At 56.9% G+C, this 60,948-nt stretch overlaps 2 protein-coding genes, 1 long non-coding RNA gene and 1 pseudogene across 6 annotated transcripts; 2 read left to right on the plus strand and 2 right to left on the minus strand.

Annotated features, from left to right (window-relative positions):
* Positions 1 to 2,182: 2,182 nt before the first annotated feature.
* On the minus strand, positions 2,183 to 4,605 carry LOC119545508. Its single transcript, XR_005219103.1, has 4 exons — positions 4,227 to 4,605; positions 3,672 to 3,888; positions 3,202 to 3,295; positions 2,183 to 2,548 (listed from the first exon to the last, which is right to left on the minus strand). It is a non-coding gene; the product is annotated as an uncharacterized LOC119545508 (long non-coding RNA).
* Positions 4,606 to 4,745: 140 nt separating this feature from the next.
* On the plus strand, positions 4,746 to 18,861 carry SLC38A3 (solute carrier family 38 member 3). 4 transcript variants are annotated; one of them, XM_037851056.1, is made up of 16 exons: positions 4,746 to 4,818; positions 12,104 to 12,255; positions 12,362 to 12,443; positions 12,606 to 12,721; positions 13,255 to 13,328; positions 13,410 to 13,502; positions 13,600 to 13,681; positions 14,752 to 14,834; positions 14,911 to 14,969; positions 15,084 to 15,248; positions 15,324 to 15,403; positions 15,624 to 15,724; positions 15,962 to 16,086; positions 16,175 to 16,319; positions 17,304 to 17,407; positions 17,496 to 18,861. In XM_037851056.1, the coding sequence occupies exons 2-16, from the start codon at positions 12,155 to 12,157 to the stop codon at positions 17,598 to 17,600; spliced, it is 1,515 nt and encodes a 504-aa protein (XP_037706984.1). In that variant the 5' UTR covers positions 4,746 to 4,818; positions 12,104 to 12,154; the 3' UTR covers positions 17,601 to 18,861. The 4 variants fall into 4 exon arrangements, with proteins under 4 accessions (XP_037706984.1, XP_037707011.1, XP_037706993.1 ...); XM_037851083.1 differs by lacking the exon at positions 4,746 to 4,818 and adding an exon at positions 4,887 to 5,086; XM_037851065.1 differs by lacking the exon at positions 4,746 to 4,818 and adding an exon at positions 9,727 to 10,139.
* A 9,309-nt stretch (positions 18,862 to 28,170) lies between these two features.
* LOC119528850 lies at positions 28,171 to 29,783 on the minus strand (annotated as a pseudogene).
* A 7,559-nt stretch (positions 29,784 to 37,342) lies between these two features.
* GNAI2 (G protein subunit alpha i2) lies at positions 37,343 to 57,384 on the plus strand. The gene is made up of 9 exons (XM_037851106.1): positions 37,343 to 37,496; positions 51,537 to 51,579; positions 51,824 to 51,965; positions 52,141 to 52,301; positions 54,558 to 54,686; positions 55,139 to 55,268; positions 55,354 to 55,507; positions 55,872 to 56,087; positions 56,751 to 57,384. The coding sequence occupies exons 1-8, from the start codon at positions 37,379 to 37,381 to the stop codon at positions 56,060 to 56,062; spliced, it is 1,068 nt and encodes a 355-aa protein (XP_037707034.1). The 5' UTR covers positions 37,343 to 37,378; the 3' UTR covers positions 56,063 to 56,087; positions 56,751 to 57,384.
* The last annotated feature ends 3,564 nt before the right edge of the window (positions 57,385 to 60,948 follow it).

Below are 60,948 nucleotides of genomic sequence, written 5' to 3' on the forward strand. Positions count from 1 at the left end.
ATCCAACAGTGCCATACAGAGCCAAAGCGAAGCCTGAGGCAGAAGGAAAAATGTGTGTCCCTCTATGTGTTTTTATGCATTTTTAATGGTTAATTTTTTCCAGAAAGTAGTTGAAAGTAGTTCAAAGAGCATTGAAAAAATTCAAAAGCAGGTGTATTAAAAATCACAAACATTATTTTAATCTTAAATATTTTATTTATACCCCAAATAAAACCTATTATAATTTTACTTTCCCGATTTTAATGGAAGCAAAATCATCAAAAGTATTTTCAAAATCTTCTGGAAAAAATAAAAATCATTAAAATTTTTCATAAAAATGTATGTTTAAAGGGTGTATATTTTTCCTGGGGTTCCATGTGGGCATTGAGGAGAAGGGGAGAGGGACCCAGGGTCCATGAGGCACCTCATCACCTCACAGGGGACAGGGTCTGAGAGGCCTGGGGTCTGGGTCTGCGTGGTTGACCAAGTGCATGCAATGACCCCCCCACCCCAAGCAAAAACTGCAGCGAAAGAGCCCACTTGAGGAAAGATTTTCAAGTGTTGAACGGGCTGAGTTTGCAGGACCTGTGGGCACCTGGGGAACATGTCCAGGAGGCAGACAGACTCTTCAGGCTGGGCAGAAGGTAGCACATGGGTGGCATCCATGACCTCAGGTGGTGGGTGGAGCCGTGAGCCTGGGGGAGCCGGGGCTGGAGAGGGAGAGTGAGGGAGCCCAGGCCTGAGAACAGGGGAACACTGGACGGGTGAGGGAGCCCAGGACAGTTTGAGCAGCCATGTTGGTGCTGCCCAGAGCTCCCGGGGAGGATGGGACTCGGGCCAGTGGTGCAAGCCCCTAAGCTGGGGAACTTGATTGAGCTGGGGACATTTGTCTTTACTAACAACCCTCTGCCTGAGCAGTTTACTGGCCAGAGGTGAGGCAGGAGGCAGGGACAGGAGGATTCAGTGGGGAGAGGCAAGACAGAAGACAGGAGGCCTCAAGGAGTTGGAGGTGGTGAACTTGAGAGGGAGGAAGCTGCCAAGGAGAAATGGGCTAATGGGGTCTTCCACACAGCCTCCATGTCTTAGAAAAAAAGGTTATGAGCTCCCCATCCTTCCAGGGCCAGGGGAAGAGACAAGCCTGAACACCTTGCAGGGACTTGTCCCCACCCCCCAGGGAGTCCCCTCCCACACCCAGTTCCTACCCCAGGGTCTGAGATTCAGGACCAGGATTTCTGGATCCCATGGGCTGGTGACGCTGCCTGGCCTTGAGCTGTCCTGTCCATGGCCTCCTCGGCCCCAGGCAGCATATCAGCACAACTATACCCTAAGGAATGGGATTGGTGGCCCAATGCCTGATTCACAGGCCAGGGCAGAGGCTCGGAGAGCTCTGGCCTGAAGACAGCCCAGCGGCCGCACTCCAGGCTTACAGACAGAGGCATGGACTGTGGGCACCTCCAGCCACTACCACCCTGCCTGAACTGCAATTTCAAGTTCCCCCGGAGACCCCCATGGGCTTCAGCTCTGGCTCTGGCGGGACTAACCTGGCCCAACCAGTGACCGGAGATTAGAGAAGCCTGACAGACAGTTAATGCTGCTGACGTCAGTGTCCGAGTAGCCACTGGACTTGGGCCCTCCCCACGTGTGGTGGCACCGCCCATGTGACCTGGGCTTGTTAAGCCGCTCCAGTGGCCAGAGGAGCTGGAGGCCAGATCTCAGGGGTGAGTGGGCAGGCATGCCAGGGCTGTAGGGGTGATCTCAGCCAAGAGGTCCCCAGGTCTGGGGGCACAGGCCAGGGAAGGGCTAGACAGGAGGGTTGCCCACGGGTCCTCTGCACACTTCCACGACCCTCTTTGGGCCACTAAAGGCACCAAAACTAGGTGAGCATAGCCAGGTGCTGTGGGCGTGCCCTCACACCCTGGGGCTGGGGGTGGGGTAGGGTGTCACCCTCACCTGTGACATGACTCCAACATGACCCCAGACCACGTGTCCTTCCCCCACCAGCCCCCCACCTCTCAGTGCGAATCCCACACTCACACTCAAGTCTCCCACCACCGGTCCTTTGACCAAGCTCTGCCCTCCATCCAGAGTGGCCTTTCCCTCCCCCACCCTGGCATGGGCCTTCCTTCCCCTTGGCATAGCGAAGCCCACAGACTGCTTTTCTTTTTTTTTTTTTAAATTTAGTTTTATTGAAATATATTCACATACCATACAATCATCTAAATTGTACAGTTGTTCAGTTTCATCATATAGTTGCGCATACATCACCACAGCCTGCTTTTCCATCAGGCTTTCTTCTGATTCCTGCGCCTCCAACCTGGCAGGAGCTTTCCTGTCTAGACCACATGGACACACTGAAGCCAGGGCAGTGTGGGTGGGATGGCAGGAGCCACAGTAACTGTTGGAATAGCTGGCTTTTCCTGGTGCCTTGGGCAGAGTTCTCAGAGGTGATCTTCTATTTGGGTGTCACAGGACAAGCAGAAGTTTGCCAAGGAGGTGGGGCAGGGTGGGGAACCCCAGGCGCTGGGAAACCACGAGGGCTGAAGCACAGGGTCACGGAGTCTGGCATGTCCTAGAAACAGCAGGAAAATGTGTGTGACAAGTCGGGAAGTGAGGGGCGTGGAGAGGCCAACGGGAGGAAGGAGCAGGTTGGGGGGTATGAGGGTGGGAACTTGCAGGGTATCTGGGAAGCCAGTGGATACAGGATTGGGCTCCGGGAGCATTCGGCTGGAGGTGAAGATGAGTCATCCCAGTTAGAGGGTCTTGGGCATTGTGTGGATGACCCAAAGTTCCTCATGTGTGTTTGGCAGTCTCAGGCTTACATTTACGTTTCTGGTAGACAAGAGAATGGAGCAGGGGTGGGGGTGGGGGATGGGGCGGGGGGGAGGGAGTCTGGCCTGAAGTCTGAGATAAAGCTTCGCCCCTCCACCCCTGGCAGCTGCCCCCAACACTGTGGCTGCCCAGATGGAAGTTCCCTCCAGCCTCTGGGAGAAGGCTCTCCCGGCTGGGCTGGGAGATGCGGCAGGTGGCGGGAAAGGCCCCTCGGAGCTGTGTTTGCCCTGGCCGGGGTCCAGGCCCAGCAACAATAAACAGTTGGCCCCTCCCCCAGCCCAGCCAAGACAGGACAGGCCTGGCCTGGGGACCCCACACCACACCCACCTCCAGGCCTTCCAGCCCAGCCGTCCTCTGCTCCCCCCAGTCAGGGGCGTGGACCCCAGCACTCACGTGAAGGTAACCTTGAACCCAACCCTGGCCCCTCAGGAGCTGCCACTGGGAAAGCCAGACTTTTGCAAATGGGTCCCATGAGCATCCAGGGTGTCTGCAGGTTGGAGGTGGGGGACAGGTCTGATCTGAGACGCTGGTCAGCACCTCTTCTATCTGGCACTGTTCCTTTGGCAACCCTCAAGTCACATTGGGGGATGGCAATCTGAGGGCTCCTCGTGATCCAGGTGAGCTCTAATTTGGGGATTACACCAGCCCCAAATCAGGAGGGAAATGCTGACCCTCCCTATTTTCCAGCCACCAGCTAGGTGGGAGCTTGGGTGGTCTGAGGATTTGAGGGATTGCAACTGTGCCAGCACCCTTCTCTTTTGCCTTCTCAGCCCCCTGACACCCTCTTGGGCCCTCCTGCTCTTGGCTCACAGCTTCCCCTTTACTCAATCCCTCCAGGCCCAGGGGAAAAAGAGAGCCATTACCTTGAAACACAGAGAGAAACTGAGGCACGCTGTGGCTTGGCTAGGGTGGTGCTGTGAGTCAGCAGGAGTCCTGACTCCCAGCCCAGGGCAGGGAGGGGTTGAGCCTATCCTCTGAGGGCAACCCCCAGCATCAGGGATGGGGGCAGATATGACACAGAGACGTCCAGCTTGGTCAGGAGCAGCAGGGGCCATGGAGTGATCAGATCAGGGCCAGGGGCTAAGGAGCAAAGGAGACGGCTATTCTGAGAGCCCCCTCAGCCCACCCAGCTCACCCCCAAGGTCAGTTCCTCTCCCAGATTTCCCCTGGCTGGGCCTGGGGCTCTGACATCCACCTCTGAGCACTGAAGCCCAGGTAGGAAGCAGGGAAGAGTGGGATAAGAGCCTTCAGCCAAGAACGGGGCCATCCAAAATCCCCACTCCCATCCAGGGCACCAAGTCCCATCCCAGCTTCCCAAGAGGAGAATGTCTCTTACACCTTAGAAGTAAGGAAATGGAGGGAGGGGGCATGGCCAGGGCAGCCCCAGGTGAGGCTCAGTGTCCTCGCTGTCCCTTTACCTGTCTGTTCCAGCCTCAATTCCTCCTGGGTATCTGGAGTGAAGACACAGAACTGATATAGGAACACTCCTCCACCCCACTCACCCCCAGCAGCCCGTGGGCAGGAGTGAGGCAGGGCAGGCAGAAAAGGTATTTTGCTGCCTGAGTGATATCTGAAAATCCACCATTCAAGCCACACTTCACCGAGGTTAAGCATTGCCCAGTTGCGGCTCCTCTCGCCTGAAGATCCCCCTCAGGCTGCCAGAGAGGTGAAGGCAGAGGATTTCTGGGTTGGTACCCAGACACCTCATTGTGAGTGGGTTTGGGACTGACGCCTTCCCCCAAGACCCAGCTGAGCCTCTCCCGGCGCGGCTGTTCTCCTGCCTAGGGGCTCCTTAGCCCTCGGGCTGCCCGTTTGCTCCAGGCCCGCCCGGGCCCCCGCCTCTGCCGGGACCAGCCCCTCCTCCCGCGGGCCGCCTGGGATTGGCGGGCCGGGGGCGGGCCGGGGGCGGGGCCGGGCGCCCTTCATCCCCCGCGGCGGCTATTGCCGCTGCAGCCTCGCGTTCAGCCTGGAGCAGAGTGGACCGCCGCCAGTCCCCATCCGCGAACCCAGGTACCGCTGGGGGCGCCGACCCACTGGCCCAGGGGCACCGGACAGGGCAAATTCTAAGGTGCACCCTCTGCTCCGGGGCCGGGCTCCGGGCAGGTCCCTTCGCCCACCCCGACTCGGAGAGGCACCCCCGTCTGCAACGAGCCGGAGCCTCGCGCGCTCCGGGCGCAGGCCTGGGTATCTGCCAGTCGGGACCCAGCTCCGGGCTTGAGCGGGATCCGGGGTGGGACACCTCGTCGCCTCTCGGCCGTGCGGCGCGGGACGGCAGGAGGTCGGTGGCTACTAGACTGGGGCCCCAAGAACGCCTTGTTGGGGATGCGGGGCAGTATACCCGACAGGCGTCCCAGGTCAGGGCCCACGGGGGCGGGCTGGAGAGGGACCCAGAGGGGTACCCGAGAGCAGCCTGAGGCTGACTCTGGAGCGCTGGCCCGACGGCCGCCTGACTTGACAGGCAAAACCGGCCGGCTGGCACGCCGGGAATCCGGGTATATTTATCCCGGCTGCGTTGGGCAGGGGCTCGAGGGCAGATCGGGCCGAGCCGCCTGAAGGGCCGTGGGGTACATGCGGTCCCGGAGACCGTGCCATTTGCAGCGGGGCCAGCGGGCACACGGGCGCAGGGCGCTGCTGTGCGCCGCGCCCCGCCCCGCGCGCGGGAGGGGGTGTAAGAACCCGCGCCGCGTCGGCGGAGGGAAGGGACGAGGGCTTTATTTGCATGAGCCCGCCCCCGCCCGATGGGTCCTGCGGATTGGCCACAGAGAATGCGTGTATTTGTTTACACCGGGGGAGGGGGAGCCAGGAGTGAGGCCTGTGGGGATTCACCCTCTCCCCCTGCAGGGTGACCTGAGTCACCAGGGCAGGCCCGAAGGGCGCTAAGTCAAAGGCCTTTGCACCCTAGAGAATATCTTGGGGACCCTACCCCACCCATGACCATCTTTCCTTCAACCGGCCAGACCTGTCCTACCTTCCGGGACTGCCTCCAGCCTCCCTGCTGCCCCTGGTAGGGGTGCTTCTTCCTTCCACCCCTTCCTCTTCAGTACATGGCCTGGGGTGGGGGCTCAGTTCCTTGTGGGGAGGAAGCAAATCCCTTGGAGGCTCTCAGTCTGGGACAAAGAAAGCTCAAGTGATCAGGAAACAGTTCCATTTTGAGGGGGGGAGTTGCAGCCTAGCCAAAGGGGGCTTCCTGCTGGGACCAGTGGTGGGAGGGCTCAGGGATGGGTGAGGGCAGGCCTGGCACATCTCTGCCAGGGCTGGAATGACTGGAATCAGGAATGGCAGTCTCTGACTCCTCAGGCTTGGGGGCAAGGTGCTGTGTCTCTGGGGAGGGTCGGGGTATATGGCTCAGACTGCCTTCTACCTGGGCCCCTGGGCCCCTTCACTGATCTCTGCCACCCTTTGTTGAGTGCTGGTCCTCCGGGCCCACATCACAACCCTCTGTGCCCCTCCCGTCCAGGACTCCAGGGGGCCAGATCACGAGAGTTGGGTGCTCCTGTCCTTATGCGTGCAGCAGGTAGTCTTGGAGCCCTGGAACATGGAGAAACTGAGGCACAATGGGTCAGACTGGGGGGTTCATGGTCTCTGGGCTAGGTCAGGGAAGGATTTGGAGCTGAACTAAGTCTGTCTCAGAAATCTGAACTGGGTATGGGGACAGGCACACAGTTTGAGGGGGAAACATGTTTTGGGGAGGTGGTAGGTCCCAGGCAGGGGAAGTGAATTCCTGGCATCTGTGTGCACGAAAGCTGGGGTGGTATTTGGGGTCTGTGTTGTGGTAGGATGGGAACCCTGGGGGAAGATGTTCTAGTGCAGACATGCCAGGGGCCAGGCCCCACTTGAAGCTAGTGATATGAGCATGGGGCTTGCCGAGGGCCTTGAACCCTTTCCAGTCATTTAACAATATTTAAATGAGCACCTACTATGTGCTCTGTGCACACTCTGTCTGGTGGTAAAGGGTGGGTCTTTGACTCTGGAAAGTGGGCCTTTGATCTTTGAGACTGGACAGGGGGGAGCTCTAGAGGACAGGGTGGGCCTTCTGGGGGCCAAAGGGAAGGACCAGCTGCTGGGGCAGGAGGGGCTTTCCGGCCAGTGGCCTGGGGTGGTTTGGTTTTGAATTTCCGCTCTGCGGGCTACGTCCTGTACACAGCCCCTCAGCCAGCACGTCTGCACACGTGCATAGCTGCTGAGGATGGGGGTCACCCCAAGTGACCGTCGTCTCCACATATCTTTCTCATTGTGCAGATAGACAAGCCAGGGGAGCTGAACCAGGGAACTCTCTGAGCTTTCCAGCTGGGCCTGGTCTTGTGGCCCTGGTGGGCTCAGTCCCACCTGCTGGATGTCCCTGCACCTGGCTGGGGTGGGGGCATCGTCTGCCTTTGTGGAGAGAGGGTAGTACAGGAGCAGCCTTCTTGTCGGGTCCTTTACTGCCCTGCCTGGCCATCCCTGCAGTGCCCACTGGGCCTGCTGCCCCCTCGCCTGAGACTTCTGGCTCCCTCCCTCCTTCTTGCTCCTGCTGGGGTCCCTGCTTTCACTGGCCCTCTCTCTCAGCTGTCTTTCTATCTCTTTCTCCATCTGGCTATCTCTGACTCATTGGCCATCTCTTTCTGTCTGTGTGAATCTCTGTCCACCTCGCTACATGCGATTTCTGTCTCTCGGTGTTTTTCTCCATGTCCCGCTCTATTCATCTGTGTTTCTCTGTCTCTCTGAGCCTCTCTGTCTGTCTGGATCAGTGTGCACGGACGCATGTAACTAATGTATGCCTTTCCTCTCCCTGCCTATCTCCTTTCCCTCCTTTTGCCTCTCTTGGCCTCTTCCTGACATCAGATGGTGCCCCTCTTCCAGGCTGACCTTGCCTTTTGCCCCCATGGGGGTCTCCAATGAAGCCTGAATTGCCCCAGTCCCCCGCTCCAGCTTTCTTTGGGGCCAGCTATCCGGCTGTCCAAATATTTGGCCGCCTCCAGGGGATTCCGGGTCAGCAGGGGAGAGGATGTGTTGGCTGGTGTGGGGTCTCCCCTGCCCTTGGGGGGCCACAGGCACGTGACGTCCTCTCCTTTGCCTCATCTGGGCCTCTGCATGTCCCTCTCAGCAGGTTGGCAGTGGCAGGGAGAGGGGGCTGCTGCTGGCTCTGGCACAGTCTCAAGCCAAGAGGTTCCAGCCACTAAAGGGGTCAGCCTGAGCAAGGGGGTCCAGAGCTGGGCCGGAGAGGGAAGGCCTGTGTGGCTAGGACTAGGTCCAAATCTCAGCTTCTCGTGGGTGTCTAGAAAATGGAGGCTGCCATAGGGAAGTTCACCTTCCAATCCCAGCTGTGTCTCTCAGATCTTCCTGGACACCTCTGGATACCCAGGACACAGAAAGCTGGTGGATGGGGGATTAGTGTGGCCAATATATCCATTCTCTGGGCCATCTGCCTCTTCCCAGGCTGTGTGCTCCCTCCCACGTGCCACCCTCAGTACCAGCCTGGTGCTGGCCACACACTGGTCACTCGCTCAGGGTGGATGATGGGGAAGTGGTAGGACGGGGAGTAGTAGCTCCTGGTGTCAAAGTCTGGAGTTGTGGGTTTTAGTACCCTCCCTTGCTCTGAACACCCTCCTACAGGCTCTGTCCCCAGATCCCTGACCTCAGCCCTCAGGTCCCCACCAATCCCTGCGGCTATGCCCTGAGTACACATCTTTCAAATGTCTCGATTAAATCAGCTATCTCTGATTTGGACTGACAGCATGTCCCAGGTGCAGATGCCTTCCCTTTGGAACCTGGGGAAGCAAGTGGGTAGAGGAACAGCTGTCTAAATGGGTGCCAGGCTGGGAGGGGCATTGTCTCAGCTGAAGTAGGGAATGGTGAGAATGGGCTGTGCTGGAACTGGGGACACCCCCCCGCATGAGTCCCCCAAGATAACCGCAGTGGACCCTCAAGTCAGACCAGCTGCTCTTCCCCTAGGATCTGGGCTGAGGTCCGGGTTGCCTGGGCATAGGAGGCCTGGGGGCCATAGCGGCAAGCTCCCGTGGGTCTGTGTCCTCACCAGCGCATGTGGCCACAGGACCAGCACAGGAGGGGCAGCATGTGAGCAGCCCACTGCTGCAGACCCATTCATACCCCTGAGCACTGGGGAGCAAATCATGGTTCAGTCCTGGGACAGAGAGGTGTGCTGACGTCAGCATCCGCCCTGTGGTGGCCTGGATTCCTGGGCCTTGAAAACTTTAATTAGCCAAACCCAACACCTGCCAAGGTGTGCCTGACGAATTCTCACCCTGTGATGTCTGCGTCGGCAGGTGTCACCTGCTGCACCTTCCGTGTAGCTCCTGGTCCCTTCCTGCCCCTTATCTCCCAGCAGAGCAAACAGGTCCCAGGGCAGTGACCTGGGCCATCGATTTACTGCTTGGGTCCACACTACTGCCCCCATGACAGGTGCCTTTCTGATGACCTCTCCCCACCCCCATCCCCCCAGGGTTGCAGTGATCTCCCCACTCTGTTGCCTGTCCCCTCTCTGGGCACCCAAGTGGCCTGTTCTGGTTGTAAGCCTTCAGAGATGCTTTTTACTCCACCCCTTGCTTTGGCCAAACCTCACGGGATCCCGAGAGGACAGGGCCACACTGAGGTCCGGAGAGGGGAGAACTCTACCCAGCTCTCACAGCCAGGCAGGCCACGCCAGGCCTCAGCCTCAGGGTGTCCATCCAGGCTTTCCCCACAGAGGCTCAGGATCTGCTGGCAGTTTCCCTTATGAGGGGCCCTCCCCTGAGTCTACCGAGTCCCTGGTACAAAGCAGCCTGGGAGGTGGCAGGCCTGAGGGGCGGGAGCCGGCGGTAATGAGCTGGCAGCCGCAGGAAAGGCTGGAGGGCTGCTTGCCAGGACAGAGCTAACCTCCACCCCAGCCCCCCGGCCCTCAGCCCTCAGGCCTGCCACCTCTCAGGCCTCCACTGAAGTGCAGACTTTCTCATCCTGTCCTTCAAGGCCCTGTCGGACTTGTCTGTGGCCAGGAAACACTCATTCTACCCTCCCAATGACATCTACATTCATACCACACCTCAGAGCCTTTGCCCATGCTATGTCCTCTCTGTCTGCAGTGCTCTTTTCTGTTTCCACACCTCGAGGGCACCTACTGGCATTTCAGGACTGGCTCCATTGCCTCATCCTCCAGGAAGCCTTCCTTGACTCTTCCCTTTCCCCTTTTCTGAGTCCCGGCACTCTGTGGCTCACACTCAGTTACAGCAGGAGGTATAGGGTAGAAGGTGTGTTTGGACGTCTTGTCCTTTCCAGACCGGAGACCACTGGAAAAAGAGTGTGTCATCTCCTCTCTCAGCTCTCAGGCCAGCCCACGACCTGGCAGTGATCAGTCATGAGTGAGTAACAGCCACCAAGCCCCAAAGGTCTCTGCCCAGGTCCTGCTGGGAGACCGGGGAACCTGGAGCCAGGAACTCAGGCACCTCCCAGCAGCCCAGGCCATGGGCTGTGGTCTCCCTGGAGGCAATGCCTGGCTGCTAGGGAAGGATATTAAGGCAGAGAAGAGTACTTTGTCCAGGCTGCCGACTCAGCACACTCCGAGGGCCTGTCCCAGCCTGCCCAGGGCAGGGGGCCAGGCAAGGGCAACCCCAGGTTGAGTGCCAGCCTGACTCTGGAGACTGGGCACTGGCATCTCCACACCAGATGGGATTCTCAGAGGGATGCTGATGGTGAGTCTTAGGGCAGGGGCGTGAGGATAGGCTGAACTTGGGAGCCCTGGTCAAGGGGAAGAAGGCTTGGAAGAGATGTTAACACCCTCATGGTCCTGAGTGTGTGGGGCTGGCAGGAAAAGAGGCCTCAGATGGAGGCATCAGAGGAAGGAGGTTGAGATGGACGAAGGGTGCCAGGTATGGGGTCCCCAGGGCCAGGATGCCTGGGGACTGCCTGGGGCGGTGTGTGTCGTGTGTGTGGAGTGTCTGGTCAGTGTTGTGTGGCTGCTGCCTGAGGACATCTGGGCCTGGGACAGCGTGGCCCAGCCTCCCCTACCTACCTTACATCCACCTGCTAGTGCCAAGTTTGTGAACGCTGGTGCTCCAGAGTCAAGAGCAGACCTGAGATCGTCAGGGTCAGGAGTAGGGATGGGGGACAGTGGGCAGGACTGGGGACTCCCGAGAGGAAGGGGCTCCATGGCCTCAGGACCAGGCTCTGGCTGACCTGCCTGGCAGTGCCGCCCCCTTCCTGGTTTCCACTCTGGCCTTGGCTCTCCTGCTGGCAGGTCTGGCTTCAGGATGTCCTCACAGAGCCTGGGCGCTCTGTGTCTGGGCACCTTCTGGGCATGGGGTAGGCGGCACCTGGCCCCAGTGATGGGAAAGGGGCCAGTGAGTTGTCTGGGCAGCGTGTGTGTGTGTATGTGTGTGTGTTGGGGTGGGGGGTGCAGCCAGTTTCTTCAAGACCCAGCAGAGCCAAGGCCTGAGAGTGGGGAAGGAGAGACCGATCCTGTGAACCAGGCCCCTCTCCAGCTGGCCAAGACCCTAACCTCCTTGCCCGAGGCTCCAGGAAACGGAGGATCTGCTCAGAGGGTCCACTTCTGGAGGTGGGGGTCCCCTGGCAGGGGAGGGGAAGCTGGAAGGAGAGCTTGGCCCTGGAGTACCCATTTCCTGGAAGGCTTCCCAAGGGCCCTTCACAGCCAGGCGGGAAGGGCCCAGGTGTCCCGTCACCAGCACCACCTCAGGCCTCCTGGCTCCGGGGGGGCAGCGTCTGCGCCTGCCGTTCCCAGTGCCAGCTCTCAGCCCACAGAGGGCCCTTTGTTCTGGCTGCCAGCCCTGCCTGCCGGGCATCTGGGAACAGAGCCCACAGCCCTCACCCTCTTCCGAGGCCTCTAGCCGTCGGGCAGTGCCATTCTAGGTTGGCTGGGAGGCCCCTGGCACGCGGGGCCAGTACAGAAAACCGTCTCCCAGTGCTAATGGCAGGGAAGGGGAATCAGCCCAAGACCCACCTTGAGTGGGGACAGGGGGCCTGGGAATCAGCATCCAGGGTCCTGGCACCACTGAGCTCTGAACTCAGTTTCCCCGTCTATGAAGTAAGGGTCGGCCGAATGACCTGAGATCCCCGAAGGCCTGCTTGGACTGGCTTGGGGGGGCTCACACTGGCTGAGGTGTCCAGCCATGATGGCCTGGGGGACCCAGGTGTCCGAACTCCATCCCATCCCTGAGGCAGGTCCCAGGGAGGCAGCAAGCAGGGCTGCCTGGGCAGGTATGTCGTGAGTGACCCTCTGGGAGGTGTGCTATGGCTATAGGCTTTGTGTGGGAGGCTGGGAATTGGGCCCAAGGAGGGGTGATTATCAGAAGGACTGTCTGCTCTGCAGACTCCTGACTGTGTTGGTGTGAGAGCTAGTGCTCCTGGCGCTGTCTGAGCTATGGAGACACCTCTGCAGACGGAGATGGTGGAGCTGGTGCCCAATGGCAAACACTTGGAGGGGCTGCTCCCAGCTGCCATGCCCATGGTGGGCAACCAGAGGTAAGCAGAGGAGGGTCCTGGCTGTGGCTCAGGACAGGGCAGGGCAGGGCGAGGGTACAGAGCAAGGGCCTGGAGCTGAGCCGCCTGCCCTGGCCTGTGCCTGCAGGGTCGAGGGCCCCAGACAGAGCTGTGTTGAGGGTGAGGGCTTCCTACAGAAAAGCCCCAGCAAGGAGCCACACTTCACTGACGTGAGCCGGAGCAGCAACGGGGGGACTTGGGGACACTGTTGGGAGCTCTGGGGAGGTGATGGGAGGCCCAGGAACAATGAGGGGGAGCTCCCCAATGCCCCCTCCCCCATGCCTTGCTGACCCCCCACCCCACCCCTCCCTGTCCCCCTCTGGTGCCTGCAGTTCGAGGGGAAGACATCGTTTGGGATGTCAGTGTTCAATCTCAGCAACGCCATCATGGGCAGTGGTATCCTGGGGCTCGCTTACGCCATGGCCAACACGGGTGTCATCCTTTTCCTGTGAGTGCTCTCAGAGAATCTTCTGGAAGATAGTCTCAGGGGCAGGGAGCCCTAAGCAAGCAACCAACCATGACCTCCCAGGACCTTCCAACTCCCTGTCCCCAGGCCCAGGCTGCACTGGGTGGCTATTTCTTAACACTCAACCCAAACCTCAGCTAAAAAGAAAAACAGCCAAGGCCAGACAAATACACCTCCCTGCCGAGTAAACCCGCTGAGGTCTCAATGCCAGGCCAGCCTTACAAGCCTGAGTCTGTCCTTCCACCACATCCACACCCAATGGCTCGACTCCCATGGGCAGGCCTCGGGTTGTGGGGCTCTGCCATGCAGCCTGAATGGAAAGTGGGCTTATCCCAAGGATTCAGGGGCAGGAGATGCTCAAAGGGCCCCTTCTGGGTTGACACTGCCCCTGGGGCCTGCTGAGCTTGCAGGCACATCTTTTGGGGGTCGAGACACCCAGGATCACAGACCCCACACAGCCAGGCTTCCCAGAGCCCACCACTCTCTGGTGGCCTCTTCTTGCCCGTCCTCCCCAGGTTCCTGTTGACGGCCGTGGCCCTGCTCTCCAGCTACTCCATCCACCTGCTGCTTAAGTCCTCAGGGATCGTGGGTGAGCCTCAAACCAGGCCTGCAGTAGGAGGGAGTTTGGGGAGTGGGGTGCCCCGACTGTCCTGACCCCCTGTCCCGGCAGGCATCCGTGCCTATGAACAGCTGGGCTACCGTGCCTTTGGGACCCCGGGAAAGCTGGCAGCGGCCCTGGCCATCACACTGCAGAACATTGGAGGTGAGGCTGGTGGGCAGGTGGCAGGCTGGTGGGTGGACAAGTCTGCAGGCTGCCTGGTTCAGCTGACCCCAGGACCTGCCCACCTGTCTCCCTCCAGCCATGTCCAGCTACCTGTACATCATCAAGTCGGAGCTACCCCTTGTCATACAGACCTTCCTGAACCTGGAGAATAAAACTTTGTGAGCCCCAGGGTGGAGCGGGGCCGGGTGAGGGCAGGAGGCTGTCCATCCTGCCATACTCACCCACAGGCCCTGGGAGCCCAGGCTGGGCTGGTGGGAGAGATGAGACAGCAGCCAAGTAGGTGGTAGCGGGGGCAGAGAGCTGCCAGCACAGCCAATGTCCAGCCCACATATATTTATGAAATACCTAGGGGACCCCCTCCCCAGGATGGGGGACAGGTGGGAGTGGGGGCAAGGTGGGGAAAGCCGTACCCAGCTGTCAGCGTGAGTGGGGCGAGAGCCCTGGGCTTATCTCTAAGCTCCTGCTATTCCTGACTGTAGCTGGGGGGTTACGCTGCCCCCCCAAACACACACGCCAAGAGATTAAGCCCAGGGTGTCCCAGTTGCCCGTTGCTTTAGACAGCACTGACTGAGCATCGACCATGTTTTGTGGGAAGGGGCAGAGAGGAGACTGCCGGGCCCTGCCTTTGACTACAAGCGGAGGGGCTGTAGGCTGAGGGCAGCTCCTGGAGGAGGGAAGGGAGCTGGGACTCTGCCCCCCAGCCCTGGGGACCTTTCCCAAGTCATTGGCCTATGGGCTTGGCCTTGAAGCATGACCTTGTCCCTTCTCTCCCTGTACCCTGTGCCCATCCTTGAGTGAGGCAGGGCCTTGCAAGATGCACACAGGAGAGACCACAGTGGGGCACAGGTTGTGGGCAAGACCCTGAGACCACCAGGAACAAAGCCCCCCTCCAGAGCCAGGTTCTTTCATCCCACCTCCCCTGGCCCCTGTGGGCCACTCCCCGGGGATGCTGGGCCCAGCCCTGTGTGTCCTGAGAAAAACAGCATCAGTGGCCATGATGGTGACGATTCCCAGGCAAGGCCAGGCCGTTGCCTTAGTCCTCATATCACCCGGGAGTAGGGTGCTGAGACTGTGAGCTCGTTACAGATGGGGAAAGGATGCTCAGAGCTGTGGAAAGCATTCTTCAGAGGTCGTTCAGGGGCACCACTGGTGACTGCAACTGGGGGAGGCAGGTAGCTGCCCCGGGTGCAGTGGGCTCTGACCCCGGCTCCCACTTCCTTCCCCGCAGGGACTGGTACATGAATGGGAACTACCTGGTGATCCTGGTCTCCATCACCATCATTCTGCCCCTGGCACTGATGCGGCAGCTCGGTGAGCACGTCAAAGGGGGCTGGTGGAGAGATGCCCGGGAGGGGCCCCCGGTTCACAGCTCCCCTCTGCTTTGCAGGCTACCTGGGCTACTCCAGCGGCTTCTCTCTCAGCTGCATGATGTTCTTCCTCATTGCCGTGAGTCACCCCCCGGGCAGGGGGAGGACAGGGCAGGTCTCTCTGGAGAGCCTGAGTCACACGGCGGCTCCCTAGGCGGCCGAGCAGGGCCCTGAAACCCTCATCCCCTTCCAGGTCATCTACAAAAAGTTCCAAGTGCCCTGCCCGCTGCCCACCGACTTCACCAACGTCACGGGCAACTCCAGCCGTGTGGAGGTCATCAAGGGGGAGGTGCAGCTGCAGATGGAAACTGAGGCTGCAGCCTTCTGCACGCCGAGCTACTTCACACTCAACACACAGGTGCAGACAGGCCGGGGTGGGAGCTGGGAGCCCAGGGGTGGGGGGGTACACTGACCCAGTCCTCATGTCCCCCAGACAGCGTACACCATCCCCATCATGGCGTTTGCCTTCGTCTGCCACCCTGAGGTGCTGCCCATCTACACAGAGCTCAAGGAGTAGGTGCCCGCGGCTGGGGAGGGGCAGGGAGAGACTGGTCCTGAGGACATGGGGAGCGACGGGGGTGGGTGCCGGGAGCCAAATCATTTTATCAACAACGTCACTGACTGCCATGTGGGAGACTCCCTCGGGTGTGGGCAAGGTGAGGGTGTGGGGTCTCCTGATATGGCCCAGCTCGGCACCAGCACCCCCACCCCCCCCAACCCTGCTGCCCCATAGCCCCTCAAAGCAGAAGATGCAACACATCTCCAACCTGTCCATCGCCGTCATGTATGTCATGTACTTCCTGGCTGCCCTCTTCGGCTACCTCACCTTCTACGGTATGGCTGGGCCAGTGGGGGCAGAGGTGGAGGCCAGGCTGGGGGGCAGGGGGCTGGCCAGCGGCCATGGCGCCCCACGTACTATAGGTGCTCATTAGGTGTGTGACGCCTGACCTTGCCCTGCAGCCGTGGAGGTGAGACCGAGTGCCACCCCCCACAGTGTCAGGGTGGGCCGGCAGCTCAGACCCCAACCCCCACCCCAGGCTGCCCGCTGACCGCCCCCCCTGCCTGCCATAGATGGGGTGGAGGCAGAGCTGCTGCATACCTACAGCAAGGTGGACCCGTTCAATGTGCTGATCCTGTGTGTGCGCGTGGCTGTGCTGACAGCAGTTACGCTCACAGTGCCAATCGTTCTGTTCCCGGTGAGCTGGGGGGGGCAGGGAACCAGTCCAATGGGGTGGTGCCAAGGGGGCTGCCAGGCTGATGGCCCCTCCCAATCTCACCTCCCAGGTGCGCCGTGCCATCCAGCAGATGCTGTTTCAGAACCAGGAGTTCAGCTGGCTACGGCACACACTTATTGCTTTGGGCCTGCTGACTTGTATCAACCTGCTGGTCATCTTTGCCCCCAACATCCTGGGCATATTTGGGGTCATTGGTAAGGGTCTAGCCCTGCCATGTGTGGAGGGTGGGTATTGCCCCAGAGAATTTCTCTTCTGCAAATCCTGACAGATTCCTGAGCTCACACCCTGTATTTAAGTGATGGCTGCTGTCTGCCATCACAGCTTGGCATCTTGTCTGGGCTTTTGTCCTTCGGATTATACTAATACCTTTTGAGGGCTCAGAACCACTGAGTCAGGGCCTGGACCAACCCCTGCTGGGAGACAGGATGGAGCCCAGGGGCCAGGGGCCTCCACACAGGATGTTGTTAGGTCTTGTCCCATTTTGCATATTGAGAAACTGAATCTCAGGGTAACTAAAGGAGCAGCCTGGTCACATAGCTGGTGAGTGGAGGAGACTTGATTCAGACCTAGGACCACTGGACTCCAGGTTTGGTGCTCTGTCCACTGCCGCATCCCAGTCGGGACTGTGAGCTGGAAGATAAGACGATTATGAGACATCTTTGCAGCAACCCAACTTAGGGGATTGATTCCCCAACCCAGCTTTGCAGGGACCGACACACAGACCCTGGGGCTTAGAATGATGGATATCATGGCCAGCACTCGTGGTTCTATGTGTCCAAAATCCAATTCAAAATGAATTAAGCAGAAAGGAAGGTATTAGCTAAAATAATGGAAAAGCCTTCAGGAAAAGCTGTATCCAGGAGCCCAAATAATATCAAGGCTCCATCTCTCTCCATCTCTTGGTTTTGCTTTCCTCTTTCCTCACGTCATTCACTGATAGGTTCTTCTCTTAATACCAATATTACCAGCTTTCCATTCTGGTGGATAGGGAATAAGCATAGGGGTTGGGGGAGGTGGTCTCCTAGAATCAAGCAGAGCTAGGAACCTTTCCCCTATGATCTAGGAGCTTGATGAGACCCTTGCAGGAAGGGATGATCGATCTCATTGAAGGATCCCTCCCCAGACCTTAGCCAATAGGTGGACATCAGCTGGCAGAAGCCATGCCTTGTTCTTTGCAGGTGCCACATCTGCCCCGTGCCTCATCTTCATCTTCCCTGCTATCTTCTACTTCCGCATCGTGCCCACCGAGAAGGAGCCAGTACGGTCCACCCCCAAAATCCTGGTGCGAGGGGCCTGGAAGCTGGTGGGCTGGTGTGGGGCTGAGGGGGCTGCCCTGACCTCAGACCTGACCCTGATCTCTGACCCCTCAGGCCCTTTGCTTCGCCATGCTTGGCCTCTTGCTGATGACCATGAGTTTGAGCTTCATCATCATTGACTGGGTCTCGGGAACCAGCCAGCAAGGAGGGAGCCACTAGGGTACCCTGTCCTGCCCTGCCTCCTCGTCTTAGCACCCCTGCCCAGACCATCCAGCCCCTGCTTCCATCCACTGGCCAGTCGAGGGGCAGGATGAGGATGTGATCAACACCATGGCATTTAGCCCTGCCTTTGTGCCCTCTGTGGAAGGTCTTTTGTTAAAGAGCCAGAACCAAGCCCTTGGGACACCACTCTGCTGGGCTCTGAAGCTGCAGGGGCATCTTGAGCTGGGGGTAGGGCAGAGCTGCACCCCCTGCCCCCTTTTATCACCTCAGGTCCTGCCCAAGCCCCTCATCCTACCTTGCACAGATGCATACACCACGGGCCAGCAGCCATCTCCTGAGGTCATCCAGCCTGTAGGGGCACACAGAGCTGGACCCAGCCAGACCTACAGTCTTCCCCCAAGCCCCTTTCAGACACTGGGACTTGGGCCTTGGACACCCATGCCCCCTTCTCCCATCCCCTCCACCAGGAGACCCTCCACCCCACAGCTGGAGCCAGCAGGACCTGCTGAGGGTGGGGCCAGTGTGGGCTCCCCTAAGGGACCCCTGACCTATTCCTTCACCAGTCCCGGGGAGGCTGGGACTTCCCCACTCCCCACCCCACCCCCAGCCTGAGCCCTGGGCCATAGTTCACATTCCACTCCAGGGAGAAGGGCGAAGTTGGGGCCCAGAGTGTTTCTGCACCTGGAGGCCAAAGACCCCAGGGGCCAGCCTAGGGTCGGGGTGGAGAGGCTGGCAGCCCCCTTTTATAAATATTGTACGTAAGACCAGCTGTGTTTTATATTCTTGGGCTCTAGACCCCCTCGGTCCCTGGTAGGTAGGGTGGGAGCCTGGGCCTGGCTGGTGATGGAGTCCCCTCTGTCCCCTTCCCTGGGATGGGGGTGGGGACAGGGCAAGACCCCCACCCCACTCCAACCCCTGCCTCCCAAATCAACCAGCAACACGCAGACCCAGCTTTGGGCCTGGGCCAAGCTCAGCACAGACCTGCTTTCTCACGGGTGAGGTGGGGAGGAATTAATGAGGCCCCAGGAAGTGGGACAGAGAGAGGCCTCCGGAAGGAGGCAACGTGAGGTGCATCTCCAGCAGCCTTGGGGAGGATCTGAGCTGGGGGCAGCTGAGCCCCGCAGAAGCTCTGGAAGGGACCCCTGCTCTCTCCTCTCCCCTACTCCCAGGCTGCCATGTCAACTCTCTGTCAAAACCAGGGGTCCTGTGCCCTGTTGGGCTGATCTTTTTATTGATAGTAAAATCCACTGTGAATAAAGGTGGATTAGTGAGTCCTTGTGTGTGGGGCCCTGAGTGGGGTGGGGGAGGAGGGTCCAGGGCAGGACAGGGGCTGCAGAGGGGGGAGGGGGCAACCCCAGGTGCCTTGTCTGGTGGGGCTGGGAAGCTGCCCGCTGCCTCTGGCAGGCCTGAATCAGCCAGGATCCAGCGGATGGAGCTGCCCAGGCCCTGGCACCAAATCCTCATTAGGAGAGACCCTGCACTCAGCCTGGCCGCCACACCACCGGGGAAAGGGCAACAGGAAAAATCCAGTTTGAGCTTGCAAGGCAGCTGCCAGCTTGGGAAACCCCTGAAGAAAGAACTTCCTCAAGCCAATAGCTGCTGGGCTCACGGCAGTGCCAGCTGGGCACAGGGGGCTTCCTAAGTCTTGTTCCCATCAGCCCCAGGCACCTGACTCCAGCCTGGGGACTCATGGAGGAGCCCCATGGCCCCAGGAGACAGCTTTGACAATGGCCTGGAGGTGGCTGTGGCTCAAGGTGCCCTGGCATGAGGGGCTGCCCTCTGGGGTTCTCTGCTTTCTCCCCCATCAGATGGGTCACAGTCCCGCCTGGGTCTCTTGGTTCCTAGGAAGTGGGGGGCAGGAAAGGGCAGAGTCCGCCCTGTGAGCAGACCCTGAGGGGCTTCTTTTGTACTCTCTCCATCCAAGGAAGGCTGCATGTCAGAGCAGCAGGAGGACTGTCGGGAGCTTTGTAAAATGTCAGTCCCAGCCTCATGCCTCTTGAACCAGGGGATATGCCCCTGCAGCTGAGGTGGGCGACAGACCCCAGCCCCGAGAGGCCATCTCTATCTTCCTGGCCAGACTTTCTCCGGCTGGACTGGTGGGCAGCAGGTTCTTGGAGTCAGGGGTCCAGCAAATTAGCCAATACATACAATCCAAAAGCCGAGCGCTCCCATGACTATTTGATTGAAAATGAGTATCCCTCGTCCCTGACCGTCACACTCCAGTCACTTGGTCTCCATGAGAACGGTTCTGCAGGCCTTTGGGTGATTATCATTAAACATTTTTGTATGTTTTAGAGAATTTCCCAAGTTTTCTCTTCTCTTGTTTTATAAAAATTGCTTTGCAAAAAAAATTGAAATATTGACAAGCTAGAGCAGCCAGAAAGTCCAATACGAATGTCTTCTACATTTACTTTCACCGTTTTTCTTGTTATAGACAAATAAGATAATATGGATCAGGAGAAGAGGCAAAAGCCTGGCTTGGTCTCCCTGCCCAGCAGCTGCCCCTGCCCGCTCCCTCGTCACACGCATGCACATGCACACATATGCCCATCAACTGAAATAGGATTCCCTCATTCAATAAGTACTTACTGAGATTTCCTATGTGCCAGGCATCCTAGCAGCTGTAAATACAGCAGGGAACAAAGTGAAGACATCTACCTTCCTTTAAATTACATTTTAAGTGTGGGATTCAGACCAGAAACACTAAACATACTAAGTCATGTCACTTATTAGATGCTCAGTGCTATGGAGGGTAAAAAAGCACAGGGTAAGGGGGATGGAGAGAATGAGGGTAGGGGGTGGGGAGGGGGGTCAGGGTGGGCCCTGCCACAGAGAAAGGAAAGTTTGATCAGAGATTTGGAGAGGGAAAGAGCCACGTGGACGTCTGGGGAGGAGGGGGCGGGGCTTGAACACTCCAGCCAGAGGGACTTGCCAGTGCAAAGCCCTGAGGCAGTATACACCTGGCAAGTACCAGAGGCAGTGAGGACAGTGTGGCTGGAGCCCAGTGAGGCAGAAGAGGGTAGAAGGGGCAGGTGGGGGCTAATGGAGGGGGCAGAGGTCGTGGGGCCTTGCCGCCACTATAGGACTTTGGATTTTTCCCTGGGTGAGATGAGAGCCAATGCCGGGCAGTCCTGAACAGAAGAGGTGGCAAGATCCAATGTGGCAGCAACTCTTTCAAGTTTTAAATGGATTATTCTGGCTGCTTGCATTGAGACTGGACTCAGGTGGGAGGATGACAGGCCCAGGGTGACACAGGGACTACTGCAGTCATTCTGGACAGACATGTTGGGTGGCAGAGTTGGGCTGAGACCCTGTGTTTATTTTGAAGGTTTGGTATAGGGAAGGGGTGGAGAGGAGCCAAGGGTGTCTAGCCTGAGCAATGAGCTGCAGAAGGAAGGCTGGGGAAGGAGCAGGTTTGGGAGGGAGATTAGTTCTGCCTATGAAGAGTTTGAGTCACTGGGTGGACATCCAAGTAGAGATGGCAAGCTGGCCGCTGGCTGGGTGACTCTGGAGTGTGTGAGAGAAGCCAGCACTGGAGCCTTGGATCTGGGAGGCAAAGTGAGTGAGTAGCTGGTATTTAAGGCTGTGGTCCTGAATGAGATGGGGGAGGTGAGAATAGACAGAGGCAGTGGTCAGGCCTGAGCCCGGGGAGAGATGAGGCAGAACCAGCAAAGAAGCTGAGTAGGAGCCACAAGGAGGTGGGAGGAAAACCAAGAGAATGTGGGTACCTGGGAGCTAGGGGAGCAAGCATCAAATGCTGCAGAGGAGGTTAAGGCTGGAAAGCAGCCCACTGGAGTCCAACATGCCGGCTGCTAGGAACCCTGACCAGAGCAGTTTCATGGAGGCAGGGGACAAGTTTGACTGGAGTGTGCAGAAAAGAGAGTGAGAGACCGGAACTGGAAAAAGCAAGTATAGATGACTTCTGTGAAGGGAGAGGGCCAGGAGAATGATAATGGATACAGAGGATTTTTTTTTTAATTCAATTTTATTGAGATACATTCACATACCATACAATCATCCTTGGTGTACAATCAATTGTTCACAGTGCCATCACAAAGTTGTGCATTCATCTTCCCAATCAATTTTTTGAACATTTTCCTAGTACCAGAAAAAGTGAAAATAAGAATAAAAAATAAAAGTAAAAAAGAACCCCCAAATCACCCCCCACCTCCCACCCTATTTTTCATTTAGTTTTTGTCCCCATTTTTCTACTCATCCATCCATACACTGGATAAAGGGAGTGTGATCCACAAGGCTTTCACAATCACACTGTCACCACTTGTAAGCTGCATTGCTATACAATCGTCTTCAAGGGTCAAGGCTACTGGGTTGGAGTGTGGTAGTTTCAGGTATTTACTTCTAGCTATTCCAATGCATTAAAACCTAAAAAAGGTTATCTATATAGTGCATAAGAGTGCCCACCAGAGTGACCTCTTGACTCCATTTAGAATCTCTCTGGCTACAGAGGCTTTTAAGGTGAACTTGGGCAGAAGACAGGCTAGTGAGGGTAAGAGATTGGAAGAAGCTGGTAGGATCGTGGTTTAGAGGCAGGTAAAGGACTTCTGAGGTCGGAGACCCTGAGGAACTAAGCTGGAAGACGTAGGTGGAGATTGTACAGTGGGGCCTGGGCATCAGGGAGGTATGCCAAGTGGCCACTTATTGGCTTGGGCAGGGCTAGTGGCTGGGGACATTGTCTGTCCAGGATCCAGCCAGGTGCAGCAGGGGTGAGAGCAGGGTGGAGGCCCAGGAGACTGGTCCTGGCATCTGCCCTGATCCTAGTTTAAAGTCACCCAGCAACTGACTTTCTTTCAAACAACCTGGAGCAGTATTAACTGATTGAAAGGTGCTTAAAGAGAAAAAGTAGCAAAAGGGCCCTGAAAGAACATCTGAGAGAACAAAACTGCTTTCAACACTACACAAGGCTGCAAACCCACTGGGGGCCTGCAAAAACCCTCCCCCCACAGCAGTACCTGGACAGGATTAGCCAGGAACTAATCCCAGAGAGCTGTGGGAAGCAGCCTCTGCTGCACCCTGGCGGTCAATGGCCAGAGTCTGAGCTGTGGGGTTAGGGGGGAAGCAGCACCCACCCGGGACAGTGCCAGGCTGGGTGGCGGGATGGTCAGTGTTTAACAGGTTTCCTGGGTGCTGCATGGGAGGAAGGCGTGAAGCAGGAGGAGGAGAGAGTGGAGAGGTCAGTAGGGCTTGGACAGTGCGCATCTCGGGCAGGTGAGTGCTGCGCTGCCAATGTTTCCCACTCGTAGGGTTCTCAGTGAGCTAGGCCCAACTGGAGGGAGGGAGGGGCCAACCCCCCAGACCTACCCTTTAGACCAGTATTCTGAAGCCCAGCTAAGTATTACCCAGCCCCTCTCCCTATCCTGCCAGTCTTTGAGGTCAAACCCAGCTGGGAACCCAGAACCCCTCCCTCCATCTCACCTAGGTGTCAGGGATGGGCACAGAGCCGTGGCTCTCAGGGAGCAGGCAAGGTAACTACAGAGAGAATCACCTAAATCACCATCTAACCTCCCTTATAAAGAGGGGCAGGGGAACGTCCCCCAACGGCAGGCCCAGCAGAGGAAACAGCAGAAGCGAAGAGACCCCAGGTCCATAGGAAGTAAAAAGGCGAGTGTCTGATGGGGTCGTTCCGAGGGTGGGCCAAGGACGGACCCGGCCGGGGGAGGGCCTAGCCGGATGGGGCCAGGCGCTGCGCGAGGGCAATGAGGGGCCAAAGGGCGCCGAGCAGGACAGGAGGCTACTGCCCCATAGGGAGGGCAGTCGGCGCAGGAGGGGCCAGGGCCAGAGGAAGGACGAGGCGGGAAGGCAGTCATGCCGGGAATAAGCGCGACTGGAAGCGTGTTGGAGACGAGGTAGCCACCGAGAAGCAGGATAGAGCCGGCCTCGACGCCGCGATGCGCCCCTCGCCCACCAGGAGGCGCCGCTGCCACGCGAAGCCGAGTCCGGGCCTCCCGCGGCCACCGAGAGCTGGTGCTCCGGCCTAGAGAGCCCCCGGAAGAGGTGGGGGAGCGCGCCCCGAGAAAGCTTCCGGCTTCGGCCAGGCAGGGGCGGCCTGGGTCGGGTGGGGGTGGGGAGTGTGCTGAAACTTGGTGGGGGCAAGTCGGCAAAGTGAGGTGTGCGAAGCAGCTGCTGTGGGCAAGGACCAAGAATGTGCGCGGTTACGAGGGCCAGAGGGCAGGGGACAAAGGCAGAAAAAAGGGTCGGCGGGTTTCCGGGCTGCACTCGGCGCACAGCCTCCTGGCGCCGCCTTTTCCCTATTGTAATACGGCCCTCGGGTCCCTGTGCGCAGGCCCTGACACAGGAGCAGGGCAGGGAAGGCTGTCTAGAGAAGTGGGAAGGTTACTCCAAGAGAGGTGCCCGGAGGCGTGGAGTCGGGGATGGGGGTGTCTGCCGGGGGTCCCTTCAGGCAAGTTTTCTGTACAGTTTGGAGAGGGGGCCAGGTCTGCTGGGGAGGCTGAAGGGGAGCCAGACCCTGCTCATGGAAGCATAAGCTTTGCCCAGTTAAATGTCCTGTCTGTTCCCCTTCTCCCCTGTGCTTTCCTCTCCCAGGGGACATAGGACAGCCCTGTCCCTATAGGCTTTTTTTTTTTTTGAAAGCAGTTTTATTGAGATATACTCACATACCATAAAATCCACCCAGAGCGTACAATTGATGGTTCACAGTATCATCACATAGTTGTGCCTACAACACCACAATCAATTTTAGAACATTTTCATTATTCCAGAAAAAAAAACCCTCCAAACATCCCATATTCCTAATCCCCTCCACCCATTATTGACCCTTAGCATTGGTGTGGTACATTTGTTACTGTTGATGTAAGACCATTAAAATATTACTGTTAACTATAGCCCATAGTTTGCAACAGGTTTATTTTTTCCCATATAACACTCCATTATTAACTCCTTGTAATAGTGACGTCCATTTGTTCCAGTTCATGAAAGAACATTTTTATATTTCTACTATTAATCACACTCATTGTCCAGAGTTCACTGTTATAACGTCCCATGTTTTATCCTCTAGCTTTCCTTCTAGTGAAGTACAGGACTCTAAACTTCCCTTTCAACCACAGTCACACACAGTGCTGTTAATTACACTCACCATAATGTGCTACCATCACCTCTAGCCACTTCCAAGCATAAAAATTCAACCTAAGTTAAAAATTCTGCACACAATAAGCACCCATTCCCCATTCTCTCCCTTCATTCTATCGCCTAGTAACTCATATTCTAGATTTTAACTCTTTAAGTTAAACTCTTTATAATTAGCTCATATTAGTGAGATCATACAATATTTGTCTTTTTGTGTCTGACTTATTTCACACAACATAATGTTCTCAAGGTTCACCACATTGTTGTGTGCTTTAGGACATCATTCCTTCTTATTGCTGAATAATATTCCATGGTATGTATATACCACATGTTGTTTATCCATTCACTGGTAGATGGACACGGGTTGTTTCCATCTTTTGGTAATTGTAAATAATGCCTCTGTGAACATCAGTGTGCAAATGTCTGTTCGCATCCCTGCTTTCATTTCTTCTGGGTGTATACCTAGTAGTGAGATTGCCAGATCGTATGGCAGTTCTACACTTAGATTCCTGAGGAAATGCCAAACTGTCTTCCACAGCGACTGTACCCTTTTACATTCCCATCAACAATGAGTAAGTGTTCCTGTTTCTCCACATCCTCTCCATTATTTGTAGTTTTTAATTTGTTTTGATAATGGCCATTCTAGTAGGTGTGAAATGATATCTCACTGTGGTTTTGATTTGCATTTCCCTAATAACTGGTGCTGTTGAAGAATCCTTTCATGTGCTTTTTTCCCAGTTGTATTTCCTCTTTGGAAAAATGTCTGTTCAAGTCTTTTGCCCATTTTTAAATTGGGTTGTTTGTCTTTTTATTGTTGAGTTGTAGGATTTCTTTATATATTCTGGATATTAAACCCTTAACAGATCAGTGGTTCCAAATATTTTCTCCCATTGACTAGGCTGCCTTTTCACCTTTTTGACAAAGTCCTTTGATGCACAAAAGTATTCAGTTTTGAGGTGTTCCCATTTATCTGTTTTTTCTTTTGTTGCTTGTGCTTTGAGTGTCAAGTTTAAGAAACCTCTGCTTACCACAAGATCTTGAAGATGCTTCCCTGTGTTTTCTTCTAGGAGTTTTATCATCCTGTCTCATAGTTAGGTCTTTTCCATTTTCAGTTATTTTTTGCATAAGGTGTGTGATCGGGGTTCCTCTTTTATTCTTTTGGATATGGATATCCAGTTCTCCCAGCACCATTTATTGAAGGAACCGTTCTGTCTCAGTTGAGTGGACTTGGCTGCCTTGTCAAAAATCAATTGACCAAAAATGTGTGGATCTATTTCTGAACTCTCAGTTCAGTTCCATTGATCAATATGTCTATCTTTATGCCAATACCATGCTGTTTTGATCACTGTAACTTTGTAATATGCTTTAAAGTCAGGCAGTGTGAGTCCTCCAACTTCATTCTTCTTTTTCAAGATGTTTTTGGCTATTCCGGTCCCCTTGCCCTTCCAAATAAATTTGATGACTGGGGTTTCCATTTCTTCAAAGTAGGCTGTAGCAATTTTGATTGGGATTGTGTTGAATCTGTAAATCAATTTGGGTAGAATTGACATCTCAACTATATTAAATCTTCCAATCCACGAACATGGAATGTCCTTTCATTTATTTAGGTTTTCCTTGATTTCTTTTAGCAATGTTTTGTAGTTTTCTGAATACAGGTCCTTTACATCCTTCATTAAATTTGTTCCTAGATATTTGATTCTTTTAGTTTCTATTGTAAATGGAATTTTTTTCTTGATTTCCTCCTGAGAATGCTCATTACTAGTGTATAGAAACACTGCTGATTTTTGCATGTTGATCTTGTATCCTGCCACTTTGCTGAACTCACTTATTAGCTCTTGTAGCTTTGTTGTAGATTTTTCGGGATTTCCTAAATATAGGATCATGTCATCTGCAAATAGTGAAAGTTTTACTTCTTCCTTTCCTATTTGGATGGGACAGTTTTGCCAGATAAAGAATTCCAAGCTGGTAGTTTTTCTCTTTCAGTACCTTAAATATACCATACCACTGCCATCTCATCTCCATGGTTTCTGATGAGAAATTGGCACTTAATCTTATATCTCCATGGTTTCTGATGAGAAATTGGCACTTAATCTTATTGTGGTTCCCTTGTAAGTGATGAATTGCTTTTCTCTTGCTGCTTTCAGAATTCTCTCTTTATCTTTGGCAGTTGACATTCTGATTAGTATGTGTCTCAGAGTGGGTCTATTAAGGTTTATTCTGTTTAGAGTGTGTTGCACTTCTTGGACTCGTATCCTTGTGTCTTTCATAAGATTTGGGAAATTTTTGACCATTATCTCCTTTAATATTGTTTCTGCCCCTTCTCCCTTCTCCTTCTGGGACACCCACAATGCATATATTTGCACACTTTGGGTTGTCATTCAATTCCCTAAGACCCTGGCCAAATTTTTCCATTCTTTTCTCTATCTGTTCTTTTGTCTGTTTGATTTTGGATGTCCTCTCTTCTAGGTCACTGATTCTTTTTTTCTGCCGGTTTAAGTCTGTTGTTGTATGCCTCTAGCATATTTTGAATCTCAGCTACTGTGTCTTTCATTTCCAGTGTCTTTTTTTTTTTAACTTCAGAATTTTATTGTATTGCACTAAAGGAACAGCAGGACAGTTATACAATGTTCTCTCTCATTCAGTTTTGGAAAAAAAAAAAAATATATATATATATATATATATTCTGGATATTAAATCCATTGCAAATTCTTAAGAATATTTTTACCACCCTATTGGAACAGTAAGTATAATAACAAATCTCTTAATAAGTGATGTCTTACAAGTAAAAACATGTTTAAAATAGCTTTAAATGCATTCTTCACAAGTAATTCAATATATATTTTTATATCATATTCACTTATGCTTAAGAATTAAAGCAAGTATATTACTTTAATGGAAATATAAGAAATCACTCATTCATGCAATATACAGGGACAATATTCAAGTCAAAGGGGAAAAAATCCCACTCTTATTTTTGTAAATATATCCTTATATAATGATCTACATGATAAATGAGAGAACTCATGATGTTTCCCACAGGTCAGATGCACATTTTCAGTTCATCAAAAGCACCTGATATCTACAGCTAATTTATAAGTAGGTAGCATCTCAATAAAACCAAAATGAGCCCTACACGGTCCTATAAACAAAAGCCTCCAATGGACTAAGGACAGTCAGTAATTAATAGAATCATTCGGAGGATTATGGCTGTTCCTTACAGACAAGTTCAAACTTGTCAACACTAGAGGTAATCATTTTATATTAGTTTATATGTAATTCCATTTAAATTCTTTATCCGAGCACAACATATGAAAACAGTCTTTCCACAAGTGAAAAATATGGAAACATTTTTAAAATGAGTCATTTTTAAAAGTAACTGATCAGATTCCATAGGCTACTCTTGGACAGAATCCCTTCCTTTGGTGGCTTTTGCATGCACTTAACTGGATCAATTCTTCTTGGTGTTCTAAGAACCCACCAAAACACAGATCATGCCATAGAGGTAGTAAAAAGATGTTAGGAGATAAAAAGCTAATTCGCACCATCCTTCCTTCTGACAATATGCTAAAATATCTGTATTCATGATGGTTGTAGGGTCATAGAGTCCTGGTCCACTCATCACTCGTCTACTAATATACTTCAAATATGATATGGCAAGAGAACCAAAATCTGTTCTGGTTTGCTAATGCTGCCGGAATGCAAAACACCAGAAATGGGTTGGCTTTTATAAAGGGGGTTTATTTGGTTACAAAGTTACAGTCTTAAGGCCATAAAGTGTCCAAGGTAAGTCATCAACAATTGGGTACCTTCACTGGAGGATGGCCAATGGTGCCCGGAAAACCTCTGTTAGCTGGGAAGGCATGTGGCTGGCATCTGCTCCAAAGTTCTGGCTTCAAAGTGGCTTTCTCCCAGGACGTTCCTCTTTAGGCTGCAGTTCCTCAAAAATGTCACTCTTAGTTGGACTTGGGATATTTGTCCTCTCTTAGCTTCTCCGGAGCAAGAGTCTTCTTCCAATGGCTGTCTTCAAACTGTCTCTCATCTGCAGCTCCTGTGCTTTCTTCAAAGTGTCCCTCTTGGCTGTAGCTCCTCTTCAAAAGGTCACTCACAGCTGCACTGAGTTCCCTCTGCCTGTCAGCTCATTTATATGGCTCCACTGAGACCCAGTGTCAGCCATTCTGCTGCACAAAGAAACATGACACAGAAGAAAGCACAGATGAGGTACTCTGGAAGTGCACAACAGTTCAGGGTATTACACTGGTTGTACCAGTTTGAATATATTATGTCCCCCAAAACGCCATTATCTCTGATGTAATCTTGTGTGGGCAGACCTATCAGTGTTGATTAGATTGTAATTCTTTGAGTGTTTCTTTGGAATGCGCCCCATCCCTCTGAGGGTGATGACTCTGATTGGATCATTTCCATGGAGTGTTGGCCCGCCCATTGGGTGGGCCTTGATCAGTGGAGCCATATAAATGAGCTGACAGAGGGAATTCAGTGCAGCTCAGAGTGACATTTTGAAGAGGAGCTACAGCCAAGAGGGACACTTTGAAGAATGCCCAGGAGCAGAGAGAGGAGCTGCAGATGAGAGATAGTTTGAAGACAGCCGTTGAAAGCAGACTCTTGCTCCAGAGAAGCTACGAGAGGACAAATGTCCCAAGAGCAACTGAGAGACATTTTTGAGGAACTACAGCCTAGAGAGGAACATCCTGGGAGAAAGCCATTTTGAAGCCAGAACTTTGGAGCAGACACCAGCCACGTGCTTTCCCAGCTGACAGAGGTTTTCCGGACACCATGGGCCATCGTCCAGTGAAGGTACCCAATTGCTGATGTGTTACCTTGGACACTTTATGGCCCTAAGACTGTAAATGTGTAACCAGATAAACCCCCTTTATAAAAGCCGATCCATTTCTGGTGTTTTGCATTCCGGCAGCATTAGCAAACTAAAACACTGGTCTATAGGATTCTTGTAATCAGTCTTGAATTCATCAAATGCTATAATGTGCCAGACAGTGAAAAAGATAAGCGCAGTGATGAGCAGCAGCACATCATATAGCAGAAGGCAACGGATATGAACGCCATGGCCAGGGAGGAGAACCCTCCAGTGTTTTCTTGATATCCTTTATCTCTTTAGCCATATTTGCCTTCATCTCCTTGAACTGGTTTAGGAGATTTGTTTGAACATCTTTGATTAGTTGTTTCAAATTCTATATCTCCTCCAACTTTTAAATTTCTTTCTTTGCCTAGGCCATATCTTCTTGTTTCTTAGTATGTCTTAATTTTTTGCTGGACTCTGGGCATCTGATTATCTGAAAAGATTATTCTGAAGGTTGGTTTCCTACTCTTGTCTAAGATTTTTTTGTTGATTGGGTTTGTGTTAAAGCTCTTCTTTGGCACTTGTTTCATCAGTATTTCCCAGCCAAAACAGAGCCAGGGTCACACACAGGGGGTGCAGACCAGTTCCAGCAGGCCCTGGGGAGAGAGTTAGGAAAGCAGCTTCCCAAGACTGCACTTTCCCAGCCTGCCAGCAGATGACATTCTTCAGCAACCTATTCCCCATGTCCCTACAAAGGTAAGTTAATTTTTGCCCTCTGTGCCCCTTGCTTCTGGGCAGGTGGAAACAGTGGCACTGCAGGCACTGTGAGCACCTGTCCAGAAAGGGCCAAGGCTATGGAACCCAGAGGTCCAGTTTTGCCATACAATAGTTGGATCAGAACTGTGCCACATCCCCCTCTGTATCCGGGGGGAAGGCTTTCCCAATCTCCCAGACCGCAGCAGCCCGCCAGGCAGGAACCGGGCTGACCAGAAGTTGCTGGCCTCAAGAGTTGGTGGTGGGCACCAGGAGCCACAGTCGAGCATGTCACTCTTAGCAGTTTCTCAATCTGTGGGAACAGTGGCACCATGGACGCCACTCATGCCTGTCTGGAATGGGCCAAGGCTGTGAGACCGGGAGGTCCAATTTTGCCAGCCGACAGTTGGCAACTATGTTGCATCCCCCTCTGTTACCCAGGGGGGTGGGGGAGGTGGGGTAGGGCTTCCTCAACTCCCCCAGGCCACAGCAGCCTGATAGACAGGAACCGGGCCAACCAGAAGCTGCTGGCCTCGAGGGTTGGGGATGGGCGCCGGGCTCCACTGAGCAAGTCACTCACTACGGTTTCTCAATGGAATTCAATGGCGCTGTGGGCACCACAGTCCTGTAGGCCTTTACTCCATCACCCCCACCTCCTGCACCACCTGGTGACCACCCTCTGCCTCCCTGCCTTCTCTCTAGTCCTCAGGGTTCATTCCTCTCAAAGCAGCCAAAGGGAACTTTAAAATATCAGATCATGTCACTCTGCCTTAAAACCCCCCAACTGTTTCCTTCACACTTGGAATAAAATTTAATTTCCTGCCTGCCCCACGACCCTGATGATCTGCTGACCTCCATCCCCAGGTGCTAGCCCACAACCTGTTCTGTTGCTGTGATATAACATGCTGGTTTCCACCTCAGGGCCTTTGCATCGGCTGATGGCTTCTCAGAAGCTTTTTCTTCACTAGTCTGAAGGAACCCCCGACCAGGCTTGTCCTTCTATTTCAGTCTAATTGTTTTCACTTGCAGCGTTTACTTCCTGTCCAGTGTCCCCACAATTGCTTCCTGAATTTTCCCCATCTCCCATTCTACCCCCCAGGCACCCACAGCTCAAGGACCGGCTTCCATCGCAGTACCCCAGAACTGGTCTCTTTCTCTCTCCTCCATCACCCCCACCCAACTCCCAGTCACCTTCTACAGGCTGCCCCTGAGCCCAGGTGGCTGGGCCTTGGAGGCCTTGCTTTGTACCTCCAGGGGCCATTGCTGTTGCATCACCTTCATTAGGTCTGTTTTTTGCTCTTTCATTAAATTAAATTCCAGGAAGCAGCACTAATGAAGGCCCTAACGAGCCAAGAGAGAGGCTACCAGCCCCAGCCTTTGGACAGCATGGCAGGGAGGACTAGGCAACAACATGAGCAAAGCAGTGGCTCCTGGGGATAGGGTTGATTGTTGCTTTCTGGGCCCTTGGAGGCCCCCGGGCTTCCCTGGTAAGGTGGCCTCTGGAGACTCTGTGTGCAATGGGTGCAGCAGCAGGCACAGTGGCAGGTTGCACCATAAGCTCTTCCAGGACAGGGAGGGAGGCTTAGCTTAGACCTTGGTCTCAGCTCTGAGGCCTTCCTAGGTACCCCGACCGGGCCCTGGGCGGTTCCTCCCAGTCACACCAGGAACACCCTAATGGCTGGGACCAGTTGGATTTGCAGGGCTGGGGGGTGGGCACTGATTCGGAAATGTTGGTGCCCAGGGCAGGCTCACACCCACTCCTACCTCAGCATCTCCTGGGGACTTGGGAACTCACCGCCTGCCCCACTCCCAGGATGAAGTCCGAGTCTTCACTGTGGCCCATAGGCCCTGCATAATCAGGTACCTGCTGACTGATTGTTCTCCTCTCGTGCTACTGTCCCTCTTGCTCTTGTCATTCTGGCCAGCCTGGCCTCCTTTCTGTTTCCAGAATATCCAACTCTCTCCTGTCCCTGGGCTGTTGCACTTGCTGTTCCCTCTGGCTTTCATTCTATTCTACTGACTTGTCACATAACTGGTCCCTTCTCATGATTCAAGGGTCCCTCCTCGGACTGTCCCCTCCTGTGTACACCTCCAGTGGCTCTCTATATCACCCCATTAATTTCCTCCAAAACTGTGGAGTGCATTTCCCTGTTTACTTGTTTAGCGTATGCTCCTTGATCCTCGAGGCTGCCTCACTCACCACAGGGTTCTTTTCTCCATTCAAATTTTTTTTTTGTATTTTTTAAATGCAATTTTATTGAGATATATTCACATACCAAACAGTCATCCAAAGTGTACAATCAATTGTTCACAGTATCATCATATAGTTGTGCATTCAACACCACAATTTTTGAACATTTTCATTACTTCAAAAAATAAAAAACAAGAATAAGAATAAAAATAAAGGTAAAAAAAGAACACCCAAAACATCCCACACCCCTCCTCCTCCCATATTATTCATTTGCTTTTTGTCCCCAATTTTTCTACTCATCTGTCCATACAGTGGAAAAAGGGAGTGAGCCACAATCACACAGTCACACTGTATAAGCTACATAGTTATACACCCATCTTCAAGAATCAAGGATACACCACAGGGTTCCTGCCACATTGGCACATGATAGGTTCACCAGTGGTTGAACAGATGAGCCCCTCCTCTCAACTACTACCAGCCCATATGGGATTGGGCTCTCCAACCCTTCCAGAAACTTCTGGGCAAGAAGTGCTGGGACCTGGGATCTCCAGGTCAAAGCCAACTGTCTGTGAAGGGGTGAATGGCCAGGAAGAGGGCCTCTGCAGGGAACAGAGGTCTGAGGAAAGAGGCCTGGCAGGGAGCGGGTGGGGAGAGCATAATCACTGACTGCAATGTCAGAACTGTGCTTAAAGCAGGAAGGGGGACATGTGAGGGATATATCAGGAGATGGAAGCCTGCTCAGGGCTGCAGGCAAGGAGTGAGCTCTTTATCACTGCAGTTTGCAAAGCAGAAGCTGCCGGGGCCCTGCCAGCAAGGCTGATTTGGTGGTTACAGAGCCTGGGCTGGGGCTTCCCTACCTCCTGGGAGGCATGGAGATGGGGTGGTCAGGACCCCAGACTCGGGACCTCCCTGTGGGGTCCTGCTTGTTCCTGGACTCTGGGCAGGAGAGGTGGGGCAGACATACCCGCCCCGAAACTGCCTTTGGGGAAGTGCTGGCAGCTTCCCCTTCCTGGAAGCTGCGGACTGGGGTTGGGGGTGGGGCCACAGTCCACTGAGGGGGTCTCCACTGCACCTCCACTGCTTAGGGTGGCTGCGCAATAGGAGCTTGGAACAATTGGGACCCACTCTGTGGCCAGTGGTGAGCTCCAAGGCTGTCCTGGCTGTCCTGGGGTGAGCCAGCAGCTGCCAATTTTCCATTCCAGCCGGGGTGCCATGCTTGGCTCTGCTGGATGTTGTGTCACTGTCCTTCTTACTCTAGTCCAGGTGGTGCTGGGCTGGAGGGCATGGGGACAAGTCATACCTCCTCTGGTGCCCATGAGGCCCTGGGCAAGCAGTCACACCCTTCCCCAAAAATGTCTACCCTGGAAGGACCCCTGGATTCTGGGATATTAAAGAAAGAGGATGGGTGAAAATGTATGGGTCCTGACTTCTGTGCCTCAGTTGACTCAGCTGCAAAGCAAGGAGTTTCTCCAGCTCTGAGCCTCGATTTTCCCTCTGGCCCTTCCCCAGACCCACCCTTTTGGTCCTGCCTCCCTACCTTTGCATGTGTTGCTCCCTCTTCCAGGAAATACCTTACTCATTGCTCTTCTCTCTCTAGCACTCCCCACATCACCTCCGCGAAGAAGGCTCCCTGACCTGCCCAGGCATGATCAATTTCTCCCTTTTCTGCATGATACAACCAGAGTGAATATTTTTATGGTGGTAGCAGAATTAGTTGTTTATACTTCTCCCTGTTCCAGGGTGGGAGAACCCCTGGAAGGGTGGGGGGAGGATTTGGGTAATTAATTAATTTAATTTGAATTATATCTACCTGCCACCCTGAAGGAACAGCACTATGCTGCAAAGGACCTGGAATCAGAGACCTGGTGGGCTTGGGCCTGGGAAGGGGAAGCTCCAGGACAATGGAAGTCAAAGAGCCGTCCCTCACAGCCAGGGAATGAAAGGTGGCAGGGAGGGACTGACGGACAGAAGGGAGTGGGAAGGGGGAGGGCAGGGCCTACCAGATGGCTGGAGTGCTGGCGTATTGCAAGTGGAGGCAGATGAGGTGGACCAGTGGGCGGGGACATCCCCTACAGGGCCTTACACAAATCACTATAACAACTCACCCCCATTGAGGGCTTTCCGTGTGTCAGCCTTGTTCTGAACATTTTACCTACATTTCCTCCCTTAGTCCTAACCTCAGCCTGTGCGGTGGGGAGGTATTACTGTTACCAGTCCGTTTTACTGATAAGAAAACTGAGGCACAGGGAGGTTCCGGTACTTGTTCAAAGTCCTGCAGCCTGCAGGTTTGGCTCCTGCCCAGAGTCCCTGCTGCCAGCGGTTACGCTGTCAGCTCCTGCACTGTCCAAAGCAGGGTGTGTGGGCTTTATCTTATCCTCAGAGCCCTGAGGAACCACAGGAGGTTTGTGAGCAAGAAACTGATGTGATTTGTTTCAGTAGAATCCCCTCCGCTGCCATGTGGAGGATGGGTTGTAGCAGGGACACAGGAGAGCCAGGGAGGAGGCTGGAGGCCTAGAATGGGAGACAGTGGGGACAGAAAAATGCGACAAGTTTGAGGTAGAATTGAGGAGGGGAAAGGGCTGACAGGATGTAGGGGTGGGGAGGAGGAATTAATGGTTGTGGCTGGTGGGAGAGGCCATGAAATGGTGGCATCCTCAGGACCAGGGGCTGGTGAGGGTGGGATGTACCCAGTTTAGGACTGTGGGCTCTTGAGGTCTTCAAGGTGTCAAGGGGAGGCCTCCAAGCAGTGGTGGCCATGGGGCTGGCAATCAGGGGAGAGGTCAAGCTGGAGATGACCATGTGGGGGTCTGAGTCCCTGCAGTGGGATGTGTGTAACTGGAGTGGCAAGTGGAGATTTAGCCAGATCCCCAGAGATGCCCCTGAAGACAGAGAGGAAGCCTCTGGTGGGGTGGAAGGACGGGAGTACCGGACTCCCTAGGAGGAGCATATAGCTGGAAGGGAGTAGCTGGCTGGCGGGAAGGGTTCAGGGAGACCCAGGGGGTTAGCACAGCCACAGGGACCTGGCCTGAGGCTGGCGGAGGCCATGCCTTCCAGTGGCCTTGCCCTGCCCTGCCTCCATTGATTGGGGTCTGTGTCTCGCCCACCTCTGGAGAGCCGGGCCTCCAAGGGGCTGACAGGTTCTCCATGTTGCCGGGCAACTGCAGGAGCTGTCGGCTGTTGCTAGGAGCAGATGGGGGTGGGGGGAGGCCTGAGGAGTGAGGATCGGGGCTGGCCAGGGCGGGGCTAGCAGGGAAGAGGCCCGCCTTGGGTTTGTAGTCTGTGCGCAAACAGGCTGTGTTCTTGGCTGCGCACACCCATTTTTATAGTGTGTTCCGTGGATGTGAGGCACGTTGGAGACTGGACCTCTATGTGGAGGTATAGAGCATGTCTCTGGCTGGGTCTGTGTCCAGGTTTATATTAGGGAATGTCTCCTGGATGGGCAAAAACCTGGTTTTTGCCAGGTTTGTGACATGCCCATGGCAGGGCCTGCCTGAGTTTGGCCTCCAGGCAGGAGGGGACCTAGGAAAACCATTGAAGGGCCTATAGGCCACTGGCTCTTCAAACAAGGGAGCCATTCAGATGGGTGTACCCAGGCACTCCAGGGAGAGTGGACAGCCAGCCCGAGGAGGGGGGCTGTGCTGAACAGGGGTCTGCTGGTGAACAAGCATTGGTGGCACCTCCCCCCCAACTTCATGGACCTTCCCTGTCTGTGGGGCCTCCTGAGCTCATGGCAACTAGGGCCACACAGGGCAGACCGTTCAAATGTCCTGTTGAGGCCAGGGCTGTGGGCTCCTGCTGGAGAGCAGGATCAGAAAGACTGAAACGCTCAGGCAGAAAGGCTGCTGCCCCCACCCCATTTTTGCCTGGGGTGGGTGGTGGATAGGCTACAGGGTTGCAGCCACCATCCAGCAGTGAGGCAGGCCACGAAGGCTAGGCTGTGGGGTTGTGGCTACCACCAGTGGAGGACAAGCCCTGGAGGGGACAGGTCATAAGATCCTGGTAACTTCTGTTTCCAAAAGTCCCGTGGCATCTGTCTTTCTCTCTCTTTCTCGGGCCCTGGTTGCGCCGTCCCAGACTGTAGTCCAGGATCGCTGCCTGCAGGAGGACGCCTCCCAGCAGATCAGGGAAGGACGGATAAGCCTTGGAGGCACAGAAGAATGAACCCCCGCTGGGGGAGGCAGCCTGGGCCAAAGTGAAGAGGTGGCAATCGACTTCATTTTCTTTGTTTTGCTGCAACCCAGAGAGAGAAGGGGGCAAACCCGCCCTAAGACTGAGAAAACCGCAGTCTACAGAGTTCCCGGGTTCTGTAGAACGCCACACAAGTTTATTGGGTTCGTTAACTTTAACATGTGACGAAGACACGCCTCCTCCACCTCAATAGCCCAACTCGCGGAAGCTCGGAGGGCGGGTTACAGCTCCTCGGGAGGTGCACCAGTCCCCTATCCTCGGGCTACGAGATCCTCCCACCGCCGCCGTCGAGCCGCAGAGCTCCAGGCGTTTGGATCCGCACCCAATCGGAGCCTGGCCCCGCCTGCAGACCTCTCCGAGCCCAATCCCAGCGCTTAGCTCTACCTCTAGGGCCATCCTTCTGCATGGCCCCCCTTCCAGCCCAGGCCCCAGCCTGGGCCCCGCCTAGCTGCTCCCGTGGCTCCGCCCTCAGCCAATCACCGACCCCGGATCTCTTTTGGGTCCGCCTCCTGCCCCGCCCCGGCCCAGTCCCGGGCCTGGCTCGCTCCGGCCCCACCCCCGGCCCGCCCCGCCGTCGGGGCACGGCGGCGGGGAAGGCACCGCCCGCAGACGCTCGGAACTGCCGACCCGAGAGCTGCCCGCAGAGGGCCGGTGGCGGGAGCGGAGTGGGTCGGGCGGGGCCGAGCCGGGCCGGGGGCCGTGTGGGGGCCGGGCCGGGCGGACGGCGGGATGGGCTGCACCGTGAGCGCCGAGGACAAGGCGGCGGCCGAGCGCTCCAAGATGATCGATAAGAACCTGCGGGAGGACGGCGAAAAGGCGGCGCGGGAGGTGAAGTTGCTGCTGCTGGGTGAGGCCGCGCCCCGCGCTGAGACCCCCCCCTGCCCCAGTTCTCGGCCCAGATTCCCAGACAAGGACTTGGAATGCGCAGACAAGGGCTTCGGAACCCCCTCCCCACCAACACACACACACTCCGCGCCGGTCTGGACCCCCAAACCTGGCCCGAAACCCAAGCGGCCCGCCAAATAAGGGTCTGAAACCCTGAGTCGGCCTAGACCTCAGATCTGTAGCCCGGCCTCTTGATCAGAACCCCAACTCATCCCAGACTCCAAACCCCCAAATCCAGCCACCAGGCCCCCAACACCAGCCACCCTGCTTGACCATCCCTTGCTGACCAATCTTACAGACCCTTAGAATCCCCCATCTTGTCTTTCCGTCCTTCCCTAGACTTGACCCAAACGCCAGAACCCCACTGGCCCCCTCTTTCAGGCTCCTCTTGTTCTCACCTGTTCCCCGGTATTCCTATTGGGCATGAGCATCCTTGCGGCCCCTCCCAGGCTCCCACCCACTCCCTTCCTGTGCCCCATCCATACTCTGAACTTTATACCTGTGCCCTCTGACTTTTAAGGGACCTCCTGAGTGAGAACCACAACTGATCATGGGCCCTCGCTTCAGCTGGAATCCCCAAACCTGTAGAGGCCCCACTTCCCCGCCTCTGGCCCCCCCCAGGTCCTCTGCAGGCATCACTCCCCAAAAACCTCTGCACCCCCCTTCCACTCTCTGGCCTTCCCTAGATTTCGCCCACCCCTGCACAGTTGGGCCAGGCAGGGAGGAGGGGCCCAGGGGCTGGGTGAGGCAGCAGACTTGTTAGACAGAGCCCCGGAGGGGGCTGGAGTGAAGCCCCAAAGGGTCAGCCTGGGGGAAGGAGGCCAGGCCTCAAGCTTCTCAGGGAGGTTCCGCTTGTGTTACGTTTTCAAGTTTCAAGGCTAGTCCCTGAGCCTCCAGGGAGTAGGAGGGAGTGGGGGGAGTGGGGGTGGGGTGGGGGTTGCGGCCGCTTCCAAGGCCCGGGAAGATGGTGGCTGCTCAAAGGGTGGAGGGAAGTGGAAGTGGTGAGGCAGCCGACATATTGCTGCCCCTGCGGGCGGGCTGAGGAGATCCGCTGACGGCGGTGGGAAACGGCCTGAAGAGCTGGGATGTGGCCTCCGGGAGTGGATGGAGCTGTAGTATCTTGGGACCCTCCTAGGGGGGAGTGTGGACCAGCTGGGGGTGGGTCAGGTGCCTCTGAGCATTTGAGCTGGCCTTTTGCAGAGATGGTGGGTCCGGTGGGCATCTCGGATCAGCTTCCCTTGGGGATCAGTGTGGTACCAAGTGGCAGCCTGATTTGGGGGTTTCAAGGGTGGGAGTGGGAGGGTTGTGGGGGAGGCCCCCACAGCGGCATTGGAGGCTGGAGAGTGTATGTCTGGGGGGGTGTGGCCCCTTGGCCTTAGCGCCACTATGCAGACCCCAGGCTGTGAAAAGCTGGGCTTTGTGGGCTGGGCCTGTGGCTGAGGGTCAGCAAATAACTGTCCATCCAGGGGCTCATCTGTTGACTGTCCCTGGGGGCCTGGCCTCAGGGGTGCAGCCCCGGAGGTTTCAAAATGGCATCCGCTCTGCTGCCGCCGCCGCAGGGAGGAAGAGAAGGGGCGGGAAGGGGCGGCGGCCCAGCCTCCTGGGCTGCTCTGCTTTGGGCGCTTGCCTCTTCCTGTCTCTGCTGCGAAGTGCGGCGGTGGCGGCAGTGAGTGGGTGTCGACGCGGCGGAATGCTTGTTGCTGCCCGCTGGGCCTGGGGAGGGCACTTCCGGTCCTGCTGCCTCTTGGTGCCCGGCTTGGGGCCTCTAGCTAGCCCCTTCCCTAGCCGATTAAGCTGTGACTCAGGAGATGTGGGGCTGGAGTAAAGGTGAGGGACACAGGGGCTGCTGGCCTGTTCTGTGTCCCAACCCCTGAAGGGCCCTCCATCCCGCCAACCTTGCCGCTTGGAGCTCAGCTCAGCTTTTAGGCCGGACCAGGTGGGGCCCGGCAACCCCTCCCACACTGAGCTGTGAGCTGGCAGCCGCGAGGGGTGCAGGGTCTGGGTCAGCACTTTCTAGCTTGGTGAGCCCATCCTAGCATCCTGCCTTTCTGACCTTTGCTTTGTCTGTGAAATGGGCTTCCTGGGCTGGCCAGGGGAGGGCCACAGGAGTGCCAGGGCTCTTCCTGGGAGAGAACAGGAGCTTCGGGGAGGTTTCTGTGGGGGGTGTGGGGTAGGGGTTAGGACCTGCAGATCATACACTGCAAAGGGGCTAGGAGAGCAAGCTCTTCCTGAAATTGAAGATCCAACCTGCTGTGGTTGCCTGGGGGTGGCGTCCCGGCTGAGCCATCCCTTCTCCATCCAGGTACAAAGTGGTGGTAGGAGCCCAGCCGTGGCAGGTTCGGAGTGCTGGGCGCCTGTCCCACATAGCGGGAGAGACTCTGTACAGACAACGGGACTCAGGCTGGGCATTTGCCAGCCTTCCCTCCCAGCCAGAGCCACGCCTGCTGCCCCACCTGCACACTGGCTCACTCCTGTTCAGAGTAGCCCTGCCAGTGGGCGGGTACAGTCACTGTCACCAGGGCCGAGGCAGACGTCCACACTGGCAAGAGGACTTTTCCTGGCAGCTTGGTGGGGGGAGCAGAGGAGCTGATACCAGCCCTACTACAGGGATACCCCCACCCCCACCCAAGTCAGCTTGACTGTCTAGTGGAGTCCAGGTAGAATTTAGGTCCTTGTGCTGGACACTTAGGGGAAAGGAAACCAGAAGTCCAAAGGAGGTCTCTTTTTGGGGGTTGAGCGTGTGTGGGCAGCCTCACAGAGAAAGCAGAGGCCATGCCCACGGATGGGGCCATGAAAGCTTCAGGGCAGCTCTCTTGTCCCTGGGACTTTGCACCTGCTGTTCCCTTGCATGGCCTGCTTCCCCTCTGTTTCCATCTAGCTCACTCCTTTGTTGTTTTTTAAGGCTCAGCCCAACTCAGAGATCAGCTTCCAGGAAACCTTCCTTGACCGCCCCCTCTGCTGAGGCTGGGTACGGCTTCTCCACTGGCTCCTGCTACTAGTGCTTCCCCATCAGAGTGTGGTATCTGCCTGGGGCACAGCTGCCTTTCCTGGAGATGGCAAGGGCAGGGCTGGGTCCTGTTCATTTCTGCGCTCACCCTGGAACCTAGTACCTATTGGGCACTTCTATTTGTCTGTTGAGTGAAGGAAGTAGCCTCTGAACTTGGTTTTGGGGATGTATGGATGGAGGAGTAAGATGGCAGGCAGCGAGCCACACCTAGTGCTATGTGTAGGGCTGATGACCAGGACTGAGGGGAGGGAAACTGAGAGGAAAAGTTCTTGGGCTGTTTCCTCCTAGCCCACCACGGGCTACACCTGCACCTCAGACACAGCTCTTAACCCATCTGTGTGGAACTCTACCTGACCTGTCTGCAGCCTGTCATGGTGGCAGCACCCAGCAGGGGCTCCACCTATCCACAGGAGGGGCTGGCTTTGCAGTCTCCCTTCCAGCTCAGGCTGTGTGGGGACTACTGCAGGGTTGCTGTCCCTTGCTGCTTCAGTAGAGCCTGAGCTGGCTGGTCCAGGCACCCTCCAAGTGCCGGTCAAGAGCCTGGTGTCTCCCAGCCTTCCCAGGCCCTCTGCAAGACTGGCCACTGCCAGCCCAGCCCAGCCCGTGCTCGCAAGGGATTGCAAGGCTGGCTCCCCACGCGATGGCCTTGGACGGGAAGGGAAACATTGGTTGTCTTGATTCTGTTGCACTGGAGCTCAGGGCCAGAGCAGTCCTGCAGGGTGTCCAGCTGCTGCCCATGGGATTTCTAGTCCTCGCCATGGCTGAGACTGCACACGGCAAGAGTGCAATTAGGTTTACCAAAAGAAAAGAAAGGGGAGTTTTGTGACTTTTGTCCTGTCTGTATTTCCAGCAAAGGGCCTGACATACTAAAGTTGCCAATTAAACGTGTGTGGAAAGAAATGAAACTATTGAGCATATCCATGAACAAGGCATAGCTCCCGAAGAGAGGGAGCTGCTGCTTGGGGCCTCGTCTAGGTGGAGACAGATGAGAAGGGCTAGCATGGGATCCTGGCCGGGTAGCCAGATAGCCATGGGCCCCTACTGTGTATAGACCTGATTTGTGATTCATGTCTGCCGGGCACATGTAGAAACCTAGTGGGAGGGGACAGCTGCTATACAGCTGTCTTGGGAGGCTAGTGGAGTCCACAAAAAGGTGGGCTTCCTGGAGGAGGTTCTGTATGTTGCCTTGAAGGATGAGTAATATTTGCCAGAGCGAAGCATTGGGGGCAGAGGTCAGTACAGGTCCTGAGGCAGAAGGACCTGGCCTAGGCTCCCAAGCCCTTGGGCCAGTGTTTCTTGGCCTGGGAGAGGAGGCAACAGCCCTTGGTGTCAACAGACATAAGTTTGAATCCCAGCTCCACCTAGTATACTGGCTGAGAGACTGGGTGGCAGGTGAGTCCCTGGCGGGAGTCCTGCTCTCCCTCCATAAAACCCAGGGACAGGGGTGCTCACTCACAGCCACGGATATTGGGGGGCTGTGCACTTGAAGAGCCCTCCCCATTCACCAGAGCGTGAAGGTATCAAAATAAGTGAGGGACCCTTTGCTTTGGAGCTGGGAGCTTGGTGGGAGAGGTCTCCGCAGCCTGTAAGCTGCCTGGCTCCAGTATGGGTGCCATGAGGGCACTGAGGAACCCCCTCGCTTGGGGAAACTGAGGCATGGGGTCAGGTGGTGCCAGCTGGAGTGACAGGCTGTCCTGGAAATCTTGGGCCTGACCTCTGGAAGCTAAACATCTTTCCTGGGGGCCTGGGGTTGGGGGTGTGGCAGGGCCCTGGGCACCAGGTAGGCTGGTACCCAGGCCCGCCCCCAGCCGCCGTCTTCCCACCGCCTGCTCCATCCCGGCTGGAGTTCATTAGCACTTGAATGGGGGGCGGGGCTGCCTGGGCCTCTGAATCTCTTCTCCCACCCCTCCCCCAGAGCAGGCAAGGCTTTGTCTGTAAGAGCGGGTCGGGCAGCGGCTCCCACGCTCAGGGTGAGCTGAGTGAGGGTCCAAGCCTTTTCTGACACACACACACACACACACACACCTTTTCTGACACACACACACACACACACACACACACACACACACACCCGCTTGCATCCTGCCCATTCCTGCTGGGCTCAGCTCCCTCCCATTACCCCATCGTCAGCTGCAGCCAACGTGAGAAATTGTACCTCTAGGGTAAGAGTGAGACTGGATTCAGGAAGGGACACCCCTGAGCCGGGAGTTGAGGTGGCTTTGCAGAGGAAGAAATGGTGGAGCTCGGCGGGGGGTGTCCCAGGTTGAGAGGGCAGCAAGAAGCTGGGGTAGGAGACCCCTAGACAGAAGGTGGAGCAAGTCGTCTGAGGGAATGAGCTGCTGCTGAGACTGGAGGGGGAAGTCAAGCCAGCTGGGGTGGGCACAGGGCCTCCATGCAGCATGGAACCACCCACTGTGTTGAGCTAGTGCCTAGGCTGCCAGATGGGGACTGGGCTTGGTCAGCAACCCCCACAGGCCTGGGTAGCCTGTCAGGGTGGTAGCCCTGGGCTGACACCACAGGTCCCTTGGTGGCTTCATGGGTGTCCCAGACCTGGGAACTTTTGCCCAGCAAGTGGCAGCCGGCAGTGCCAGGGCTGGGGCCTCCCCCTCTGTGGGGGCCAGCCCTTTGGGCTGCTTGGCCACAGGCAGGCAAGCTCGTCCTGTACACCCTGCCCTGGATCTCAGCCCCTGGCTGTGTCGCTCTGGGTCTGGCTTAAAAAATCACTTATTCTCTCGCCGGGAACAGTTGATGGAGGAGGCTTAGACCACATGAGCCCTTAGCCCCAGAGGGACCAGGGCCTGCTCCTGCCACACCCCTTGCAGAGGACAGGACAGTCTAACCCAGACCCTGAGAGCTGCCTCCCATCCACCCCTTTATGTCCCGGGGGAAGCGCTGGGGTGGGGGGCAGGGGGCGGGAGGCAGGGCACAGGTCAGGCATCTGTCTCATTTTCCCAGCACCTTCTGTCCTAGGGTTCAGTAAGAATTGGGGAAGGGGCCAGCAGGTTCTGGCCAGACCACAGCTGGTGGGACCTGCCAACCAATGCCCTGAAATGTGCCCAGGGGAGGGCAGAGGGCATCTACCCTTTGATGGTGGCCCTGGTACCTGATTCTCTCAGGTAGTCCCTCCCTCAGCCACAGGTACAGGGTGGGGCACCCTGCTACCCAGCCCCACCCAGCCCCTCCAGCCTGGAACTCTTGTTCTTGCTAAACCCTTACCCCACCCTTACCCCCACACTGCTGCTTCTTGGGGCTGTGGATGCTTTTGGTGGCTTGGGAGGAACAGTCTCCCTGTAATAAGTGACCACTGCTGAGCTGGGCCTTTGGTGTTGGCCTACTGTGTGTACTCACAAGGATTTGGCTTGGAAGTGAGTGCCAGGCCAGTGTGATTGGGAAGGCCTGAAGGAGGGATCAAACATGGCTTGTTGGGGAGAAGCTGTCCTCTTGGCTTGGTGCATTCCTGGGCACCAAGACTGCTGCAGCCTCAGGACATGCAGAGTGGATGGCGATGGATGGCAGCACTTACTGTGCACCAGGTGGGTGGGGGGCAGTGAGGTCTGCATGTCAGGGCTGGGCCCGGGGCCTCTCCGGGAAGTGGTGTCCACACTAGAGGAAAAGGAGGAAGCAGCTGGGGGAGGAGGAGCTCAAAAGAGGAAGAGGCCAGAAGGCTGCAGGGTGCTGTGGGGGAGGGGGGAGCCCGAGGTTCCCCCACCCTGGAGCTCTGTCAGCTGTGGGGACCTGGGAGGCAAGCCCCACCTACTCAAGCTCGCCCTACTGGAGGTCGCTCAGGGTTAGGGTAGTTCAGGCAGCTCTGTCCCTTGTCCTGCCCCTGCAGCCGCTGGGCCCAAGATCCCAGAGAAGTTGGTGCCTCTGAGAAGGATTCCAGCCTCCTCCTTTGGCCACAGGAAGTGGTGGCTGGGAGAGGGACGCTGGAGGGAGGGTGATCAGGAAGGCACAGAGCTGCTCTTAGATTCCCGAGCGGCCATTACCTTCTTAGGCCGGAAGGCCAGCCACAGGCCAAGATGAATGCCCGGAAATATCCAGCAGCCCTGAGATTAACTCACCCTGGGTTTTCCCTGCCTAGGGTTGGATAGAGGGGACCCTGGCCCAGCCCAATGATTCCCCCATGCTACACCCTCTGTGCCTGGGGGTATCTGCACTGGGCCTCAGTTTCCCCTCTGGCGATAACAGCAGCCTCTTATTGAGCCTTGACCGTTGTGCACAGTTTGACTCTCTGTGGTCATTTAACCCTGTCAGGCTGGGACCAAAATTTCACCTGTTTCTCATTACACCTGATGGGAAAATGGAAGCTGAGGACATTACATGACTTACCCAAATAAGTGGTGGTGCCAGGCTACAACCCAAGCAGTGACTCAGCACCTGCCCCCTGGCCACGGTGGCCCCTGGAGAGTCTGCACCCAGCTGGCGGGAATGGATTGGTCGTGACGCCAGCAGATGCTGGGTCAGATGTTTTGTGTGCCCACGTGTGTTGTGTATGTCTAGAGGCCCTGCCCTGGGAGCCCCAATTCCTCTTTTAGGAAATTGAAGTGGCAGGGAGGGGTGTCTGTCTGCCCTGGAGAGTGGGACCTAAGACTGTGCACAAATTTTTCTCCTGCTCAGATACAGAAATCTGCTGGGCGGCCAGAGGGTGGCCTCATTCTATGGGTAGTCGCCCCTGTTTGTACATCCCACCCTCCCTTCCAGCCTGTGTCCCCTCACGATAAGGCTCATGCTCCAGCTAAGGCTCACACTGTGGCAGTGGTGGTGATATCGTGCGGAGGCTGAATGAGGCTGTCTGTGGGCTGGTGACGGCATGGCAAGTGGTGAGGCCAGTTCCTCATGCTCCTTGGCCTCAGAGTCTTGAGTTTTGTGTTCTGGTGGGGCCTTGCCCTCCCTCACGGAGATTCCCAGGGGTCTTGCTTTGTGTTATCAGGCCAGGCCCTAGTGGGCTCTCTCAGAGCCAGAGCAGCTTCAGGAAGCATCTAGACCTCTCTGGCCCTGAGGCCATGCGCAGTGACCATGCATCCTCACGGCCACGCAGGATGCTGGGTCCCAGAGGGCCCAGTCCCCCGCCTCCCTCCCTGTATGACCTCACGCTGCCCACTTCCCTCTCTGCGCCGTGCTGGAGCCTGTGATATCGTGATTCTCGGAGTGGTCTTGTGGCCTGTGGGCACATGGACAGTTTGGGGTGGATACACGTGAGGACCTGAGGGGTTCTCAGGGCAGGCCCTGGGCTTGGCACCTCCCTTGAGGGGTGGGTACATGTCACAGATGAGGACGCTGAGGCTTGGATGCTGGGCATCTCACCTGGAGTCCAGCACAGTGCAGAGAGGTAGGGGAATTTGAGAACAGCGAAGAGATTCTTCAAATGAAGAAGCTCGGCAGGAGAGGGCTGTGCCAAATGGCCCGGCTCGTGGTTGGACCTGGGCCCTGACCTGAGGCTGAGCCCCAGAGCCTCCTGGTTCCTGCAAGAGAGTGGGACCTGAAGCCTGATCAGGTGCCAGGGCCTCCATCTCCCAGGCCGGACTTCCTCATTCAGTGCCTCAGTTTCCCTCCATACAGTACCAGGGGGAAGGAGGTGGGATGGAGAGAGCACTGAAGGAGACACAGCCCTGCCCTGGAAAGTTCTCTCTGTTTGGGTAGGGACCCCAAGCCTCAGTTTCTCTTGCACAGAGGGCTCTGGCTGGGCAGTAGCGGGCCAGGCCCTGGTAGCTAGCACCTCCCTGATAGTGGGTTGGGCGGGCAGCCTTAAGGCTGCCCAGCTCGTGAGGACAGGGGGAAGGGAGGTGTAGGGTTTATAGGGGCACCCGGTGGGAAGACGAGGCTACATGCATGGGTTGGGGGTGTCACAAGGCCGATCTAAGACCTCAAGAGCTGGCCACCACAGTTCCAGGTCCTGGCCCAACCTCCTCTGAGGGAGTGAGGGGGCCAAAAAGCAGCACCTGGAGGAAGGAAGAGACGCCAGGGGCGGGGCTTAGAGGGCCTTTGTCTGGCAGGGCTCACCCCCCTTTCCCATTGTTCAAGTGTGTGCAGAGTCTCAGCAGGCCCGGGGGCTTCCCAGGCCCCGGAGGGCACTGTGGGTGAGGGTCCCACCGCCTCCCCCCAGCTGCCCTTAGTTGCTGAGGATGCTTTGCGGAAACAAAACAGTGCCCCAGCACTGCCCAGCCCCCATCTCCTCCACCGTGTCTCTAGCTGCCGAGCTCCCCCTGGTGGTGGCAGCGCCTGGGCCCCTGGGGCTGCAGGGGAAGGGTGGGGTGTTGGGGTCCCGGAACTGCAGGCCGGAGCCTGGCACCTTCCTGGGGTGGGAGTGGGAGATGGAGTCTGAGCTACCTTTGGGGTGGGCTTCCCAGGAAAGCTCATCCCCGTCTTTCCCTCTGTCGCCCACTCGGGTGGGCCCTGGGTTTGTGGCAGTGTGGGTGGGTCTGAGGCTGTGGCTTTGAGCTGGGCTGCTGCCCAAGTCTGCCCGAACAACGGTGGGCGGCCCCCCTGTGGCCCCAGCCACTGCCTCTTATGAGAATCTCTGCCCTCAGGCCTGCCACGTTGGCTGGCTGCTCTCCCCAGCCCCACATGTTCGAGGAGAGCCCACCAGCAAGGGGCCTCCCTGCAGGGAAGGCTTCTACCCAGCCTGCCCAGCCGTCTGAGTGTGTACGGTCAGGGAGCAGTGTCTGTAACGAGCCTCCTGGGCAGGAAGGGGGCCCCAGCTTTGTAGCAGTGCCGGGTTGTGTGGAAGGAAGGTGAAAAACTCAAAGTGAAAAACCAGCAGAGGAGCCAGTGGCTCTGACTCGTGTCCCAGCTTACACTGACCAAGTCCCAGCAGGGAACCACCACTGCTCTGAAGCAGCCTGTTAGCCACTGTTCCTTGCTCTTCATCTGCTCTTTATCTGAAAGCCTTCAGAAGCTCATCTTCAAAAAAGGTGACCACAGCAACCCACTCTGCAAGTCGCGTTGTTGCAGGGAGCAGCACAGCATTGCCTTGTGGCTGCACGGAATGAGAGGTTTGGGGGAGTCTGTATTCTTCCAAAGGGTAGGAAAGTAGTGATAATAACTTTTATCAGAGCATTCACTGTGTGTCCCAGCTTTGCATTTAATCCTCTCTAGGAGGAGATAATGGTGTTTTCTACTTCACTGATGAGCCAGGGAGGGGACTGGAACAGGGCTGAAGCTTTTGGAGATCTCAGGAAGGATCGGGGCACGAGGGCTCGGGCAGACCTGGACCTCCCTCAGGGAGAGGACCTTAAAGTGAGAGTCCCAGCAGCCTCTTCCGAGGGGAAACTGAGGCCAGAGAGGACAGCATCGTGTCAGGGCCTCTCAGCAGGGCAAAGCCTAATCTGGGAGGTGGAAGGTTCTAGAGGAGCATAGTGACTTGAGTGCTGGGGCTTGTTGTAAGCATCAAGTGACTGGACCTGCGGCCCCTGTCTCCTGCTGCGGAAGCCTTGCTGGCCTCGTTCAGGCAGGCGGGGCGGCACTGCCTCCCTTCCCTCCATCTGTTCCTTTCACCACTGGGCTCAGTGCTCCTAGGCTGGAAGCAGATGTTTTAATGCAGAGCAGCCGCTGCCACCCAGGCGATTACTGCCTGCCTGCTGTGGGCCCAGCAGCTGCACCCGGGGCAAGGGCTGCAGAGATTTCTTTCTTGGTGGGAAGAGGTGTGGCTCAGCGGGAACGCCGAGGCCACCCCGGGGAGCGGGCCTGATCTCATCAGCTGCGGATGGAGTGCGTGGTGGGGCCCTCGGTGGGCAGGGGGGGCTGACTCCCACCACCTTCTGTGAACTAGGCTCCTCTACCCAGCACCTTTGCAGCAACCCATAGCCAACTGGTAAAGCCTCTTCCTCTGAGGGGAAGGTGCAGGGCTGAGTGGGGGAGCTGGGTACCCAGCACTGGCAGGGTACAAGCAAACTCGGAGCCAAGTACAGGACTATCTGGTAGGGTAGAGCTGTCAGGCCCCAGTGGAAGAGGCACCCAGCCAGAGGAGTGAACAGGGTGGACTGCTGCCCCATAGCACCCAAAGCACCCAGTCTGTGAACTGCTTGAGAGCCAGAGTCCTTGCCCACCCCGGTTCAATCCGGACATGATTCCCAGACCTTGCCCAGCTCTGCCCTGGCTCCCTGCTGGGCTGTAGCTGTCCCTGGCCTCGCCCTTAATTCTGTCCCTGGGTTCCAGGCTGGGCAGGGACTGCTTCCTGCGTAGCCGCCAGCACCACGCCCTTGTCTGCCACTCACTCCTTCCCGCCTGAGTCACGGCTACTAGAAGGACAAAGGGACCGCCCTGAGCCTAGGGGTAGAGGCTGCATGGCCTTTGTTTGCCCACCTATCAAATGGGGCTATTCCTGCAGTGACCCCTACTAGGGGCAGAGAATGTGCTCCTTTAGCACTTGAGAGGTCTTAGGAGGAGACACTGAGGCTCAACAAGAGTGGGGTACCAGGCCCTCAGTTACATGGCTGGCTACGGCAGAGAGCAAGTGTCCTGGCTCCCAGCCTGGCCTTCCCTGGTCCTGCCCACCTTGGTGTCTGCCAGGCCTACTGCTGCTAGGAAAATCAGATGCAAAGCTAGTTTGTATTGTCATCTCCAATCAGTAGAAGGGTCACAGATGGCCCACATCACTACCAAGAGAGTGATCAAAGGGCTAGCTGCCCTGTCCAACCCCTGGTGCCAATCATGGAAACCCGTGTCTCAGGTGGCAGGAGTTCCAAAGTCACACAAGAGGGGACAAACCTCATCCTGGACTGGCAGAGGGCATCGCTGCCCCAGGCCCCTTCTCAGGGCCTGCCCAGAGCCTGCACATCTGTGACACCTTCCCACTCCCCCACTGTCCTGGGAAACAAGCCTGCGGCCACCAGAAGCCCAGGGATTCCTGCTACCTGGTGGTGTTCATGAGGAGAGCTCAGCCCTTCTTTCCTGGGGAGGCTACTGGGCTGTGGACATACCGAGCCCTGGCTGTGTAGGGGCCACAGCTGCACCTCAGCTTCTGGTAAAATGTGAAACTCTCTGGAGGGTGTGGCGCAGGCAGGCTGGGGACTTGGCGAGCTCTGCTGCCCTGTTCCTGTGCCTGCTGCCGCTCGGAGGACACTGCAGAGACTTGAACTGGAGTCTGCCTGGGGAAGCAGGGAGTGAACCTGCTGACAAGTACTGCTGGGGCCTGAGGACTCCGTGGCCCAGCTGCAGCGTGAGGCACTAAGGACAGCTCTAGGAGGCACTGCCTGGCAGGCAAGGTGGGTTGCCCACGGAAGGATGGTAATGGTGTTACTGCCACTTCTTTGTGGCTCAGTTTCCTCGTTTGTTAGATGGGGGTGAGAGTACAACCTATCTCTCAGGATTGCTGTGAGAACTAAATGGCATGGTGGACGCAAGGGGCATAGAATGGCCTCTGGTGCATGGTGGGTGCTGTTCACAGCTTTGCTGTCATCACCGTTGCTGATTTTGTATTTGCTGCTCATGGTTGTTTGTCAGCCCTGTTATCCTCTGGTGTTGTCTAGAGCAGCCTGAGGAATGCTGGGGTAGGGGCCCATGTGACCTCCTTACAGACCCGCCACCCATCTGGTGAATGGCCCAGGCCCGCCGAGGGGATCAGGAGGCTGGGGGCACATGACCGGGAAGGCTCAGCCAAGGGAAACGCAGGGGCAGGGGCATGGAGGTGGCGAGAGGCCGTGCCTGGCACAGAGCTCCATGATTGGAGCAAGTCAGTTTTGGGGATCAAGCAGATGGGGTTGTCAGGGACCCCTAGCAGATTGGGAGAGCAGTGCCTGGAGCCCTTGTCTACCTGTTCCCCCCCCGTGCCTTGCTGATCGACCCCCTCATTGTTTCCACAGCCCCTGCTGAGGGCCTGGCCCCCCAGCTCTCCTGCTCAGCCTCATCTCTGGGACCACCCGCTCTGGGCTCACACCCAGACTCTATTCAGAGGACCCAGGTCACCTGGCTAGAGTCTGCCCTGCCCAGGGACTGTCATTCAACAGCATTCCGGGAGACTCAATTGCAGTCACCACTCAGCTGGGCCAGCCCCTAAAGAGCCCCATTCTGGGGTGGGATGGGAGAAGACCACAGACAGGTGTGGGAAGAGGTGGAGGTGTGATGGTGGTGATGGGGCAGGGGCAGGAGGAGCAGCCTGGGCGTAGGCCAGGAGGGAGAGGTGGGCCCAGCCAGGGTCCATCCCACCTGGAGCTCAGGGCAGGAAGCATTTGGAGAGAGGTGACGCCCTGCCCCCACCCCCTCCACCTCCCAGGCCAGGGAGATGGGGTGGCTCTCCTGGTCCTGGTGCGTCCCTGTGCAGACTGCCTGGGGAAGGGAGGCTCCTGGGCCACACCCCTCCAGAGCCAGCTCTGTGTCTGGGATGGAACCTGGGATTCTGCTTTCTTATCACCCTCATTCTGAAGGGCTGGGTGCCAGGCATCATGGTCCCACAGGTCCCCCTGCCTCTTTGAATTCTGGGCCAAGACTTTACTTTTTTGAACCTTGGTGTCCTCGTCTGTGAAATGGGAGCAGAAACAGTCCCTGCTTGTGGGGCTGCTGTGACAGTCACAGAAAAGAATGCCAGCAGAGCTCAGCACCAGTGAAGGGTGCAAGAGTGAGGTCTGATGTGGCTTCAGTCGGTGCCAGGATGAGGGGGATGTAACACTGTGTGTCTCCCAGGTCCTGGTCTCCATCAGGTCAGGGCAGACCTGGGTCCAGCAGACAGAGGGCTGGGCCCTGGGCCATGTCTGAGAGGCAGGACTATGTCCCCTAGTCTGTCCCCTAGCCCAGGCCCCTTGGCAGCTATAGCTTAGAATGTGGGGAGCAGAGAGGCTGCTCCCCTGCTGGGGTCTGTGGGGCTCCTTCCCATCAGCCCTGATTCCAGGGAGAGGCTGCCACGGGTGTACGTGGTCCAGGTCCACATGACCCTGCCAGCTACAGCTCTGGTGGCCCCACTGCCCACCTCACTGTGCAGCTGATGAGGCGGCTGAGTTGTGCCTCTGGGGCTGCTGGTTGCATCCACCTGTGTGGCCCTGACCGCCTGTGCCTCTATTTCAGGTGCTGGGGAGTCAGGGAAGAGCACCATCGTCAAGCAGATGAAGTAAGTGGTGTGCGTGGGAGGCAGCCCCCAGATTCTTCGCCACTGCCCTCCCCCCGGTACAGGCCCAGCCAGTCTCAGTCAGGCCCGGGACCTTCTCAGAGGCAGTCATCCCCCCTCAGGTCCCGGCGGGTTGGAGGAAGCTTCTCCCTCCATGAAGTGGGTCCCTGCAGGCCCCAGGAGCCCCAGGCGGCCATGAGGGGTCCCTTGACTCTCTGGACCCTAACCCCTGACCCCTGGCTGCCAGGATCATCCACGAGGATGGCTACTCAGAGGAGGAGTGCCGGCAGTACCGGGCAGTCGTCTACAGCAACACCATCCAGTCTATCATGGCCATCGTCAAGGCCATGGGCAACCTGCAGATTGACTTTGCTGACCCCTCCCGCGCGGTAAGTAGACACCCCACCCACTCCACCCCCACCTCCCTAAAAGCTCCAGGATAAGTCTTGTTCTGGAGGACCCAGGAACTCCCCAGCCTGGGTTCCCCTCCCAGAGGTCTCCCTGCCTCTGACGGGGTGGGGGTGTGCTCCTGAGGCTGACTGACCACCCACCTGCTGTGCCCAGGACGACGCCAGGCAGCTGTTTGCACTGTCTTGCACGGCCGAGGAGCAGGGCGTGCTCCCTGAGGACCTGTCTGGCGTCATCCGGAGGCTCTGGGCTGACCATGGTGTGCAGGCCTGCTTTGGCCGCTCGCGGGAGTACCAGCTCAACGACTCAGCCGCCTAGTGAGTGCTCCAGGGGGCTGGGCAGGGCCGGGGGCAGGTCTGGACCACAGGCTGGGCTGGAGGGCCTGAGCATACCCAGAAAGAAGCTGCTGGTCTCTGTTTATGAAGCTGATACCTGTCAACCTCGGCCTTGGGATTATTGGGGGTGGGGTGGGGAAGCATGGTATTAAAAAGCCAGCAGAAATGGCAGGTGGGGTGGCTTGAACTGAACATCTCTTCCAGGCCAACTGAGTCTTAGCTGTTCTTAAAGACAGTCATTCTAAAGGACATTTGCTGCCACCTGCTGTGTGTCAGGGCTTCAGGGACACAGTGATGAGCAGAGTAGACACATCCCCAGGCACTGACAGCCTGGGGCACCAGAGCCGTAGTTGGGGTAGGGGAAGGCCCAGAGGAGGGGCTGCCTCAGTTGAGCTCTGTTAGCCAGGGGAGGAATGGGAAGGAGGTTCCAGGCAGGGGCACAGCATGTGCTAAATCCTAGGGGAGGGCAGAGGTGGCTGAGCTTGACATACAGGATGCTCAGGTTGGCTGGAGAGGGAGACACAAGGGGGAAGGAGGTTGTCCTGGAGGTGACAAGTGTGCATGCAGTTCAGAGCCCTGGACTTGAGGTGACAAGTGTGCATGCAGTTCAGAGCCCTGGACTTGAGCCCTCGGTGGTCCCAGGATAAACCCAGGACTTGGCTGGAGACTCAAGGGGCGGGGGGCAGGAGTCTCAGAGGCGTGGCATGCTGGCACCTTTTGAGACGGTCCTGGTGCAGTGCCTTGAGGACCCCAGCAGGGGACAGGACAGACAGGCTGGTGGCCAGGGGCAAGAGTGGTGCCTCCCCTTCCCTGCCTCTGCTTAAGCTAGGCCCTCTGTCTGGAACACCCTGCCTGAGCCTACTTCCATCCAAGCCTGATGCTGCCCAGAGAAGGCTGGACCTTGGCGAGGAGGGGTGGGAGGCAGGTCTTGCCTGGTTGTGATTCGTGGGCCCTGAAAGCCCTTGTGAGTGGGAGCCACCCCTCCTTGAGATCACAGAGGCTCAGCCATCAGCAGAGCCCGTAGGTCCTGGAGGCAGGGTGGGGGGGCCCTATCCACCACTGCGCCTCAGTGTGCAGGATATGCAAGGAGGACAGGGACAGAGCCACCCCAGTCCACTTCTCACTCCTCTTTTGTCCTGCTTCTTCATTCCCCACATGTTTACTAGACACCCACTGCGTGCCCAGTGCTGTTCTGGGTGGGGGATTCGGCAGTGAGCACAGGCTCTGCGCTCCCTGGCAGGTGTCTGCTTTGACAAGATCACTGGGGGTTGGAGGCGATTGGAACACTACAGGGAGCAGGGATACCCCAACCCCTCTTCACAGCAATCCCCCAAGGCTGCAGTGGGCCTGGGGGTGGGGCCCAGGGGGAGCCCGCCTCCTGGGGAGAGGGTGGAGGCTGGTGTGGAGCCCACCCTCAGGCCTGCTTTGCAGGTCATTGCACATGCGTCACAGTCCCCCATGGCTTTTCCTGTTTTTCTGTTCTGTCCCTGCATCTCTGAGGTCATTTCCCTCTGGCCCAGCTTGGTCTGGCTGCCAGTGGGAGCCAAGGGCTGGCCCTAGCAGCTCTGCTGCAGAGGCGAAACCTCAGCAGAGGGCAGTGGCTCCATGGCCCCAGTGCAGCCCTATGGCATGGGCAAGGATATTGCAGCAGGCAATGGATCTGGGCCCAGGGCCCAGCCAGGGCAGCAATGATACTAATTAAAGGAACTAGTAGTGAGGGGCCCCAGGGACCTCTTCCCCCCTCACCAAGCAGGTGTCAATGCCCTCCCCCCGAGGAGCCCAAATTTTACTAGGTGCTGGGCAGAGAGCCCACTGGGCCTGGCAGGCCCCAACCTGTCCACCCTGCATCGAGGGACCGTGCCAGGTTGCTGTGCCATAATTGCCACGATTAGCATCCTGAATCCCGCGCTGAAGAACTCATCCCTTGCCTTCTCCCCACCCTGATCCCCTCGCTTGCAGCCCCCCCACCCTGGGTCCTGTTGAAGGCAGGCCTGGCTGGCTAGCCACAGAGCTGTACCTTCTCCCAGGCCCATTCTACAGGTGGGAGACAAGGAGCTTTGAGTCCAGGTTTCCTCGTCTGAGCAATGAATGAGATAGAAGTAGGGGCTAAAGAAGTGAGGGTGTTGCCTGGGAGATGGAAGATGGGAGAGAAGGGGCCTCGTCCCACCGGCCTGGGGTCCGGGTAAGAGGCCCTGTGCCGGCCCTCACTGACTAACTGTCCCCACCCCCGACCCCCAGCTACCTGAACGACCTGGAGCGCATTGCGCAGAGCGACTACATCCCCACGCAGCAGGATGTGCTACGGACCCGTGTGAAGACCACGGGCATTGTGGAGACACATTTTACCTTCAAGGACCTACACTTCAAGTGAGTGGCATGTGTGCAGCAGACAGGGCCTGGTCTCCCTTGTGGACTGGGGGCAGGGGAGGGGAGGTGTGGTGGGCTGGGGCCTGCCAGTAGCCATGCTGGGAAGTGGGGGCTGGTTTAGGATCCCCTGGCCCCACTCTGGGGTTTCTCAAGGCTGTGTGGTGGCCAGCGACTGATTCTGGGAAAGCATGTTCTCATCACCCAGTGAATCAGTGGCAGGATGTGTGCCTCCTGCCAGCGGCTCATGGGCCTCTGCTGACCCTGCCCCGCTGACCAGACCCCTGACCCTGTGGGCCTCAGGCTTGTGCTGGCCCAGAACCAGGGGTGAGTTTGGGTGAACGTGGATGATTCCGGGAAGGCAGCTGCCCCACTCTGAACAGGCCTCTTCCTTAGTCTGTGAAATGGGCCCACTCCATCTTCTGGAGCTAAGGCGACCTCGTTCTTGTCCGTAGGATGTTTGATGTGGGTGGTCAGCGGTCTGAGCGGAAGAAGTGGATCCACTGTTTTGAGGGTGTCACGGCCATCATCTTCTGTGTGGCCTTGAGTGCCTATGACCTGGTGCTGGCTGAGGACGAGGAGATGGTGAGAGACCCCTGGGCATGGCGGGCAGGTGGGGGCAGGGCACAGGGTGGTGCAGTAGCAGCTGACCGTCCTGCCCTGCCCCTAGAATCGCATGCATGAGAGCATGAAGCTGTTTGACAGCATCTGCAACAACAAGTGGTTCACAGACACGTCCATCATCCTCTTCCTCAACAAGAAGGACCTGTTCGAGGAGAAGATCACCCACAGCCCCCTGACCATCTGCTTCCCCGAGTACACAGGTGTGGGGGCGGGATCTCTGGGGAGGGGCGGTGCCTGCCCCCAGCGCAGGCAGCAGTGAGCAGGTGGTCCTTGAGCACCCTCCACTGGACAGAAGGGCAACTGCGGGACACCCCTGCAGGAGCTGGTGCCCCCACGTTTGGCAGCCTCATTCATACACGCGGGGCTTGTCTACCGGTGCCTGCACACAGGGAGCCCCCTACACACACTCGGCCATGTACATGTACCCCCGGGCCTCCTCCTCCACACACTCAGCCATCCTGTGCATGTGTGTACACACGTTATCTGTCTGTGCACACACCATGCGGGATGGAGGCCTGCCTGCCACACACGCAGCAGAAGTCCTCACCATTTTGTCTCCCCTAGGGGCCAACAAGTACGACGAAGCAGCCAGCTACATCCAGAGCAAGTTTGAGGATCTGAATAAGCGCAAGGACACCAAGGAGATCTACACGCACTTCACGTGCGCCACTGACACCAAGAACGTGCAGTTTGTGTTTGACGCCGTCACTGACGTCATCATCAAAAACAACCTGAAGGACTGCGGCCTCTTCTGAGGGGCAAGCGGGGCCTGGCAGGATGGTGAGCCAGAGGGGCGCAGGGTAGGAAGCTGGGGAGGAACGAAGTGGGGCAGAGAGGGGATGAGGTGGGGGACTGCGGAGGGCTCTGGTAGGGGGAGTGAATCTGGAGGTGGGGTCCCAAGTAGGAGACCAGAGGTCAAGGGAGGGAGCACAGGGTAGAGAATCAGGAGGGCATCTAAATGGGATGCAGGGCACTGAGGGAGTAGCACAGGTGGCCTGGGCTTGGTTCTGCCCAGGGGTCCACACAGGCGAAGGGCTGGCGGGCTGCTCCAGTCTTTCTTGCAGAAACCCCACCTCCTCCCCGACCAGGCCATCGGCCCAGCCCAGAGGAGGCTGGATGCCAGAAGGGGCACAGCCTCCCCCTCCTCTGTATGAGCAGCTCTGCGCTCCTCTCGCTTCTTGTGCTTCTCTTTCTCTGGGACCTTTCTGAGGGTCCTGGGCCGAGGCTGGCCCCACCAGCTCTGGTGGAGCTGGGGATGACTCTGCCAGGGCTCAGACGCCCCTCCTCCATGTAACCCAGCAACAGAAACTGGCTCCTGGGTGGTGACTGTGTCCCTGGTAACCAGTGGGTGGGATAAAGAAGAGGGCCATTGACGGGAGGAGAGGAGAGAGGCACACACTGGCTACTTCCCTGCCCAGGCCCTGACTACCCCCCCACTTCCAGGGCCATCGCCGACTCTGCTCCTCCCCCAACCCCGAAGAAGATGGGGCAAGAGGACCACGCTGCCCACCGGCCCCCACTGGCGCTTCTCTCTTTTCCTCTCTGTTCTCGGCTCCTCCTTCCCCTCCCTCAGCTCCAGAGACTTGGGGGAGGGGCTACCGCAGGCCTCCCTAGCTGAAGCCCGCCCTTGTCCAAGGTGCCGGGAATGGCCATGGGTACCCCCTTCCTGGGCATCCGTTCTGGTTTTTAACTGTTGTCTTGTTCTCTGTTTTGGGGGGGGTGCGAGGGGGAGGCACACACGGAGTCTCCCAAGGCCTGTGGCTGGAGGGGCTCCCACTTCTCCAGCTCGTCACCCCTGGCTTTGCCCAACACCAGCCCCTGACCCAGCCCAAGTCCAAATGTTTACAGGGAGCCTCCCACCCACCCACCCACCCCGCCAGCCACTCGGAGGCCCCAAAGGAAAAAGCACAAGAGACGTGAGACGCCACCATTCCTGGAGACCACAGTCCACCTGCTCATTCTCGTAGCTTTTTAAAAAAAAAAATCAAAGTTAAAAAAAAAAAAAGAAAGACAAGAAGACCGTAAACCTAGAAAGCATTTTAGAGAAAACTATTTAAAATTGTCAGGTCCTGACCAGCGCCCCCACCCCCTGCCCACTCCAGTGATTCCGTGCCTTGAGTGTGTCTGTGTGTTTACACCCATCCCTCCTGCTGGCTGCCCCTGTACGGGCAGCACCCCTGCCCTGCCTTCCACAGAATCGGGTTCCAAGGGCTGTGCAGACAACTGCCAGCGTCACTGCGGGCCCCGCCCCGGAGGCCCTGGGCCCTGGCTCCATTAACCCCAGTGCAGCCCCGTAGCGCTAACCTAGGGACCGCCGCTGCCTGCCGGGGGGCCACGCCCCTCATGCCCTCGCCCCAGGCCCGGGTCCTTCAGCGTCGAACACTTCCTTGCTTTTTTCACATGTTTTATGGAATTGTTCACTTGGTTTGAAATAATAAAATGTAGAAAGAAAAAAATACTGAGAACCACTTGGCGTTCTTTTCTTCCAGCAGTAGAGAGCTTGGTGTGCGAGGTGGTGGTCTAGCCCTGAAGCCTCACCTGTGCTGGGCTCTTCAGGGCGTCCTTGGGCCCAGCTGATCCACAGTGTCCCCACTTGGGCTTGGCCACCTGCCTGCAGGGTCTGTCTCCCCACCTCCTCTCTGCACCTCTACAGCCCTGAGTCTGGGGCAGCCTTCAGGCCTGGCTAGAGCAGCAACTGGACAGGTTCCCTAAGGGGCTGTTCTAGCAAAGGGGCTTTTCCACACTGGGAGCAAGAGGGGTGTCCAGCAGGTCTCCAGTGCAGAAGGAAAACGTCACTGCTGACCTCTGAGGCCCAAAGACCCAGAGATGGGGGGTTGCCTGAGGACACAAAGCCGGGTAGGCTGCAGCCCCTGCCACATCTTCCCTTTGCCCAAGCTGAGCTGTTGCCCAGAGGCCTGCCCAGTGCTGAGGCTCCCCATCACGTCAAGTGGGGGCTTTCAGGTGTGTTCAGAAAGGCCTCTGTCCCAGAAGATCCCCTCACCTTCAAACCTGAAAGGGAGAGGGACAGAGAGGTAGCCACACTTCACTGTGCTGGTAGCCAAGGGCAGCGCCCCGTTGGGGCTTGGAGGCTGCAGGGCGTTGGCGGCACTAGGATTTTAACGTGGAAGTTTCCATGAGGCGACGGGAAGTGCAAATGCGTTGCTGGAGAAGGGAACGGTAGGTGGCAGGGCCGGAGGTGCTTGTGGGTTGGGCCCTGAGGGTTCGGCGAGGCACCAGGACTTTCTCCTAGGAGCGGGGAGACAGCAGCAGGTGGAGCTGACGGGGAGGACTCGGAGCTGGACAGGCCTCTGAGGCCCCGCTCCTGCGCCTCCAGCCGCCAGAGGGCGCCGCGGCCCGTGCTCTGCCCGTCAGGTCAGTCTCCGCGGCTGACGTCACCGGGTCCCGCAGAGGCCGCGGGGCACAAAGGCTGCTTTGTGGAGCAGCGGCGGCTCTGAGCCCGCCAAGGGACAAAGCAGCCCGGCTCTCGGGCGGGCGGGGGTCGGCGCCGGGGAGGCAAGAATGGGGTGGGGGAGGGGTGGGGCCGGAGACCCGGGACCCCGCCCCCACACACCTGCCAGTCCCCTGGGCCTCTGGACCCGGGTGCTGGCAGGAGATGAGAGGCTGCGGCCGGCCTCCCCCGTCGGAAGGAGATCAACGCTTCGCAACTCCCAGTTCCTCGGGCCCTTCCTGCTACCCCTGCCTCTGATGGCAGACTGAGAGAATAGCATCCTGTGCCCCACCCACGATGCCCACCTTCCTTCAGAGACTCGCCCCGGCCCCACTGAGCCCCAGATGTGCCGGCAGGCGCACCAATGACCACGATGCCAGCCCAGCAGGAAGCGGGTGCCAGAGACAGTTCCTTCCTTCCATCCTGGGTGGAGGGAATGTAGCACAGAGGGGCCATTGAGGGACTGGCATTGCCTGCCTGGCACACCCAGTGCCTCCCTCCCAGGGTGGGCCATACAGAGCTCTGGCCATGATCCCCCTTGTACCTGGCCAGGTCGTGGGTCTGGGTGGGGGTTCCGGCAAGTGGGGCTTCCCTGGGTACACATGGCTAGGCCCCCACCTCCCTGGGCCTTCTTACCCTGGTGCGGATTTGGAGGGCATAAGGCTCCATTGTCCTAGCACTGGCGGGGGCGGCTTCTCAACTCAGCCTTGTTGGTGGTGGTTGGGAAATTCCCAGTCATAGGGGGTGACAGGCAGGGAGACAGGGAGGGTCTGCCCAGGTGTCCTGCACCCTGACTGGAGGGACTCCATGTGGTCAGCTCCCGGGGATCCCCCACTGACTGGAGCTGTCCCTGGCTGGAACTTGGCCATCCTTTATCCCTGGAAGCAGGCTCCCTTGGCCCTGCGTCCCTCAGGGCTCTCCCACCCTAAGCAGAACTACCTTCCTGTCCCCACCCATCAGCAGCTGTAGCTCCGAGGCCCAGGACCCATAGCAAGACAGGCAGAGCCTTGCTCCCAGACCAAGCCTGCAGGTCCCAGTGTGGGGCAGGCTGTCTACAGCCTGTGGAGGCAGCCACGAAGCTGATTCTCTTCCCAGAGGACCCACCCCACTTGAAATAGTTGCTGAGGCTACTGATGTGGTGACAGCTTTGTTATTTTTAACCCATTTGGGGGTGGGGGAACAGCTGGGGAGAAAGAGAACTGAAGAGGGAGGGTGTAGGGGGACCCTCTACGGAGGAGCCAGGCAGGCAGCCTCCCTCACATCTCCCCCGGCCCACCCCACCCCCATGCCCAACAAGTGGGTGGAGGCCCAAATGCCAGGTGCAGAATATGGAGGGTGCCCTCCCCAGGGTTAGAGTTGGGGCCTCCAAGGCTGCTGCAGCTGTCAATGCCTGGAGAACCCCTTGCTATGTTCTAGAGCAGGCCAGTGGCCCCTCCTGATGTCAGGAGAATCTCCCTGCTCTCCAAAGGGTTGGGTCCCTAGGAGTCATCCCACCTCCCCCAGACTCAGAGTGCCATGCCAGTCACCAGGGCTAGAGAACACAAGCCACCAGCTGGGGCCAAGCTGCCCTAGGAGTCAGGTGGGTGTGGGCTGCTGCTTCTAGCTGGCTTCTGGGTCCCAGGTGACTTCCAAACAACCGATCCCAATCTCTATCTACTGCTCTAAAAGAGATCCTAGGGGCCCTCATCCCTGCTATGAGGCTCTGCATTCCCCAGACCCCCTCAGGCCCCCAGAGGGGAAGGCAGCCCCCATCACCTACTCAGTGAGGGCCTCCAGCCAGTTGGGGAATGTATGCAGTTGTGTGACAGCAAATGTGTCTATGCCTAGAGGCTGCTCAACTCCTCAGTTAGTCACATGGTGGTGGGCATGAGGACAAGGGTGTCCAAGAGGGCAAGGGTCAAGGCCATGGATCTCTTGCTGGGTCCAGAGCAACTGCTCCTCCCTACCTTGGTTTCGTTCCTTGTAGGAGGGGTAGCCAGCAGGTGATCTTGGTGGGAGAAAAAATCATAGTTTGATATCCCCTCTCATTGACTCTAATCGAGAATGGGGAGAGTCAGGAACTGGAGGACCAGGGCAGGGTCAAGGAGAGGCCTGAGGTGTCCCTTCCCCATCAGTCCCACACTCCCACCAGGCTCAGAGGACTCAAGAGAATTGAAACGCTTCCTACAGGCTCACCATCTCCTGTCCTCCCGT

The sequence above is a fragment of the Choloepus didactylus genome, chromosome 1 (genome assembly GCF_015220235.1).
Source record: "Choloepus didactylus isolate mChoDid1 chromosome 1, mChoDid1.pri, whole genome shotgun sequence".
NCBI lineage: Eukaryota > Metazoa > Chordata > Mammalia > Pilosa > Megalonychidae > Choloepus > Choloepus didactylus.

Coding starts and splice junctions, on each gene's coding strand:
- GNAI2 (XM_037851106.1), top strand. CDS start 37,379: ATGGGCTGCACCGTGAGCGCCGAGGACAAGGCGGCGGCCGAGCGCTCC. Junction 37,497..51,536: donor GGTGAAGTTGCTGCTGCTGG/GTGAGGCCGCGC, acceptor CCTCTATTTCAG/GTGCTGGGGAGTCAGGGAAG. Junction 51,580..51,823: donor ACCATCGTCAAGCAGATGAA/GTAAGTGGTGTG, acceptor CCTGGCTGCCAG/GATCATCCACGAGGATGGCT.
- SLC38A3 (XM_037851056.1), top strand. CDS start 12,155: ATGGAGACACCTCTGCAGACGGAGATGGTGGAGCTGGTGCCCAATGGC. Junction 12,722..13,254: donor ACGGGTGTCATCCTTTTCCT/GTGAGTGCTCTC, acceptor CGTCCTCCCCAG/GTTCCTGTTGACGGCCGTGG. Junction 17,408..17,495: donor GGTCCACCCCCAAAATCCTG/GTGCGAGGGGCC, acceptor CTGACCCCTCAG/GCCCTTTGCTTCGCCATGCT.